This window comes from Hetaerina americana, unplaced genomic scaffold (assembly GCF_022747635.1).
Source record: "Hetaerina americana unplaced genomic scaffold, ioHetAmer1.1.p SCAF_8, whole genome shotgun sequence".
Classification (NCBI taxonomy): Eukaryota; Metazoa; Arthropoda; class Insecta; order Odonata; family Calopterygidae; genus Hetaerina; species Hetaerina americana.
In genome coordinates, this window is record NW_027287427.1 from 68,167,883 (window position 1) to 68,228,830 (window position 60,948).

The 60,948-nt window shown below is 36.0% G+C and overlaps 4 protein-coding genes across 7 annotated transcripts; 3 read left to right on the forward strand and 1 right to left on the reverse strand.

Moving 5' to 3' along the window:
- Positions 1-8,956: 8,956 nt before the first annotated feature.
- Kr-h2 (Krueppel homolog 2) lies at positions 8,957-19,820 on the forward strand. Of its 4 annotated transcripts, none has more exons than XM_071596358.1 (6): positions 8,957-9,006; positions 9,407-9,604; positions 11,322-11,503; positions 14,781-14,848; positions 15,409-15,542; positions 18,517-19,820. In XM_071596358.1, the coding sequence occupies exons 2-6, from the start codon at positions 9,432-9,434 to the stop codon at positions 18,740-18,742; spliced, it is 783 nt and encodes a 260-aa protein (XP_071452459.1). In that variant the 5' UTR covers positions 8,957-9,006; positions 9,407-9,431; the 3' UTR covers positions 18,743-19,820. The 4 variants fall into 4 exon arrangements, with proteins under 4 accessions (XP_071452459.1, XP_071452456.1, XP_071452457.1 ...); XM_071596355.1 differs by having other exon boundaries at positions 8,970-9,148; XM_071596356.1 differs by having other exon boundaries at positions 8,970-9,109.
- Positions 19,821-22,406: 2,586 nt separating this feature from the next.
- Positions 22,407-29,728, forward strand: LOC139698041 (uncharacterized). The gene is made up of 4 exons (XM_071596900.1): positions 22,407-22,502; positions 24,589-24,755; positions 24,893-25,233; positions 28,636-29,728. Exons 2-4 carry the CDS (start codon positions 24,637-24,639, stop codon positions 28,731-28,733), a joined length of 558 nt encoding a protein of 185 aa, XP_071453001.1. The 5' UTR covers positions 22,407-22,502; positions 24,589-24,636; the 3' UTR covers positions 28,734-29,728.
- Positions 29,729-35,908: 6,180 nt separating this feature from the next.
- Positions 35,909-39,124, reverse strand: RpS3 (ribosomal protein S3). The gene is made up of 4 exons (XM_071596757.1): positions 39,001-39,124; positions 38,369-38,688; positions 38,050-38,237; positions 35,909-36,176 (listed from the first exon to the last, which is right to left on the reverse strand). Exons 1-4 carry the CDS (start codon positions 39,028-39,030, stop codon positions 35,992-35,994), a joined length of 723 nt encoding a protein of 240 aa, XP_071452858.1. The 5' UTR covers positions 39,031-39,124; the 3' UTR covers positions 35,909-35,991.
- A 121-nt stretch (positions 39,125-39,245) lies between these two features.
- Positions 39,246-60,436, forward strand: LOC139697894 (cathepsin O-like). Its single transcript, XM_071596756.1, has 7 exons — positions 39,246-39,450; positions 39,533-39,765; positions 46,119-46,254; positions 47,263-47,411; positions 50,813-50,854; positions 54,976-55,244; positions 56,849-60,436. The coding sequence occupies exons 1-7, from the start codon at positions 39,265-39,267 to the stop codon at positions 56,884-56,886; spliced, it is 1,053 nt and encodes a 350-aa protein (XP_071452857.1). The 5' UTR covers positions 39,246-39,264; the 3' UTR covers positions 56,887-60,436.
- The last annotated feature ends 512 nt before the right edge of the window (positions 60,437-60,948 follow it).

Sequence of the window (60,948 nt, forward strand, 5' to 3'; positions counted from 1 at the left end):
AGGACTAATAAATATTATTCAGATACTTGAAGAAAGTACCTGGAAATGTCACATACGTGATGAAACTGGTCGCCCCGTAATCAATTTAGGTGAAATCAAAAAAGTGTTTCTAATTCCTCGAGATGCGATTTCAAAAGTTGAGCCTGATATTAAATTAAATCAGGAGAAATACTTGAAACAAGAGACTTTTTCGACTACGCTGAAAAAACCAATGCAAAACGCAAAGATGGGGGGGAGAGCGCTGTGTGTTTCATGTTCATGAGGTGGTGGAGTTTCGCCTTCTTGCTTGTTGTGTCCTGGCTTGCGTGTTGTTGGATGGCTTTTATGCTGCATCCTGGGGTGCAGTTTTTTGTTGGTTTATGGTATATGTGTTTGCATGAGTGTTGGATGAAGGGATTTTTGCATGAGTGTGTGCGCCGCTGTGGATTTAGTTTTCCATGTTGTTTTTTTTTGCATGTGGTATTGTTCTTTTTTACGGCTGGTGGCCTACCACACGCCCTTGCGGTGGCTCGCGGGGTATTATGTAGATGTAGATGAAGACCTTAAAATACGGGGATGCTCTGAGTGAATTCAAATACTTGTTGAATGGCATTAAATAATCAAATGCCAAAGTACTTGGCCTAATCATTTGCGAAGGGTAAAATGTTCTGCATGGTAAACTACTCATTGCAGAAATTCAACACATCTTCTGTCTTCTATTCAGAAGTTATACTGTTTTTCAATTTTATTGTTTCTTAGAATTAGTTTTTTAATATATTTTAACGCTACTAATCACCAATGGAATACATTTCACACGAATAAAAGATGCACTTGTGAAAGTTTTCGCCAACAAGTCACAGTTTTTAATGATGTGAAGGGAACTCATGAAAGTGAACTCTGTCATAAAATGACTTGCTGATGTGCCCCCTTACTTAACCGTCTAAGATCGAAGTTAAGGTGAAAGTAGTTGAAATGAAATTGATAATATTGGGTAGATGTGCACTTTCACTAAAGATTTTGAGAATCCAATATTTAAATTCTCCAGTCCCTCCGAGTAGTCACATCAAGACTTTTCCACGGTAATAAATAGAAAGTCGTCGCACACTATATGGAAATATATAGGTCTCCGTGGATGTTGTGACTTTTCTATGATTTTCCTGTAGGTATACGTAAAGGAATCAAGTTTCGAAATATTTAATTAAAGGGTTTCATACGAAAACAAAAGGAACCAATGTTAATCACCAAAAGTGTCACTTGAACCACTCCGAATTCATTAGATTTATTTTGTTGGCCAAGGGGTAAAATATGCGAACCCAAGAGTTATATTTTCATACCACGCTCAGGAACATATTCTATTTTCAAGGGTTATTTACGATCAATTTCCTGCTCTGATACAACTTGGCGGTTAAGCCGCTTTAACTTACCGTTATAGAAACATTTAACTACCGCGCACCATCGAACTGTTTTTGTAAACCAGTTACCAATTAACCACTGGATTAAATGTGGAAACAGTTGGGATTCCTTCAAACTGCCATTGAAACGAATAAAATACCCAAAATTTCCCGACTTAGCATTTAATGTGGATTTTACTTCTTTCGGTCTTCGTTGTAAAAAAAAATATTTTTCATCTTCCTCGCCTTTTAGAGAACGTTATGTTTGAATTTGATCGGCTCTCATTCATCAAAAATGATTTTATTCAAACCACTAGTTACTTTTAGGGTAATTATTATCTTTATGTATATGAACTCGATATAATGCGACGAATAACTACAAATTTGTTTTATTATAAACAAAAAATATTTCAGTTAAACTTAAAGTACAACTGATTGTTGGTTGTGTTAATCCAAGCCCGTTTTGTTCACCACATGCCATATCGAGGTTTTTTGATTGTTGACTTCCTGATTTAGGTTGTTCCAAGTATCGCAAGGCGAGGTAAAGGAAAAAACAGTACTTTCGATAATACTGTTCATTATTACATTGGGACCTGATTCGAAAATAATTGTGAATACTACTGTAAACCGTGAAATTTATTCTCAGCTTTTTTGCCTTGAAAATATTAGCATACATTGGAAAGATACAATTAATCCCCTAGCATACTCGCAGATAATCTTTTTCATTGTGATGGCAATAGAAAGGATGTAAAGGTTTTACAATTAAACGCTTATCGTTATTCTAGCAATTTGTTCTATGCTATGGAGATTATTTATTTGTTTGTAGGAATATCTAACTTTGTACTCCTCGCCTTCTCTTGAATATACTGAAAAGTTAATCTGAGAACAAAATTATACTATAAAGGAGTTGTAACTTTGATCCCACTGAACAGAAACATTTCATTAAGCGTTTGACTTCATGCCATAATTGTCCCTTTTAAAGCAGAGTACATTTTGCCGACCGCTATTCCGAAGCATTGGGGAGCGTGGCAAGAGGCAATCCTCCCAAGGATGGTCCTCTGGGGAGCAGGGCCGTTCATAGTTACCTGACCGTATTTTCCATGTAAATAGCGAAGAGTGCATAAGAATCGAACATCAACAATAATTAGCTTCAAATTGATGTGAGCCAGAAATTTTAACGAACCTTGGTGAATGGAAAGATGCCGATAAAAGGTCGCCCAGAAAAAACCCTTAGTGGTTAAACATTTTTGAATCGTATTCCCTCTTATGGCAAATTCTATCCATATTCTCAAGCGCTTTCGAGAATAGGCCAAAAAGTGTTTGACAAACCCATCTAAAGCACTTTTCCCTTTCGAGGTTCTAAAGCAAAAGCATTCAGGCTATGACCAGGAAATAGGCTCTTGTGACTCACCAGCTTTCTCCCACCCCGCTCTATATATTTTCTTCCACCTCGTCATACCCATGCAAAGACGACGTACCATCATTTGGCAATTGTCTATAACTACATTTTCAACCAATCCGTTCTCTTTCATTGGCCACCCCTTTCTAATCCTCTCACCGCAGAAACTCGTTGAATCCCTCAAACCCACCGAACCTAGTTTTCACGATTATTTTTATCTCAAGTTTTATCTCCATTAAATGCGGTGACAAGTACACTATCCCAAAAAGTAATCTGTAAAAATTATTAAAAACCATTCAGTGTTCCCTTTCTATTTCAGTAAAGTATCAACATTGGATGTTACAATTTTCCCGATCATTCTATTATTTGAACAGCCAGTGAGCAAACAAATTAAGTGCCGTTTGTGGATTTTTTACTGGTGTTCAAACTTGTTAATGCATTTATCTAAATGCCACAACAGGAGTAAAAAACTTTAAAATGAATTTCATCTCCCAAAAACGGACGTCTTAAAAGATATTCGAAGCAAGACAGAACAACATACGTTCCCAATTCATCGAGCTGCACATAGGAACGATACATACTGTGCCATCTAGCGGTGAAATTTTAAACTAAGTGTATTGGTCGAGAAAGTTAGAACAACTGATTTAGATATTTTTCATGGGTCGACCGAACGAATGCACCTTTCTTTTGCGAGAAACTGATTTTTTAGAAGACTTAAGTATCGCAAAGACTTTGTGATAATGAATTTCTAATTTAATAGTTGAGCGAGTTTGGATTCTATCTTTCCCATTCATCGGTATTTTTTGTAATCAAACAAAAAAGGATCTGAAAATATAACATATTAATGTATCACCAAATTATTTAAGTTAGCCTGAGTCAGGTCGTCTTTTTGCTCGTAGTAGGGAAATATTGCGATGATTTGTCTCTGTCCGTCCAAAACCTACCGTAAATGGTAGACTAGCAGCTGTAAATTCGCCTGGCAGAGTGTATTTAAACTTTCACAATCTTCTAAAATAAGTTGTTCAATCGGAATATTGCTGTGGATGTAACACATGGTGTTATAGTGCTCAGAACGCCATGTAACAGGGAAGAGACAGGTTGAAAATGGGAGAAATAGAAATATGTAGATAAGGGGTGAAAATGAAGACTGACAATTCAGAAAAATGAGAGGGGAAGCAATAATGCATACACACCCTGCTTACAAAAAGTGAGTTATATAGTAAGATGGGGAATTTTGAGATGCAAGCATATCTTGAAATAGGTACACGTACTAGGTACCTCTATGTTCATAGGCAGACCCATCAGACCTACCTAGGTAAAGGACCAGTACTTTTTATGAAGACATGTATCACATAATAAAAATAATCTCCATGTATATACAATCAATAATTAACAATTGACTTACATTATTTTTCATAGAACTGCTTCTTTATATTGTACTTGGACACAAATGAGCCTTGTTTAACTTTTGGGTGAAGGAAATAAGCGTAAAAGTCGATAATAAACAGAACATGCAGGACTACGAAACTTAATATACAAAAGGGACTTCAAGAAGAACATTCCATAGGAAATAAAAATTACTCTACTTAATAAAAAGGTAATTGTAATGTAGAGCCACTCTTTAGTGAATTATAGGGAAGAAGACATTGTGATTACAAAACAATGATAATATTTGATAATTTCCCTGGAAGTTGTAATAGTTTTTAGGGGAGGCAACCAACAGCTAAGGTCATTTGCACCATTAGGGGTGGATGGGAAAAGAAGGGTGGAGAGAAACCCAGCATCTGCATTAGCCTACTCTTATTGAAAGGAACTAAGTGGTTCATATTTTAACATCCCATCTGAAGGACATCATACTCACTCAAAGTGCTCTCCACAAAATACCTCAATTAGGGATTGGTTGTTTCCAGGATTTTAACCTGGGCCCTACTGGTGGGAGGCCTGTACATTGGCCACCACACCATTCCGAACCCCCTGGAAGTTGTGTAGCAACGTACCAGGGATAGAGAAATCCATCTATTCATTTATCAAATCCAGATGCAAATTAGTTAAATGTTATATTGCATTTATAATAATGCTCAAAACACCCAGATTTTATTGGATGTGCAATTTTAATTTTCATAGCTAGCTTATCAAGCTGACCTGAATAAATCTTTACTTGCCTTAACTAAAATGGGAATCACTAAGTATGGAAATTAGGGATATGTACTTATATATCACATTTAGTCTGCAGTAGAGGCTCTCAATATAAAACTCTTTAGCTCTATACTCTATCCAGAAAAAGTGACAAAAGCTGCTTAGCACATATCATAGTATTTTTTCAACGATATGAGTCAAGAGGAACATTTTCATGGGCAAGGAATTATCTAAACACTGTGGAAGCAATATTATTTCAAGTGATTGAACATGACTGATGACACTACTGACAGGCATCATAAAAATGTTAACCTATTTATCTGAAGCACTTGTCCATTTTATCCTCTTAGAGTGTAATTTTGGGAGATACATGCAAGAATTTTATTGAGGCAATAAAGATTTAGAATATTCTAAGTCATAGAGAAGAATTATGATGATTAAAATATAAAGTCCATGTGAGCCTATGGAAATGTCTTTTCTTACCTTGGCCCTACTTCTTAAAGGTACACTTCAACTTCATAGTTTTAGTTGTTTGCCCTTAGAGAGCAGTGGTATCTTATGCATTTCAAAATTTATCACATCAGTATCTCATAAGATATGTGACTGAGAATGTGTCATGCAATTGCTTAATCCTTAGTTTATATATCTAAGGGTAATCACTAACTAAATTAGGAGAGAATAGAATTATGTCTATTTTGCTCTAACAGAAGGGTTCTCAACTTATTGTGTTTGTAGGTCTGACTTGAGTAGGTTATCTGCATGGTGATGGGAGAGATGAAACTGCATTCTTCTGAATAATTCTGAGCCCTGGCCAAATCTTACCAAAAGGGAACCAAGCATTTCCCCATAAGGATCCATGCATGGCCCACAAGCAGGTTTGAGGTAACCAAAATGGGCTGAATCAAGGCCATGCACCATCAGTTGAGTACCTCAGCTCTTTAGCATATGCCATGAAGCAACATATGTAGCCAACTCAAGATCTAATGAAGTGCTCCTAGTGCTATGGGGCAATTTATGCGACACTTAAGTACAACTCTCAATCATTCAATTCTATTGATATTTTAAGAACTTTTCAGCAATGTTTCTACTGAATCTCTCGATGTGGCAAGAGAAAATTGAGTTATGATATTAAGCAGATCATCCCTCAGCAGTAATAAGACCCAGCATTTAGATGTCGGCTGCTATGTACCCTTCAAACCTAATTCTTAGGAGACTGTTTATGAGACTGTTTTGTATTAATAGAAAAAGCATCATCCTGGTAGCCTTGATTAAAAATTGAAGGTCTAGTAGCGTATATTGAATTTAAGTTATATTTTTGTTCATAACATTATAAATTCTGGCAAAATTACTACACAGAGAGTTTCAAGACAATATTTGATCAACTATCCTTGTTTATCTACAGTGCAAAAAAATCAATATTCCACTGAAGTTAAATTATATTACCTGATTAATTGGAAAGTCATCACCATACTATATTAAAATGACATCAAAGAAAATTGCTATGAATGAAAAGAATAATCATCCTATCTGACAGCCTTTTGGCACACCAAATAGGTCGGATTAGGTTGTGATTAGACTGATTGATTTTAAACAATTAAAATTCTGTCAAAGAAAATACCTTGGATTCATTGAAATAGATTTCTATGAATTCCAATAGCTAATACTTTCCATGCATAGATCTTTCATGCCATAGAGCAAAACTCTTACTTCCAGTGAAATTAGGTTACCTACCTAGTTTGCAATGGTGCAATTGGCTTCCACATTGAGAATTTAAGTTTGGGGAATTCAACATACAGTTGGTCAAATTCATCCATATCCCAATGAGAAGTTCAGAGAGGTCTTCAACCCAGTATTACTCAGGTTTTTGTTCTCAAATCCAATGAAAAGTCAGTTCACAGGATAAGTTGGCGTGTCCCTCTTGCATTAGCTCAAAAGAAGCATGCAAATGCAAATTTTTCTTGGTGTTTTCCAGTAGATACTGCTAGTAATGAATTGTCTTCAGTCCTTGAGCTAGCCAGTATACTGTTTGCATTTGGAGGAAGTACCTGAAAAATCACCACTCACAACTGATACAGTCACTGCAGTACCAACCTGGGACATGACGGGGGCTGAAATTTGAGGTGGACTTTTTACAGACTGGAATGCAACACAATATCTGTATTTGCCAGAGTATTTTTCAAGGACTCAACAGGTACATCCACAGTAATGAAATGGGCTATGTCACATGGAAGTACAATAGTGTTACCATAGACCTTGAGGGGTGAAGCACTAAGGTATTTGCAAATGCGCACCAAAGGATCCAAACCTATGAGTTGGCTAGGAGTTGACAAAGGTATTGAACAATGGTTTTATGTTACATGTTGCATAAACCAGTATATGTCTCCATTATTGGTAGTAATGCCATGGACTGTGCCTTGGAAATCATGATCAAGGATAAGAATGGAAGGTCAAGCAAATAAGGAGATAGGTGTAGATTGGGAATAATGGAGAAATGCAGAGGCTAGTAATGAGATAACTGAGAGCTGAAGAGAACCAATATTTAAATGGATAATGATTGTGAAGCTTTTTCTACTTTTACTAACTGTTTTTATTGTTTTCCTACACCATATTTTGAAGTAAATGCTACTTTACTCTCCATTCTAGTCATCAGATCTTAATACAATTTTCTAATTCATATAAATTTGAGTGCATTTCTATCATTTGCTCTCGTGAGTCCTGTCAATCTCTTAAAATTTGGTTAACTCTGGGTTATGTTTGATGGAGCGATAACCTTGTGGTCAGAGTGAGCAGCTGGTGACCAAAGGAACCTGAGTTCAAATTTGGATAATACCTCTTGACCCACTGGCCTTACCCACTCAGTGTTATTTCCTGGATGCTGGTTAAAGAACTAAGGAAGTAGGTTTCCTTGGTTCAAATGCTATGTGCAAGAGTGTAGTGCCAATATCTAACCTATCTAACCTTTCCTTCTTCAAAAGGTTAAATATTCTGACTGTTCCATGTATTTACATTTATGTCGTATGCATTTTCGCTAAAAGTAATATATCCAATTATATGACAAATGACAACGTTCATTGCCACCAAACCAGAGCCTGCAGAGACCTGCATCAAACTTATTGCAGGACTTTAAATACATCCCTGGGGCCTAAATCAATGGGCCTCCTTCCACTGAACAGGCTCCCTTACGATTTTAAGTACGTAAAGGATCCAGTCCTGTTCAAAAAGAAATTAATATCATTTTTAAGGAAAGAACAGTTTTATTCTGTAATGGAATTCATGGAGAAAAAATAACCATACTGAATATGGAATATATTTTATGCAAAAAATTATTATTGTGTCATGCTTTTCTGAATTTCATCATTGTTTAACATCTATATGTACATATGACGTGTCCTATACACTTATCTGATGTATCTATTACACTGTGTCAGTGTCTTCTGGGCAAATAAAGATTATTATTATTATTATCGCATCTTACAGGTCACAATATGGCTTTTTCTTTTCAAATCTACCACAAAGCCAACAGGATTTCTGGTAAAATACAAATTAAGAAAGGCTTTCCTCTGAACATTACAATATCTTAACAAGCATGTGGATTCTTACGAAAACTTTACTATGGAATAATTGAACTATGCAAAAATAAATACTCTCCTATAAGCATGGGAGACCTACCTTACAACCCACATTCATGTGAATCTAAAATTTGTAACACATAACGCCTGATTGTTAGCATTTAAAAAATTGGAATTTTCCGCATAGTTCATCATAAATCGTATGCGTGGCAGCAAAGAATAAATTCAAAAAAATTATTGAATTCTAATTAACTAACTTGAATTTTCTAACAGCTTAGTGCAAAAATCTACATATAGGGTGCCATGAATAAATTACATTTAGATTAAAATAAGTTTCTGAGGCTATTTTTCAACCAAAATACCTTGTACCAATTCGGATAACTATCTTCTCAATGTCCGCCGGAATGAACTACTATTCAAATCCCACCGAAGTAATAGATTCTCAACTGTCTGCGCGCCCGGTGCATCATCTCGCGGAAGATAAAGTAACTTGAATATTGTCTGGTAATTCTGGAGTGAAAGTCGTAAATCGGTTAGTGCAAAAAAGCGTAAAATTGTGTAGATGTGGTGTGAATGTATATCAACCATTTAGTGAAAAGTTATTGTGAATATATTCAGCAATATTTGCTTCGAGAGTGCGTAATCACACCGCATAGGTTAAAAATTCCTAGTGGGTAACTGTGAAACTGCTTTCGTGTAATAGATATTATTCTCGAAGTAGATATTGAATCGTTCAATTATACATATTACAATGAATGAAATTTTTTTTAGTCATAACTTTTTGAGCTAAGACCACTGAAGTGCTTTAGTCTGACTTCACTTTCATGTTATGGAATGATAAGGATATTGAATATCAAATGCTTGTACACCTGTAGTTTCAGTGTTGATAATTATTTCGCCTATAATTTTAATTGGACGCTGTTTTTTTTCAGGAAAAGCCGCATCTCTGTAATAAATATGAGCGAAGGAAATGCCACCGGAAACAATGACAATCCAAATGTATCTACCCCAGAGCGTGGGTGGGTCGCCCTAAAATCGCATTTAATTCTCCATAAAGTAGATGTTGCCCTATGGGCAACTCGGGTGCTTACGATCCTTTTTACATTGGGATATTTTATACCTATTTTTGGGTAAGTGTATTTCATTCGTTGTATGTCATGAGTGCTTACAATTTTGCCCAAATTTAAGTTTGTGATGACTCATTAGTCACCGGCATTCTAGTTTGGAGGTTTTATTGAAGGATATTAGAATTTCATGACTTGTGATTTAAACCGTCGAATTGCCATTCTAATCTTAAATTCCATGCAATGCGAAGAATTATGAATCCGCTACATCGTGCTTGTGCTCTGATCATAGTTTTAAAGTTTCCTTATATATTTCAACCCATCTCACTCCTATCTTGGTGATCTGTAATATTAATATAAAAGGAAACTTAAATAAACCTGTACGGGCCGAAAAAACTTGTAGGCGGCATTCTAAGACATCTTAGTACCATTAGATCATGTTTTTATTGTAAAATAGTTTTTCAATGTAAATGTTTGTGTGCATATTATTTACGGCCCACATCTCAAGTGTTCTAATATATATTTGTTCGTTAAGGGTCAGTTATTCAGCAATAGCATACATTGAAACTATTCAATTCGCAATAAAGTGCCCACCATTTCATTGCGTTCCTGCGTTTTATGTTCTTGGTGGCATGTTTCCTCTTTCTTTTTGGCATGTTTCCTCTTTCTTTTTGGCGAGTTTGGTGTCATGTAAATTCACTCATCTCCAAGCTGCCAATTTTTTTGACCCTGTAAAAGAAATTATATAGCCTTCATTTAAAATCTCTCGCTAGTAGGTGTGGAATTGAGTTGCGGCACTAACTCATGCATAACAATTGCCAGGCCCCAGTATTCTCAGTGTGATTTGGATGACATTGGTATTGATGTACCATTGAGCAATTTAATAAAGGGTAATTAGTATGATAAATTATTTCCATGCCGTGTCCTCATGCTCAAAATGTTTGCGAATCTGCGTTAAATATGAATCCTGTACTTAAATGGATTGAAGTGTAGTTTAGGGAATGTTTCAGCCTCATTTTTACTTTGTGTTTGCTACGTAATAAGGACTGATTTGATTTCATTGCATATGAGATGACAGTTGAACTTTCATGGTGTGGCTAGCAAATAAATCACACATCCATTCTGAATCTGCTTTCAAATAACAATGTGTCAAGAAAGTACTGCATGGCATATCTTTGCTTTTGCCTCAGTGGAATTTTGAAAGAAACCATAAGCCATTCTCACCTTTCCCCCCTGGTTATGCTTCACCACTGCGTATCTGTATCATTTTGGAAAGGATTTTTGTTTAGTTCCATCCAAGATACACAGTATTTCATTAAATCATAAACTGCCTTTATTGTAAATTTAGCACATTTCACATAATCACCTTAAAAACAATGTGTTTTATGTTTCCAAAAAAGTCTTGTCATAGAAAGTAATAATTGGTCCATTAAAGAGTAGCTTTGTTTGCTTTTATTAGATACAAGTTTCCTTGTATGATTTTGCTATCATGTAATTACTTAGGGTCCACAAGCAAAGAAATTGAATAACATTTTTGTGTAATAAAAAAGCCTTGGGGACTTATGCCACTGTAATGCAGTTTCTGTTGAATTGCATTTGCTTCTAAGTGCCACTTTTTTGGAAGGCATGGAATGTGGTAAACCTGTATCTAATTCAGTTAAGCTTTTGTAATAACTTTTGAGTTTATCCTTATCAAATGATTTTGTTAAGCATCAGATAAATTATTCATTCTGTAGTTTTTTAGTGCAAGCATTTAATGGTATTTTCTTTTGTTAAATTGCAGTAACCCATACAATGCATACTACAAAGCATTAGCATCTAATGCAGCTTCAAGTGCTCTCCGCCTCCATCAACGATCTCCAAGAGTTCAATTAACAAGAGAATTCCTGACTCACATAATGATGGAGGACAGCTGTCATTATCTATTTTATTCGTTGATTTTCTTATACGTTGCACCAGTGACCTGTATCCTTCACAATTTTGAAAAGTTTCATTTTAGCTCATCTGGTAGTAATTGTGCTCGCAAGCCTCCCGAAACGTTTTTGGTTTAAATCTTACCGTAGTTATGAGTTTTTTGTTCTGTGATAATTGTGTTAATCAGGATTTATATGATTCTGAAAGCTTGTAGTCAATCCCATGATCTTCTCTTTAATGTGTTGGATTCTTTACTTTTCAACTACGTCTCTGTATGAGCATTAGTCAGTAATTGAAAAATCATTGATTTGTTTAACATTATTGCAAGTTATCCAATGGCATTTCCAGTCTTCGTATTCAAGGTATTACAGGTTTTTCCAAAGAGGGAATGAAAATTTAGTACTGCTCAGTACATCGTGATATTGAATAAACGTCGGTCATAACAGCGGCTAATATGTATATACAAGATCTGATGCTGATATGGCCTTTCTTCTAGCCTCATTTTTTGTTCTCTATTGGTTCCTATGCCTTTTAATTATTAGCTTGGCAGCTAGAAAAACCATCCTGTTTTATTTTTTGTAGCATAATTGCCCGGAGGTTAGTGGTCACTTATCACACCATCTCAACACCAATCATTTATATCTTATACTTCTATTAATGATAATATTACAATTTGATAATTTTTGTAACTGTCCAAATAATGTCAGGATATGAGAGATTGGTTGGGTTTGCTTTGACTTATTAGCTGATAATGATTAGGTAGATTGGTTAGTTGCACAAGGCCAATGATATATTTTTTAATTATCTTAATCTTTGGTTATCAGGCAGTACACTTATCATAGCCAGAATGTTGTACTGTTTACTTTAGTTTTCTCATGTCTCTGACTAATTTAGTCCCACTGTCATCATTTCATAGTTTTGAATGGTGTCCATTTAACCTTCTAAGATTTTTGGGCATTGATTGAGTTGTCAGTTTATGAACAAGATTAAGTTTATTAGTGCCATCATAAGCATTTTTGAAGCAAAGTTTTTGTATGCGAATGATAGTATTTGCTTTCATAAATTTTATTACAATGAAAAACTTTCAATACCTTACTTACTCCTTGAGCATTTAAAATTCTTTTTCATTCTTCCTTGATTAAAAAAAATTCATGCTCTGATTATTTGGTATGGCATGTTTCCCTGAGTAGTTATCAGAGCGTATCTAATGTATGTGGAGTTCGAACTTCTGATCTCTTTAGCTTTGAGACTTTTATATCATTCATAATTCAGTCTGCTCTGTTGCTATCATGAAATACATGCATACATTAATTTTGAAGATCTTTTCATGGTCCTAATTGAGGGAAATAATTTTTTGGTTTCAGTGCACTTTAAATGCCAGTGAATCTACAAGTGGTGTATTGGTCCTATATATGTAATAGGCAATGTATTATCATTTGAATATGTATAGTGAAAGAAATTTTATGGTTTTAGTTCATAAAGGTAACATAAAAGTAAACGTTACAATAGGATTCTGAGCCATTATCTAGAATTGAATGTTCTTCATTCTCATGAGGTATCTGTCCTATAAGACTTTGGCATATTTTTCATTGATAGTGTTATCATCTGAAAGAAAACTGATTCACATGCTCAATTTTGACAGGAAAAAATGCAACTTAAGGGTTTTAGATTCGAACTTTGTTTCATATGTAACATTAATCAAGTTCATTCAACAGTTTAATATGGCAATGTATGATGATTACTTTGTGTATACTTCTGCCATATCTGATTCTTTAGCCCTGATGAGCAGTAGTATTTTGTGTAGGTGCACTGAAAACATGTGTGAGTTATATAGAGTGGTTTGCAATGGTATTTAGTGGGCAGGAATCGTATGGGAATTAAACATAAGATTGAGATTTTTTAAATTAAAATAAAATGCTCAATTTGTGGTGTTTTTGAAATGGGAATGCACCTTAGGTGGAAAAAAGACATGGCTAATGGCAAGACATCACCTGACCCAAGTGTGAACTCAGTCAGGATCTTAATAAGTAATCCTCACAGATGTGCTTAGATTTCATTTAGAAATATTTTATATAATAATCCTGGTCTCTATAGGTTGTTGATTTTTTTTTATTTTAGCTTTTCTATTTGTTACAAGTAGCAGTTAAAACACGGTACCTATTTTTACTAATTTGGTAGTTCCTTAAAAATAGTATGTACCTTATATTCAATGTTTTCAGACCTAACTTGTGGATATCCATGGTATTTTTTACTTCAGTTGTATGTACCTTGATAATTAAGGACTGTGATATTGGAGATAGCTTCTTAGCTAACATTTCATCCTAAAATATCCAATTAGCCCAACTTAGGGAATTGCAAAATGTCAAGTGATGAATGAAAAGTATGAGAAAATTTATGGATCAAAATTTTCAACATCATCTTCTGCCTCGCTTTTTTCCACTGGAGTGGAATTGTGATGGTACAAAACCTGACTCAACTTGATTACTGAAGTGGGATGCCAGAATCACACAACAAGTGCTCTCACTCTAATTATTTCCATAATTTGTTCCAAGGAAGTCAATAAGCAAGTTAATTTTAAGTGTCTTATATGTATAGTAACTGTAATGTTTCAGATGATGTAAAAGGTCTTCTGCTTTTACATCATCTGAAATGCTTGATTGATTTTCGCTGATGAAATAAGTATGCCTTATAACATAAGCTTTCATTACTCAAAAATAAAATTATAGCCGCATGCTAAACTGGTGCGCTAATTAAATGGCAATCTTGCAAAAGTTAATTTAAGGTTTGAATAGCAAATGTAGGAGGAAAAGTTTTCTTTTTTAAGGTTGACTTAAAATTCATGTTTCTCAAATATTATTTTATTTAATTCCATTGCTCAATCCCAGGCAATTATATTCCTTAAATATTTTTTCAAAACATGAAATATGAATATTAATCCTGATTAAAAACTATACGTTTTTGTAGTGCTCCCAACAAGGGCTACTATCTGCACTCTTGTTTTCCAAATTTGTTTCTATTAATACCATCGGAAGCATACTTGTTTTCATTTGTCATTGAATACCTATTAGTCAAAGATGGGGATGTTGAAATAAACCTGTATTCACATCTCACAGACACAAAGCATTATAATAATCATAATAGTATCTATTATCTGAAAGATGACAACATTTTATGGGATTTATTATTGTACAGATATTGCTGTTTGGGTCATGCTAAAGCATTTAACTCATGAGCCCTGAAGGCGAAACCTATAATTATTGCATAATTGGGAAAGTTTGAGATGAGGATTATTACTTACTTAACATTTTCCTTAATGTGTTGTTAACAGTGGTCCTACTGCCAATCTTCCTTTTTGCAATTCTACATTCTGCGAGTTATTCATTAACTTTGTTGGATGTGAGTATATCAAGCAGTTTTCTCCCAAGTATTTTAATGTCCAACTTTGTGTAATTCCATGTTAATTCTGCTAATGCCTTCAGTGAAGTCATCTAGGATCTTGAATTTTTTCCTCCATTTTAAATTGATGGATTGTCCAAAAATGAAAATTTAATTTATTATGTATGGAGATGAATAAATCATATTAATCTTGAGATGAATGAAAGTACTTTCACTCGAAATAGAAAATTTGATAAAGATAAGTAATTAAGATTTGCTTCAGTAATTTTCAGTCAATGAAGTAAAAATTGTCTTTCATTTAACTTCCTTTTTTCATACTATTTTACTACTCATTCCTGTTTCATTTAGTAAAGATATTCATAAGTTCGAAAAAGTATAATTCTACGTGTTCTTGATGTTTATTAAAATTTAAGCTTATATTGTGAATGCTCATACTCTAGAAAATATTGCTCTTTTAGTTGTTTAGTTGTCTCACAAATTATCTGAACCATTATTCTTTACAAAAATTTTGTGTATTTTTATGATCTTTATTAACTCATTTGAAATCTTTTAATTGACAGACACTGGGCCAGAACTCATGGTGGGGAGCCAGATTGATGATTTCTTTGGTCGAGTTCCAGTCAAGAAATATCTTGAGGCTCATTGCCTTCACTGAGATTTTCCTCATGCCTTTTGTCATAATCCTCATACTTCTGTAAGTGTCTAAGTTGATGTTTGCCCATACCTTAGACTTAGTTATACAAAACCCATATCTAATTTGAAATGCAAAAATTTTGGGAAAAAATGTATTCATATTTCAATATAATCTCCTTTTAGCTCTATACACTTTGCCCAGCGATGTTCAATAATTTTCATACCCTTTTTATAATAAGAACTGTCTTGCTCCTCAAAATAGCCATAAACTGCCGACATCAATTTTTGACCACTAAGCCATATTTTCAAGTTTGCTTTCACCATCCTGTACAGTACACCCATTTTACGAGGATGGTCCCAGAAGTACCCGGCCCAACAAAGAAAAGAATTTTGGAAAAAAATTATTTATTTTTCAGCATAATCTCCTTTCAGCTCTATACACTTTTCCCAGCGATGTTCAATAAGTTCGATACCCTCTTTATAATAAGAACTTTCTTGCACCTCAAAATAGCCATTAACTGCCGACATCACTTGTTCACCATTAGAAAATCTTTGACCACCGAGAATTTTTTCAAGTTTGCATACAGAATATAACCTGGGGGGGGCTAAATCAGGCAAACAGGGTGCATGAGGTAGCAATTCAAACTTAAATTCATGAATTTTGGCCATTGCAATAACGGATTTGTGAGCTGGTGCATTGTGTTGATGAAACAGCACTTTCTTCTTAGCCAAATGTGGCCGCTTTTGCTTGATTTCTTCACTGAAACGTTGCAATATGTTCACATAATACTTGCAGCTGATAGTTTTTCATTTTTCAAGATAGTCAATGAAAATTATCCCGCGGACATCTCGAAAAACTGACTCCATGACCTTGCCTGCAAATGAAATGGTCTTCGCCTTCTTTGGAAGCCCTTTTGAATCCATTGTTTTCATTTTTCTTTTGTCCTGGGTGGGAAGTAATGGACCCATGTTTCATGCGTGGTGAAATGCCATGAATGAAATGGCACAAAAATTCTGCTTTGTTGCTGTGAAACTTGGCTAAACACTCCATTGAAACATGTTCACAACACTGGTTTTGCGTGTGAACAAATGCGGCACCCAACTTGCCTACAGCTTTCTCATGTCCAAATTTTCAGTTATATTGCAGTGTACTGCACTTTTTGAAATGCCAACTATGTCTGCTAGCTCGTGCACTTTCAGTCGACGATTGTCCAGTATCACTTAGTAGATTTTCTTAATTTCTGTAGTCGTCACCTTATTTGATCGACCAATGCAATGCCTCTCTCGACAGCTGGTATGGCCTTGTTTAAACTCTGCTACCCAATATTTTACTGTTGTAAGCGAAGGGGCAGACTCACCGTGAGTAGAATCCAGTTCCGCTTTTATATTGGTTGGGCTAAGGCCTTTCAAATAAAAGTAATGCTTCACATAATGATAACCAATTTTCGCCATGTTCATTAATTCACTGGAAACATTCACTATTGATGGCTGTCAAACAAATACTATACAACGCAGTGTCTTCAAACTTGTAACATATGCTTTATACGTATATTGGGTACTTTCTAATACAGTGATATTTTCAAACAACTACCGCAATCTCTAAGTCAGGCTGGGTACTTCTGGGACCACCCTCTTAGATTCTGCCAAAGTTTGTCCATACTGATTTAGAATTGGAAAATATAGAAATAAGAATTATTTGGCATTAAATGAGCAAGGTTGATATAAAAAATAATTCTTAACTTTCTATTTGTTTTTAAATATTTATTGTCAGGAGTATAAATTGATGTATGTGCATGTTATGAGTTCGTAATAGCTCAAATCATGCCTCTGCTTTATTATAAATATTTCCTCCCAGTTTCTCCCTTTTGTCTCTTTGAAACAATAAAGAATTTCATTGTATCAGAATGAAAATTGAAAGCTTGTCTTAAATATGCCCTAAGATGAACAATTTTGGAAATTGTGATGCCCATGCCATTGTTCAATTTGTAATAAATTCTTATCAGAGAATATTATGGAATTTTAACCACCCTCATCTAAACAACAATGATGTGATGCATTTTCATGCCAATCAGATAAGAATAATGTTCATTCAATTGAATCATTATTTTTTCTATTTAAGTACTTTTTTCTTATTCCTTAAATGTGTTTGCAAAACTTTATCCACCTCTCCTGCCTATTACTCAGTTTTATGAATATCCTCCATTTTTGATTGAGCCATGTATCTCTAAAGCTTCATGAACCTTGCATTGGTCAGATGATTATTTTAATGCTCTGCCATTTTCGAAAGATAATTAAAAATAATTTCCAGAAAAATTGCAAATTGTATCTGTAATTGGCCTTATTATTTAACAAAGCAAATCAAACCAAGAGCTGATTGACTTAGGCTTCTGGCCCTTAGCCAACATTTCACCTTTCATTGAAAGTAACTTTTGTAAATCAAATGAATACATATGCTTCTACCACAGTAATAAGGAAAACCAACCAATTGCCCACCCTTACAACATAAATTATTAGCAAATGCTCACTAATGAATTAATGGGATTTCCGAGAATGTAATAGGTAAGGATGCCATTGAACCAGGTTGGCAAGGATGTTTTTGCATCCCCAAAGCATAAGTGTGCGAAAGTCCTCTTTTTCTTCCAATTGTAAACAGCCTCTTACTGAGTGTGGCAAGGATATTTCAGCACTAGGACAAAGCAGTTATCCTCGCACTGTGCTTCAAACACTCCAATAAACTTCTGAAAAAGAGGGAGAATTGTATCATTTTTGCATGTCCCATGATATCTTAAGTATGCTACATATGTCCATCCATGCCATTTAATGGTTTACTTCTGAAGTCTAATAATTTCAATTATCACTTCAAAATCTTATTTTGAAATGTGTGAAAATGAAATCGGGTATGTATCTTGGTGTTAGCTCAACTCTGCCTTGCTCAATCATCTATGCCCTTTGATGTAATAACTTTTCTTTATTTTAGTCATACTAGTGATACTGTAATGTTTTATAATCATATTATTTCTTTTTTATTGCTACAGGGGCAGGGCTGGATTGCTGACACCGTTCATTTACTATCATTTCCTGTCTATGCGTTATTCCTCACGACGCAACCCTTACACTCGGAACATGTTCAGAGACTTGCGCTTTGTGGCTGATAAATATGCAGCCAATCCAAACTTTCCCTCATTCACCCGTTCCATCCTCACAAACATTGTTGCGTTAGTGTGTCGTCTTGCCCCACCTGAGCAGCATGTTGAACAGTGACCAGATACATACAGTGTGTGATTCATGAAATCAGTTCGGCTTTTAATGAAGTGAAATTGTGTACATACAAAGACTGGAAGTTGTATCACATGGCTATGTTTTAGGGATTATCAATTTACTGGCAAATTGCCAAAAAAAATTTTATTCAGTATTACCCAAAAAATTGTTTTCTTATATAATTTTCTGAAATAGATGTAAGTCTTGTTGATAAATTTTCAATAATGGACTGCCATTGCTGAAATAGACATATAAGAGGCTGCTGCAAGGTCATGTATTTATCTTTTCTACTGTTAACAGTAGATTTAAAGAGTGCATATATTAAATACATAATTCAAAAGTCAATTATGACATTGGAATTTATATCAAGGAGGAAGACCTAGTTCCATTTACAGATTAACTTTCTCTAGTATTCCCTCAGAATAGATTTGTTAAGAAATTATTAATTAGGTACAGAATTGCATGATTTAAAGATCTTTATTAGTATCTTCTTTTTTTTGTACATTGAGATATTATTCAGAAATTTAGGTAATCTGATCTACCCGAAGAATTCTTGGTTCTAATGCAACACATTATATTGTGATGTAATACAGTGTGATTCCTCAGGTTTCATATACATTCCCATTAATCCTGCCATGATAATTGTTCTCCGTCATGTTTGAGTATCAATATATGCTTTAAATTTATAAAAGGGTTGACAAATTGAGTGAGTTGATAAATTTTTGTCCTGAAAACTTCTTGCAATTTTTAATGAATAATATAAATTATGCAAGTTCAATTTTATCTAATATATAGAGGGTGTACTAACAGTTTACTTTGGGTTTTGGATACTTTCAGTGAATATGTTGGGCATTATTCAATTTTCACATGAGGTCTTAAGGCACATCTATCTGAGCCACAAATTTATGTAATAAGTATCAAACAGACTGGGGCTTGGGAGAAGGCAATGGTTGTGTCTTTGTTATACATATATGCTAAACTTTCAGCATCCAATTTTCATTTTGTCTCATTTTTGTTGATAATTTGTACATGTTATCAATTTGATGTATTTTTTCCATCCTTATTATTAAAATTGAATTTGTGAAAATGTTTGGAAAACTATTGTTTCTTGTAAAGCAACTATGACATTTATGATAAGTCTTCATTATGTTTGACGTAAGCAAAAGAGATTTGTGTTGTTATTCATCAATCTTTCACAAAATAGGATTATTTTGTTCAATTGTAAGATATACAGGCATGTTTTATAAGCAGTGGCCAGTGTGCTGATGAGGTCAATTAATGGAATCTGAGGATATGTATAGTGGCACCGTAATATTTTTCCATTCAGTGTAAACTTGATTTCAGTTACAACTAAATTATACTAAAGTTACAGGCTATTGATGTGCTAGGTGAAATAGAATAATGATTTCATAGTTTTAATTTGCATCAGTACTAAAGAGCTCTGACACTTCAATGATGTAGCAGTAGAATAAATTCCTACTACTACATCTTTGAAGCATCAAAATTGTATTTAACGTAAACTAAGGGGTGAATAACTGATCGTGGTACTTTTCCACTTGATGTCAAGTGAAAAAAATGGCTATTAACCCCTTGAGTGCAATGCAAAATTCCCTAATTTTGTGTGAGAGTTGCTAGCCTATTTCAATGAGAAATGCAGAAGTTAAAAAAAATATCTGTAAAAACAATATTATCTATATTAATTTGCTGAAATTTTTACATGTTATATTAAACATTCTATCCTTTTGTAAGCATTGTGCTTCAAAGCAATTTATCGAAAACCTTACTGTTACATTATTACAATGCTCCAATGTAATGGGAGATGAACTTTTGTTGTGTTTACAGCCTGCAAGGGGCTATTTAGTTATTCTACGGAGACCCCATGCAGCACTCTGCATTTCCGCAGTCAGCAACCTTCTCTTTATTTGAAAGGTCTGGCTCATTGTCAGAGGATCTCAGGCCCGTTTCGGTACAGATGAGGGAGTAAAATTTTTAATGACACTCGGTGATTCTGTTTTGTGGAACATGGAACCTAGGGTGAAACGTTTAGAATTTCAGCAGTAAACAACATCCTTTCTTGATGGACTTATTGTATGGTCTTACAAGGTCCCCCACAATATACCATGTAATGTCAAGGAGCATCATTAAGTTTTAATCATTACTAAGAAATCTAGACAAAATTTATTCTGCATAGTAATTCACCCTTATTTGCATAATTTTGTAAATTGCAGTCATTAATCTTGATTTATTTCAGGAAGCCATAGATTAAAGTGACAGGTAGTATGGCAAAGAGAAACTTGCATTGTGATCCAAGGACATTCATTTGAAGGGTTAGTGTCCGCCAAATCCAAGATGAAATTATGGTAGTTTTTGGAATTGAAAGCCCATCATGTGATACAGTTGTGAGCTGGAAAAGTATTTTTCAAATCGGCCTTATGTCCCTCACAGATGAGAGTTCCTCATGGAAGACCATCACTCATGGGAAATTCCGCCATAATCAAGAAAGTAGAGGACTTAATCCTATTAGACTGGAGAACCAACCATCCAAATGATCATGAATGAGGTAGTGTGTGGAAAATAGTTCTCAATGAACTGCACACGTTAAAGGATTCAGCATGCTTGGTTTTACAACTACTGACTCCTTTTCGAGAGAGTTGAATCTTCTGCAGCCAGACAATGATGATTTTTTTGGTTGTCTGGTTACAATGCTGAATATTGGATCGATTAATATGATCCAGAGACAAAAGATATAAGCTAAGTGTGGAGAGACAGCACCTCCAGGAAGGCTAAGGTGCAGAAGACTGCAGGAAAGATAATGTTGCCTATTTGTTGCGACTTTTGGGGGATCATGTTGACAGACTTCCTGGAGAAGAGTCAGACCTTCGCTGGTGACTGTTACTGCGCACTGTTGAATCAAGTGCATGATGCTCTAAAATTAACGGCGTGGTATGATCACCAAAGGCATCCATCCGTCTTGCCGACAATGCACCAGTTCACTCGTATTGAGGTGCGATTGAGGAATCAAAGTGATATGGCTTTGAAATTTTGTCACGCCTGCTATATTACCCCGATCTCGCTCCGAGCGACTTTTTCTTATTCCTTTAACTCAAAAAACCAAGAGACCTCATTCAAGAGGTGGAACAATGCTCTTCGACGCAATCTGGTGAGATCTAAAATTACGGCCTTCGGAAGGCGAAGAAATGTATAACTATGGAGAGGAGTTTTAAAAATAACAAAAGTTGATACGTCTAGAACGACGACGGGCTTTTGGGGGAACTTCGTCGGCGTCGCTCACAGCGACTTTGGCGCTGATACTGATAAAAATGTCTCGCTAAGTGACGAAGTATCTAAAATATAAAATGAATTAAATAAGAATCACATGATGAATCAAAATATTTTGAATTTCAAAATAAGCGGGTATTAAGAATATTTGCTATCAGGGGAGCCACATTTGAAAATTTAATGGAAAGTTGACAATAAATGACTTGTTGTCCTTCCCAATTTGAGATGAAAATTCCTGTTAAGGAATTGCCATACCATATACCATGGAAATAGTCATTATGTGCAACTAGGCTGAAAATTTTATATAGCGCACATTTTAGTTCGAAAATATTATTGATGCACTCTATCGACCACGGTCTTGGTGAGACGATATATCGATGAAAAATCCTCGCTGCCTTGAGAAGGAAAACGAAAGATAATACTTCGCAAGGGGAGAACCCAAAGCCCGCAACAATTTAGCGCCTTATAATTGGAGCCAATTCAGGTACGCGATCTTTGATAGTCAGAGAATGAAATATTTTTGTAGTCAAAGATTACTTGTTTAGGGTTTTTCCGTAAACGATCTCTATTTACCCTTTAGAGAGTCTTACCAAGTAAGTATTTTGGTGACTTTGTTTCGTTTGTTTGGCGACTTCATGTCGTATGTTCGCTCTTCTCGTGTTTTTTCACGTATTAAGAAAATATTTCGTGCCCTAAAGGATAGATATTCTTTTATTGTAAGCAGCTTTATGGTGCTTACCCTCACTTTGGGTGATGTTGTTAATTTGAGGAGTGATTCTCGGATAGCACATCACCTCAGATACTCAAGGTTTATTTGACATTCTTGAGGGTAACTGTGGAACATAATACAAATATCTTCTATGTGTTATGAACGCGAAAACTTAATTATGAAGTTTTCCAGGACGTATTTGATTTTCTTAAGCGCTAATTTATCACATCATCTTAGGATGCTACTCAGTAATAAGGAAAATAGAATCAGAAAAGTACAGAGCCAGAATGATGCGCCTGATTGTAGTGCCTGTTTGTTTTCCTTGGTCACTAATCGACCAGTCTCTTATTTTACATTGATTATTTGTAAATATGGAGTTTTTCCCATCAAAAGAAACTATTAACTAATGGCAAAGATTCTTCTATCACGGTAATTTTTGGAATAATGTAGCTAAATACACTGGTGAGCCGAAATTTATTTTTATTGCTAGAATTAAAATGAATTATTGCGGGTTCGAGAACTTCATCCAAATGAATATTTTTGATTGAACCTGATTGTTTCACTGGGATTAGTCATGGGGCACTCCAATTCCAGCTAAATTTAATTCTGCCTATCCACATGACATCTCAATTTGATTTTCACTCAATATCCAAACGAAATGAGCACAGCTTCATCAAATCTCTGAATTGGAGTCTTCATCGGCAGTGGCTTCATTTCCCAGTAATATTTTATAACAAGTACATTTTCGTCTTCCTTAAAATCCAATTTTCTAATCATCAGTCGTAATATTTGTATGAAGTTTGACAGGTAGTTAAAGCAATTCTAACCTAGTATGAATCTGCCTGCAAAATATAAAACTGATGGAAGCTGTATGAGTGACACTAGGTGGATTGGTACGACAATGAATTAAGTCATTATTTATGAGCGTCGACACAGACCCGAATATTTTTTGACAAGGCCCCTGGTGTACTCATGATGTTAATAACTAAAAATGGAAGCAATCCAATGGTGACATGTTAGGGCACTTAAAATATGCGTAATGAGATCATGTAATGGTGTAGATATAAATATTTTATGGATGAATGAGCTTAGCCATCCGAAATTTCATAATTTTCCTTGTGCTCATCATTTTTTAATACAAAGTGGTTTTCATGTATTGTCAACAAACTCGGGTTAAACTTTTGTGACGAATTAACTTTAGTTGCAAAGAAGGTGAAGGGGTCTTTGAAGGAGTTAGAAACACTTTATATTGAGTACACATTTTTTAGTTCTGGATTGAACTGAATTAATTTAGATTGATCAATTTTTAACTTTTGATTTATAATATTTTGACTTGCATGTTGAGAAAGTAAGTTGAACGTGCGAAATGTATTTTATTTATATATACCCTGCAAGCCACCCTCAGGGTGTGTGGCAGGGGAATACACACAAGAATAATTGAATAATTTTACCCGATCATGACCCTACCGCAGTCAAACAATGTTATTATGATCCCTAATTGTTTGTGGAAGAAATGACATTTTAAATCTATCTGTTCTACTCTTAGTCTCTCTAATTTTGCCAACACGATATCTCCTACCATAGTGCAATGGGGGTAATAATACATTTTCAACATCACTGCTAAAGAGATGCCCTTCCAATTTATGCAAGAGCTTCAATCTGTAATTTAACCTTCGCTCCATGAGCGATTCCCAGAATACCACTTTATGTTTTGTTATTTACTTGAACTATCCAAAATATGACAAGCAGACTGATGAAATTTGGTGAAAATGATAGCACGTCATTAAATATCCAAATCTCTATCATGGCAGAGCACTTGAACTTGACATTTTTTTCCATGTTCTGTTTTCCTTATTTTTAGGTTTTGTCGTATCCCCTGCACTTCCTGTTAACAGGCTAATTTTTTAAAATGGCGCCAGGACTGTGGACAAAGTTATTAATAACACCTAATATTTCAGACCGTAAGGTCTCTGCAGCAATTGATATAATTGGAAGGCTACCTGAAGAAATATCAGTCAACATACTTAGGTAAGTATGTGCACGTATGTGGCAAATACAATAATGATAACTTGTATAAGAATCAAGGCATTCCCTTGCGACCAGAAAGATATAGTATTTAGCATTGAATATGATCTATTTTCTAATAAATGATACATTTTTTATAGGATGCTCGACAATGCCTCGCTTGTGTCATGTACATTGGTGAGCAAAAGGTGGTTGCATGTTATTCATTCTGATCAGAGCCTAAGATTTAGAGTTTTCAACCGGCTGCGCAGGTTGCGCTGGCTGAAGCAAAAATTAGGAGAACAAAAGGCACCCAAAGGACCAAATCGAATTGTGACATTTGGGGTGGAAAGAGTTAATCATGTCATTGAAAAATACCATAAATACAAAGATAGAAAAGAGGAAAAGAGAAGAGCTAAGTGGGGTCTAGCCAATCCAGAAAGAGGCAGAGTTTTCTCAGAATATGTAAGGAGAAAAATTTTGAGAGGGCCAAAAGAATTAGGTAAGTTGAAGGGTGCTGAAAGTAGGATGGAATGAACACATGAATAGATTCCTCGCCTGTTTCTTCTATTGTTTTCTCATTTGTGAAACTTTTAACAATTTTTTACATCTCCATTTTCAAAAGCAACTCATTGATCAATCACATCCATATTAATTTCCTTTTCTTCTATGGTATATCTGCCTGCCTGTACATCACAGTGTATTGCATGGAAGATAGAAAATTTTCAGCTTTTTGTAAAGCAACTTTCCATCTTCGTCTTGTAATTTCTCTTGTTAATCAGTTAAATGGTTTCCCTCGTGATCCAGAGCTTCCTTTTAATGGTTTAGCTTGTACCAACGGCATGCTTTGTTGTTTGTATTAATCGAGTTGTAATATTTTGCTATCTTTCCACCTCTTGCCTTGCATGTCTACATGCTTTCCAAAATTCTCTTCCAAAGCTCTTTGGAAGACTAACCTTGAACTGCTTTTAATTTCATATGGCATTAAAAATAATTAAGTTATGATAAATGAATGCGGTGCAGAATGTATACAATCTTGACGAATTTGACAGCAGTGCTTGATAAATTTGAACCCATTTTGTTATGTAGATTATAATTTTATTGATTTCGCTGTGTGATTTTTCTTTGCTTTGGGCATAAGAAATGATTGTCTCTACCCTTGAAATGGTTACAATTCACTGAAGACATACATTTCAATGACTTTGCCCTAAACTTTCCATTTCTTGGGCGAGTTCACAGCAGTATAGGCCTGTATACATCCATTAACTCTAGCTAGTTTGAGTTCACTCAAAAGATCTTCTATCACTGCTAGCATGAGAACCACTATTCTCTCAACTTTGACTTGCTGGGTGGCATTGCTAATGCTCTGAAGCAACAACTTTCCATCACAATGGATAAATGGTCAACTCTTTGTCTCAGGACTGAAATCCTCATTAATCTTTGGGGCCATTTCAATGTGCATGTAGTAGCATAATGTGCAACTCTTTCTTAACCCCTGCCCAATGAGCAACCACTGTGGTGACAAAATATACTTTGGGTTGCATTTATTGACATCACCAGTCGTGAATTCTATGTTACTTTGCTTGATCTTTACTGTATCATTGCGAGGCAATGCAACTCAATTGTTCCTGTATTAGAAAGCAGTTGTGCCTTCCATATTTGCAGAACCTCTCCTATAATCTTTTCATTTTTTTGCCTTGGCCTTATTCAAGCTTAAAAGATTCTTTCCTGCCATGTAACCGTCCAACCTTTTCCTTTTGAACTAATAGATGTAATCTTCTTCTTTATTAATCATTTTTAGGGTGTACTTTGCTGAAGTTTTAAACAGGGTGTCATGATTTTTGCATAAAACTTGGCTTCTCTTTCTTAAGGTGTAGTTGTCATTAATTTTGCCTTGATTGGCATTCTCTTTCAGTTTTAAACATTCTGCATGAACTTTCTAAAAATTTTGTCAATTGATTTTTTCATTACATTGAATGAATATTTATTTTTTCCTTGCAAAAATGCAAGTTTCTTTCATGGCTTCTGCCATGCATTTATTTTGAGCGTAAGGTGTTCATGGAGAGAAAAAACAGCATTTGTGTGTTAGCTGTCAGTGTGCTTCCCATTAGATTTTCAATCTAAGCACCAACCAAATAGATACTATAACAAATTGAGTAACTTCAGGCGGGATGTGGTGGAAGTCGAACATAATGAGTAACTGATCGTAGCACTTTTCCACTTAATAAAATTTATTTTACAACCGGGTTTCGATGTATTACATCATCATCAATTGAGACCTGATGATGATGTAATGCATCAAAACCCGGTCGTAAAATAAATTTTATCAAGTGGAAAAGTGATACGATCAGTTATTCATTATGTTTGACTTCCACCACATCCCACCTAAAGCTACTCAATTTGTTATAGTATCTATTTGGTTGGTGCTTAGATTGAAAATCTAATGGGAAGCACACTGACAGCTAACACACAAATGCTGTTTTTTTTCTCCATGAACACCTTTCGCTCAAAATGAATGCATGGCAGCATAATACACCTTTCCGATGCTTTACAGCACTATAAAGGGACAACTCAAATTTGGTGAAAAGCAACTCGAGTCAAAAATGAAAATATGCTCTTCTTTACCACAATTTTGTTCTCTTTGAATGGCCACACATTAAAATTTAGTTGCAAATAGAGATCAGCTAAGCATTAAGAAATATGAGGGCTATCCAGAAAGTAACTTCTGTGTGCGTATAGCGAGCAAAGTAGTGTGGGGAGCCGAATGTTTGATGAATTGACATACATACACTCTAGGGCAGTATGCCTCGGGCTGCAGTGTTTGGAAGCTTGTCATTTGATTACAGTAGTGAGGCAAAATGAACAATACAATTGGAAATCCTGCCCAATGTAAAATCCACTTAGTGATGACTTTTCACTGGCAATAAACTTCAAAGCTGCTGACATTCATTGGAAAATTTCTTCTGTGCACCTACTAGGTGATGAGTGACAGTGTTGTGCATCAGTGGTGTTGTTAGTTCAAGAGGGAACGGACAAATGTCCATGATGTTCAAGAACTGGCCATCTGTCACTAGGCTAGGTCGACGACTGCAGTCCTTGTTGTGAACATTGATGCGACGATTTGTAAACTTATTGCACCACTGTCTCATTCCCCCAGTCATTATTCTATCTCCGTACACTTCACAAAGTTGCCTTTGACTTTCAATTGGCTTTCGGTATTTTGCCAGTAAAACCTAATCACAGGTCGCACTTCACAACTCGCGGGATTTTCTATTGCAGTGCACATTTTAACAGTTCGCAGTGAGCAAAGTAGATGAACCACAGTCTGCATACTACCCCTGCAGGATGCATACTGAGTGTAGGGATGTTTAAACACCAAGATGGTGGCTCTAGCCCTAACCACCACCATGTTAGGCTGAAACGTAAGTTACTTTCTTGACAGCCCTCGTATATTGAAACTGAAACATGCATGAGCCACCTCAAATTGTTTTCTAATCAAACTGAAATTTTGTATTAGTTGTTAATTCATGGAATGGCTTTTTTAACGCCCGGTGTAAAAAGAATCCATATTTTTTGTTTCCAGTAACACTCAAGTGAATGTAGCCACTAGGGAAATTTATCTTCTGAATTATGGAATCTGGTCGAGTCGGCAAGATTTGCCTTATTTCTCATATAGTGGCTAAAATATTTGGTATTTACCCAGTATTGGGAATAATTTGTGAAGTTGGCACCTAATTATCCAGCCTTAGATTCAATGCTTGTGGCGTAGTGACATTTTAATTTGTGCATCTGAGCGGACTGTAATATGCCCAATTTGTCAAGTGGAAAATTTGAACTGGTTCCATAGTTAATCCCTCGAGTGTGATCACGTTTATATTTATCATGTTTCCTTCTCTGTACACAGTTCCAGGTCTGGATATCTTTGGGGCACCACCACTTTCAGCTCAAACAGCAGTGTACCGGCAACAGTCTGTCTATGGAGAAGGAGACTCATTCCGATGACCCTGTTGACAATATCTCCTTAGTACTAACCCAGATAAGTGCCTAAATTCTGGAAGTATGTATTGAATATAGGCAACTGTCCTCAAGCCACAAAGCCTAACCGTGGCTCTTGAAATAAGGCCCCAGAAATAGCCTTGCCATAAGGTTTTCAGCCTGAAATTCCCATTTATTTTAGCTTAGGAAGGCCCTTATTTTACATCAATCATTTTATATTATTTTGTCAGTTTATGATAAATCTCCAGCAACTTCCCACCCCAAAACTTTTGGTCTAGTCATTTACATTTGTGCAGGATATTTGTGTTTGATGATACACACTATATGGGCAAGATATCACTAATATTTTTTTTTAATATGGTGAATTTACTATAGTGTGAGTGTGGCCAAAAAGTTAACATTTCGTAGATTGGAAAGTCTGTTTACAACTTTCCAGTATATATCTTTGAACAAAATGTCTTTTGTTATGGCTGTATGTAAAACTGGTCTGATCTGACTGGAGAAGTACTTTGTTGTTGAAATTTTGTCAACAAATGCAAAATATTTTATCAAGTAATACCACCACTGCACACCAAAAACATTTGTATGCTAGATCTGCCATGAACTGCCTTTAGTGATTTTGGAAAGTAGCAGTGGAATTCATTAAAACTGCCATGTGTGATGCTGAGGCTTGAAACAATAGATCCATCCATGTAGTTTTGAACACCTTGAAGTCCAACTCTTTGATAGCAACTGGATTGCATAAAAAGTCATCTTGATGCTGGTGCACTCACTGATTGAGCTCTTTCATTTGATTTTTTTATCATGTTCCTATAGTATACATAATTATTAATATGTATGTACCGTTATGTTTATTTTTGAAGGCAAGATTTTCAAGATTCTTTATATTGGTATGTTCTTAATGAATTTATTTACATAGCTTTTATAGTAACCTTTATACATGTGCATATGTGAATGTTATTTAATTTTTTACTCTTTTGTTAATAAACCTTATACTCATTATCATACCTCATGTATTTTATTGCACATGGTTACATCATCCAGCTCCAATTATCGAGTATATTTGCTTCAATTTTTTAGGAGACTAATTACAACTAGTCATATTTCACAATGTCATTCATAGTGTTTAGGATATTTAGATATTCTTAAAGATAAATGTTAAAAAGAAAATATAAAATAAAATAGCCATTTCAATACATTAATAATGATTGACTTCAATAATAGATTTTAAACTGTCCTTTTTGGTAGAACCTTGAATAATGAGCAAAAAGTATTCTTTTAAATGTCTCGCTTGAAGAGCGACAAGGAGATGGGAAGTCCCAGATTGTTTGCACACCTGCAGCTTTCAGTCTCTGTCTAGTACTCTTTCCGCTAGCATCTTAGTGATGACATATCTTTCCAAACCTGTGTTTAGACATATTATTTATGACAGAAAAGATGAAAATTTTGATGTTAACACTAAATGCGAAGAAAATTGAATTGTTAGATTAAAAAATTAGTAGCTACACATACAAGAGTAGGCTAAAAACTGATGCACACATGCTAATAGACCACAAACAAAATGACCTTCAGAAGCACTCCTGGTGGCATGTGGAAGTAACATTCCTCCTCAACATGCATGCGTAGGTTTGAGGTTGTTTCATTCATCCAGTGTATTTTGAGAAGCGAAAGTATGGAGACATGAAATAGTGCTTTGTCAACGCAAGTTAAAAGCGTACTGTTATCGAATTTTTAACCACTGAAAAAGTGACGTCGACGGAGATTCATTGTTGTTGGCTGTTCATGGTGATGATGCTGTTGATAGGTCTACTGTAAATTGATGGGTAGTAAAATTTGTGGTTGTGAGCCTGGAAAAGCCATAATTATTCATGAAATACGCATCAGACATCCAATCACTCTCACAGATGATAAACATAGCAAACTCATTGAAGTTTGATTCAAAATGACCGGCAAATCACTTAGAAGCGTATCGCAAAACATAAAGGAATATCCAAGGAAGAAGTTTGTCGTGTTAAAGGCAGCCTGGCACCAATACTCTTGCAACATGACAACGCTCGTCCACACACCTTGCGCGCAACTGGAGAGGCTCTGCGAAACCTGAAATTTTAACAGATTCCAAACCTTCCTTATTCCCCCAATTTTTTCTCAACTCAAGAAACACCTCAAGGGTAATCATTACACCTCAGGCGATGAGGCTAAGGCAGCTGTCAAGTCCTGGATTTGAGAAAAGTCAGATGGGTTTTTCAGTAATGGAATGAAAAAATTTGTTATATGTTAGGAGAAATGTGTTAGCCTCAGCGGTGACTATTTTGAAAAATAAATGTATGATTTTGAAACTTAAAGAGTTGTCCATTAATGAACGTTTTCCCAATCTTGCTATTTGTTTTTGTTCGCACTCGACAAGCATGTGTGCATTACTTTTCAGCCTACCCTAGTAAATTGTTTACTCAATCCATATTTAATCAGAAATTTGTCAATACCGGGTCAAAATGTCTTTTAGTTGCCTTGTTTTCACATTCCGAAGCATTATTCATGTTTGAATCCAATACATACTGTGTTACAGTCTTCTCTTAAGATTCAATGAGGTTATTATCCCTGACTTTTTATGTTATGATAATTTTACTATGATTGACTTGGTATTAAAAACAACAATTTTCTCTTCCTTTATGACACCTTCAAACTACTTAAGGTTGAATACTTTAATAGTTTATAAGAAAGATGCAATGTATGCTAGCCCAGCAAGTATTGAGTTTCATAGTAGTAACCCATGTGAGATGAAACTACACGCACCATGTTGTATACCATGATAATTTATTTTGGCATTTTTAAGGAAGTACTTCCAGCAAAATATTAAAATTCCTTGCCTTTGCCTACTACTGACTAAAAACAGTGATATTATCAACATTTGTAATAAACGCAACCATTTTTTAAGTCTGATGCAGTAAAAAATATGCGTAACAACAGTATTCTTCTAGCGAATTGGCTTGTGCTAATAGGTCAAAGTTATACTCATGTTGCCCCCAACCCATATAATGAAGGCTGACTTATAGGCACATTTTGGAGCAAAAAAAGTGTCATGGGTCTAGAAAAATGGTTATTTTTATACTGTATTGTTTGGAAAACATCATACATTACTGTAATTGATATAGGAAAAATTTCTTCACATCATGAGTAAGATTCTGGAATAAATGATGCTTGTTAAGCAAGGTTCCACTGTATTATTGTAGAATTGCACTTGGGTGGGATTAAGGAGTTATTTTGATGAATATAGCGACTATTGAAATGACTGGTTGAGTAAATTATTATGAAAGTTGGGAAATTGGATATCCTATTCTAGTAGCCTAGATCCTGTGAAGAATAAATAATTTTATATTGATTTTCCGTTACCCAATTATTCGTCACCAACTTTTGTGGCAAGGGCTCTTGGGATACAAGAACACAGCAGCAATCAACCTGAAGGTTTTGTACATCTTGAGATGCCATGATAACTTAATTTTGGCAAATGAACTCAAAAAAACTGTAATTCCAAATAGAAAATAAACTTCAATGCAACCTAGGATTAACTGTAGTAGAGCATCATCAGGTCGTTTATTATATATGTGGAATTAGTTTTATGTTGACATTATTCATCATGGAACAATTCCGCAAAGTTATGCCTGGAATGATAAATTAAGTTCGGCTTACTCTACATAGCTGGTGGGACAATTCTTGCCAGTTGTGATACCAAAGTGTATGTTCTTGTACCCTCCCCATGGATCACAACCTTAACATAGTCAAAGATATTGTGCATCCTGATGACCCCTAGAGCATTTCTAGTGGGAGAAATAATAATTGCTCATAGTAGGGTCATGTATATCAGATAGGTTGAATGCTGTTCCCGAGTAAAAATGGCTGCAAAGATCTTTGAATTCTGTGGGACAGCCATTTCAATGATGGCGTCCTAATGGAAACATTCAGGAAGCAATTGGAAACCGCTCAATCATTTTTCCCAGGATTTATGATGGACACAAGTAAAGAAATGTGCCCACAACCACCAGACTTGACTCACTAGGTCATGAATTGCAGCAGGAGATGGAAGGCTTGCTCATCACATCATGAAACCCTGTGAAACGAGTTGACAGTGGCAGCAAAGAGCAAGCCAGTTATAGTACGGACTTGGAATGTTGGGATGATGATGAGGACAGGGAAATTAGAAAATATTAAGCAGGCGATGGAAAGATAGCGGGAATTTCTGAAGCAACGATTATATATGCAGTAACATACACGAAAAGGGTGGCAGCAGTTTTGAAGAAAAAAGCAGTTTACATAAGAGCAGGCGATCGATAGAATATTATTAGCAGAGGTAAAAGCAGAACCAAAAAACTAGGGCATTATTCAGTTCTACAGGCTAAACAGTGCTCTTAGGGAAGCTATTGAGAAAATATAGTAAAATCAGTTAAAGGAAATAATTGATTGCAATACAGAAAGAGAATCAAAATCAAGGTCTACAGTTCCAACATTCTCCCAAGACTACTTATTTTGGGTACGAAAAAATGAGTGTTTATATTGAGTACCATTTTCTCCCATCGATAACGCACACCTTATGTGTAATGCGCACCCAGAACTTAGTCACTATCATGAATTTGTATTGATACCCCACACCCAGAGATTCATAGTTATCTTGAACGTGTATAGCTGAATATACATATATATGCCCGTAAATATTATATATACGCGTACATTTTATATATATTGCATGTAAAAATAAGTCTATATCCATACACTAATAGATGGTAACAACCAATGAATAAATGAAATCATAATTTCCTGTGGCTATATCTACATTAAGTATACAGAAGATTAGAGCCAGGTGATCGAAATCAATTCCAAACAACCGAAGGATAAAAAAGTAAACAATATTTACAAGCCAACACAATATTCCGCCTTATCGCTTTTTGGTTGATTCAAAAGTCAAAACGACATAGGTTTTTGAGCCCTTTTATTTGCTATATAAAGTAACCCGATCAAAACAAACCTAAAAAATAAGAGAATGAATGAAATAGTATTTTCTTGTTTTGTTTGTGCTGGCGCTCACCTGTTCTAGACACCCTTCAAGTTCTAAGTAAGTGCCTACATGGGGATTGTTTCAAACCTGAAGTAAGCTTTTAAAATTTAGAATTTTCTCAAAAAAATTGTCGCTGGAGAATGAAATTGTGTACAGCGACGTTTAAGGTAGACGTCATCAGTTTTGCGAAAGATAAAGGAAATGATGAGGCTGCCAGGATTAATATATTAATTAAATTAAAGTTACGCTCTAGTTGGGAAAGTGGATGCCATCTGCTATAAAAGACTACACAGAATCAGGAAGGATTTTAAGTCTTATGAAGAAATAAGCCAGTGGATCCAGGAAAGTTGGCAGGGTATCAGAGTGACTTGCGTAAAAAATGGATTTGAAAAAGTTTTAGGCAATATTTCAATACCAGTGCTAGAAGATGAGGAAGAGTTAACTTCTGTGATGGGCCTGAAGAGATAATAAATGCACTAATTCATTTACTTGTGATTCAGGTGATGTCTTGGATACTACTGATCTACCTATCCTATATTTATACATACATGTATATAATACAACGTATACCTGAAGTACCATGTATTACAATAAAGAAGTACTACATATTAGAATAAACAAAGTGTAGAAATTATATGTTTCTTCTTTTTCACGTGGATTTATGAGATGAAATAAATGTGACAGTAGCAGATGTATAAAATGGAAAACAATTAGAAAGGCATGTTTCCCGACTTAATTTATTCTTACGAGACTTCTTTAAATTATTGTGTAAATAGGTATGTAAATGTTTGAATTTTTTCAATTTTCATTACATAACACATCATTTTTTCCAATCATCTGAACATTTTTGTATAGATTACGCGTGCATAATCGATGAGAAATACAGTAATTCATAGCATATGTAAGGGAAGAATTTGGCCAGAAAATTTCTTTTAAGCTATGTTAGTTAACATCCCTAAAAAGGGATTGACATCTTGTGTCAACTACAGAACCACAAGTTTGATTTTACTTGCAGCTATGATGATAGAGAGGACAAATGATTACTTAGGGCTAATGAATGGGAAAGGTACTGTGATGGCATAGCAGTCATGAGATCACTAGAACGAAGGCACAAAGAGTAACACCAACATGTATTAGTATGGAGATTTCAAGGTGTTTAGAGTAACTTGGGTAGAACTTAAAGGGAGTTGGTAGTCTAGGAGGATGAAAAAGGTAAACCAAAATGCACTAGGGCATAGTGAGGGATTGTTGGGAGAAATACAATGAAGGCAGGAAATGTTGATGCAGATACTTCCTTCGGGAATGGAATAATGAAGACTTTAGGAGAGATTGTTAGGCAGGTGAGATGAGAGCAAAAGCATTACAAAGGGAGACAAAAAGTACGCAGAATTGAAGAAGAGTAAATGTAGTTAGGAGAGCCAGGCAGGTTCCTGATACTTGTGAAATGCGCTGATGTCCAGCCAACTTCATCGAAAACCCAACTTGAACAGTAGAAAAGTAACTATGATCATCAATCACCACTTAACCCTTTAAGTGCCATAGTAAATATGGGAGAATGAAATATTTTCTCAAGAATGCCAGCATCACTCCAAGTAACTATTCTCAATGGCTAAAAGGTAAATAACAATTGAATAATTCTTATTTGTATGCTTTTCTTTTTTGTATGTTGTTTACCAAACCGAAAATTAAAAGGTTTTAACAAAAACATCTCCTAATTCAGCATTTCTCCTTTAAGTAACCAGGTAATTTTCACACAAAATTAAGCTGTTATGATTGGCATTCAAAGGGTGAAGTACCATTATTGATTGCAAATTGAATTTGGACCATGAACCTCCATCAGTCCCCAGAGTTTAGATGAGTTGGGAAAGCTGGCATTCTAATGCATTTACGTATAAGTCAACTAATCTTAAACTTATAAAACTCACATTTCTTGAATATGGTTCACTTTCAGTTAATGAGACAATATGTCGTCATAGGATGAAAAAAATCAATGAACGAACTTCTGCTAGGATGTAGTAAACTAAAAATGTATCACATAATTTGCATCCACAACCATTAAAAGTAAGTTTTAGCTATCATGACCATGTGCCTGTGAGGTAGACACTGAAACCAAGTAATGATAAGTAAAATTAAGACATGAAAGCATATTCACAGTTTATTTCAGAATATTAAGATTCTTAACAGAGGTATCCTGTGAACAGCCTTATTATTTGTAGAAAATCATGGTACAGGAGCAGGTGTAAATGCTTCAAGTTTGGCAGCCTTAGGCTCGCTGGAGGGTGCCACAGGAGGTTCATCCTCTTTTGGTTCTACAACTGACACATGATCAGGGAGGGGCTTCTTTGGTCCAATCTTTCCATTTGGATCCCAGGGTAACATAATCTTGACCTTAATTCCAAGGACTCCTATTTGAGGAAGAGCAATGAATGTAATTACATAGGCATAATAATCATATCACAAACTTTAATATATTCACTAAATAAACTTTGAAATCATTTCAGCCACCTTCATTCATTTATAATTTGCACAAAATTGCTTCAGTTCAACCAACTAGATAAATGGTGCCAACAAGTGAATGTTTATGAAGCAATCATGTTAAGTTGAAATATATCACATTTGGTATTTGCGCACAGGATCCATTTAATGCTATGTCAATCTCATGTTGGAAAGGGGTTTAATTGATCATGTCACACATTCCACCTGCTAAAGGATTACGACCAATTAATTAGGTAATGCCTCAACAAAATTTTCTGCAAAGATGCCTTTGTTTTTACTTGTATTTTTAAATAACTTGCAAAGAATGAAGATCATTCATTATGTTGCCTCCCTACACAAAATATAAAGTCAATATCATACAATACTTCCGGTGCCTCTTACAACTTGAGCCAAAAAATCCAAATAAATATTTAATCAAGTTATTATGTGAAATTCGATAAATGGAAAATAGGGCCGAATTCCCCATCCATACAGTGGTTCAAGTCCCACAATTCTTTCATGTTGGAATGGGCAAAAATAAAAGGGCTTTAAGGGAACTTGTATCTGGTGTAATTTATGAGTAAAGATCTCCCACTCTTGAATCATTTTTTGCAGTAGTGCCATCTGCACTGGTTGGGAAAAGTTCCAAACAATTATTCCTTGCTATATTTGTTTCATGCTAAATGAAATGGACATTGATTTACAACTCAGGGTTAACAAGTGAATCCTTTTAAGGCTCTTGGGAAGCAATTATTGGAATCTAATATTTTTAGCCTAACTTGAGAACTAAGAAACACCTTAGGAGCTTACAAATTAAGAAGCAACTAATGAATATTGATCACTCAAATCTAAGAGTTGCCATTTAGAAAACTGGAAACCCCCATACAACTCCAAGAGAAACTTAAGGGCCACAAAGGAAGCATTGGAACTGAACAAAGCACAATGCCAACATTATCCATAAGGTAAGAAATATCCGGTAAGAATGGCTGAATTAAACATGGCATAAAAACTGCCAAATTAGCTTCTAAGACCCATCAGTAAATCCTAATTGCAAAACATAGAAATGAATAACACATGGGAGTTTATACTGGTTAATCGCCTTAATACAAAAATAGTTTTAGAGAATAACCCATCAACAATGACAATACGAGAGACTTATGAAGGTAGGGTTAATCCAGGGCTTTTGTATCACCTTCGCGCAAGGAATTAAAATTTCATTTATTAAAAATGAGGAAAATACTTCTCAATCCCTTCTAAATAAGCATAACACACGCAATGGGTAAAATGGAATACCAAATGGACTGCCACAACATAAAAGAGATAATTCCAAAAGAAAGGAGCAAGTATTTTCAGGAGATAAACCGGCAAACACAAGCACTCATGATTTTGGCAACAATTAATGAACCAAGAGGAGCGTTACTAATTAGTGGGTTTAACTGCTACTAAACATCATCCAAGTCACAGTAACTCAATGGAAGTTGTGATACCTTGTATTTCCCCACATTATACTAATTTCTGGTGGCCACGCAGTAATTAACCTCGAAGGCACGCACAATAACTACGAACAGGCATCGGGGTAAATTCTACGTCAAATGCACACATAAAGGGTAGGGATTATGGGCAACTGCTTATTCTGCTAAAGAATATTAATAGTAGCCTAGGAAGGGCACAGTGATACTTGTGGTAGGGCTTCCGAAAGTTTGCTGTTTTATCCATTAGCTACCCTTAGAGCAAATTAACTTCCGAATAACTCCATATTTAAAAAGTACACTTAATTGAACACAAAACAATCAACACAATTACCTTGTCTGAGAAGAACGTGTCTCGTTGCTGTATCTACATATTCATTTGTAGGTTCGCCACTGTGGATCATCAACCCATCAACGAACTTCATAGATTTGGCTCGCTGACCTCGAAGTTTGCCGGACACTACCACCTCACAACCCTTGGCACCACTTTCCATGATATACCTAAGTACACCATAGCATGCTCTGAAACAAAATAAATACTATGTAAGTTTGAGTTAATTCAGAGGTTATACCAGTATATGGCCAGATGGAAGAAGGCTACATAATAAAAACCTTACAAAAAGTGGAGAGAATTCAGTCGTCCTCGCATTTACCTTCTCACAGCTAATCCTCCGATGAGTTTGTACCGAAGAGACTCGGCCTGTGCGATTGCACAAAGACCGCGGGTGGCCACCTTTTCGGCATATAGTTCCAAAGAGTCCTCTGGGAAGTTGAACCTTTTCCTGACCACAGAAGTCAATTCTCTGATGCGCCGGCCTTTTTCGCCGAGCACATTTTGGGTTCGCGTTGCCATAATTATAATTTCCGTCCTGGACGGTGTAACCCTAACTTCTACTCCTGAATATCCATCCTCCGCCAGCTCTCGCGTAAGAAATTCATTTAGCTCAGCCTTGAATACGCCGTCTCCTACAAACTAAAACATAACAATACAGTTAACTCACGAAACCATAAATTTGCCATAGCTGAAGATTTAAGTATTCTATAAAAGCAAAAAAATTTGAGAGACAATAAATAACTTTAAATTTTTATATGCAATAAACATGTCTTGTCAACAGCCAGGTTAGAGGGAACACGTTGATAGCGTAGAAAAATCCAACGCATCCTATTATCCATTTACACATATAACATTAGAAAAAATGAAGATATACAGATAAGCCTAGGACAAAAAGAGCCGAAGTCATAAAAATTAATAATATTTGACTATATTCTAAAATACATTACTTACTTTCCTTTTCTTAGACACCGTAGTAGCCATGATGACGTTCAACTGAAGAAGACGGAAACGGAAGTATCTCAGGGCAATATGGGATTTGGTGCTTCGAGACTTTTATGAATTGTATGAGAAAAAATTTCTAAACGGAATTTTTCCCTGAAAAATAGATTTAATTAATCGATAAATGCATTAAAAATCCAAATTTAATGAAAATATTGGGCGTATCAAAAAATATCATTCATACAGCTAATATGACTTTTATTTTATATAACAACAATGGAGTGGAAGAATGCATTGGCGACGGTAGGTCTTGTTCTACTGTGTTTTTTTGGTATTCCGTTGCATTTAGATACCACTAATGAAAAGGAGTCGAAACATTTATTCAACGACTACATCAAGACGTTTAACAAAAGCTATGGAAATAATTCGGAAGAATACAAACTTCGTCTGTCCCTGTTTCAGGTGGGAAACAAATGAAGAATTCATTTCGTGATATTTTGAACTGAATGTCCGGGGTACTATTTAAAAGTTTTCTTCTTTTTAGGCAAGCCTCAAAAGAATTGAAGAAATGAACAACCTGAAAACTCATAATAATAGCGCCACTTACGGCTTGACTAAGTTTTCTGACATGTCACCTGATGAGTTTTTACGTAATCACTTGCAACCAGAACTTCATAAACATGTTTTAAAGCGAACCCTTAAGTCTTCTCCAAACCTGGTGATTCGTCAGCATAAGAAAGTTAAAAAAAGAGCAATATTGCCGGATAAAATTGATTGGTAAGTAATAACAAGGTAAACAGTATGTGCGAAATATAATGACAGGTTATGTAACTGGATCACATGCTCGTAATTGGATCACATGCTCTCACCTGTACCATACTCTCACTCATGCCAAGCTTGTCCCAAACGATTAAGAATAATCACAAGAAACCCAGTTATCATACAAAATTTGGCTAACTAATATTATATTAGTACTTGGTAACACATAACTTGATTTTTCCCCAAAACCATTTTTTTATTATTAGGTAATCTACCGGTTAAGATAGGTTTTTGGATGGATACAGCTACTAAATAAAATTTTTGTGACTCCTAACAAAACAAAAAATCCAGCATCCTACTCTATATCAGGTCCTTCTTCATCTCTCAGTACTTTCTTCCTCCCATCATCCCGTCCAACATCCCTATCCTGCCCCTTCCCTTTCCTCGTTTCCCCTAAAATTCTACCCTCAATTACAGTCTTCAACATCCCGCTGCCGGTCAATACCCCCTTCATCCACTTTTCCTGCCTCCATAGGATCTCTCCCAACAAACCCCTGTCCTCGCCCACCATACAATGTACTTCATTTGCTTTCTTCTCTGCCCATTTCACCTTCTCCATTTTTCTCCCCACCCACGTTTCAAAAGCCTCCAATCTACTTCAATTATCTTGCTTCAGTGTCCACGTTTCCGCACCGCACAGATCATTTTTTTAATGAGTATTTTCTCAATATCCTTACTCAACTCTCATCAACTCCCTCCTCCTTGTGAAAGCCTCTTTGCCTGGCGCAATTCTTCTCCTTACTACTACTTTGACCGTGTTGGTCCAAAACACTTCCGAGAATCGTAAACTGTTCTACCTGCTCTAGCTTTTGCCCTCCTATTTTAATGTTAAGCTTAGCCTTTTTCTTTCTAGAAAATCGCATAACCTTTGTTTTATTAATATTGATTCTCATCCCATACCTGTCGCATTGAATTCAAATTCACTAAGCAATGCTTGCAGCCCCTTGGCTGACTGACAAACTAAAGCTTGGTCATCAGCAAACCTAACTGATTTTACGAATTCCCCGCTGACTTTCATTCCTACCTCAAGTTCTTCCCATGCCTCTTTAATCATTTCCTCTGCATACAGGTTGAACAGCAATGGTGATAATGGGCAAACCTGCCTTACACCTCTTCCTAACACTGCCCAACCGGACTCCCCGTTCCACACTCGCACCTGAGCAGTCTGAGACATGTACAGGTTGCGGATTAGCCTCCTTTCCCTCCAATCTATTCCTATTTTCTGCAGAATACTCATTAGTTTTTCCCAATTCACTCTATCAAATTCTTTTTCGAAATCTACGAAACAGGCAATACATCCTGGTTGTGGTCTATATTCCTCTCGATTAATGATCTCATTACTGCAATGGCATCATGCGTACCTCTCCCCTTCCTAAACCCAAACTGATCATCCCCTAAGTAATCATTTGCCCTACTCTCTATCCTTTTGTTTATGATTCTGAGAACAACTTTAACTGCGTGGGATATCAAACTTATTGTCCTGTAGTCCTCACAAGATGTAGCCTTTACCTTTTTCGGAATAGGAACTAAAAATGATCTCACAAAGTCTTCCAGCCAGATTCCTTCCTCATAAATACTACGAATCAGCCCATATAGCATCTTCCTCCCACAATTTCCTAAACATTTCAATAGTTCCACGGGAATGTTATCCACCCCCACGGCCTTATTTAGTGTCATCTCCCTTAATGCCCTTCCTATCTCATCGTCGAGTAAGACTCAAAATCTCTGTATTGTCCATCATTTAAATCTTGGGAATGATAATTGAGGTGGCTTCCCATTGCCTTCCTCAATAGTGTTTTTAACGTGACACCATCACATACTGGCCACCCCACTGGGGTTAGACGCCATTGCAGCTGCCTCACTGAGGAACAGACGCTGCGTGGACTACCTTTTGTCTGGCTCCTAACTTTAGACCTATCTGGCATGGGTGACCCTACCAGGAGCAATTATTATTACTCCCGCCAGCACAGCTCTAGGGGTCATCGGAATGCACCAGCCCTTCCACCACATCAAGGTTGTAGTCCGGGGAGGGCAAAACCATTTATATGAATATTTTAAAGAGCCATTTATTGTCGGTTAAAGTATTGCTCAAATAAAAATTGAAATGCCCATTTGAAGAAATGGTTTAATAAACTCTAAGCATCAATTATTATTCCTCTAACAAAGCAGAAATACTGTAAATATCATGAATGCAGAGGTATTCATGCATTGCCAATGCTCAAAAACCTCTTGTGATGTGTGGCTAGTGAATACTGCCCTCTCTTAGGTTTCGCCATATTAATTTCGACTTCATTCCACCTGGCGTCATTAGGTTGGGTCAATTGTCAATGGGTACATATTTGATCCTTAAGTAGGCAGCTTCATGGTGATGCTGTGCTCTGATTGGGCATTTGATAGTATTCATTTCCTTTTTCATGTCCTCCGTGTTGAAATTAGCAAAAATAAGTTTTTTTGCAAATTCAACAGTGTCATGAATAAGAATGGGGAATTGATGTAAATCCTTACTAATCATGTTAGGGTTATCCAAGTTTATTTCCTTCCCAAGCTCTGACCAGGCATGTTCCACAATGGCTTAAAGTTGGAATAGGTCATTTTTCGGAGCGTCCTTGTGTTCCCTCCTATTGATAATATATAGAATAATCCCTCTGCGGTAAAGTGATTTTCCACATTAAAATCATTGTTTCTAGTGAATTAACCCTATTGAACACCTTCTCAAAATCTGCGAAACTAACAAATACATACTGATTTCTTTGAATGTTCTGCTCCATTACTAACCTCATTAATGATATGGCATCACACATATCTCTCCCTTATCTAAATGCAAACTGCTGATCCCCTAAGTAATAATTTTCCCTGTTCTCTATCCTCCTCTTGACAATCCTAAACCACTTTAAATGCATGTGAATTCAAACTTATTGGTCTGCAACCCTGATGTATCCACCTTTCCCTATTTTGGGTTAGGAGGTAACACTCATCTGATGAAATCTTGCAGTCAAATTCCTCACACATTAATTCTACATATTAGTCTATAAAAATTCTTCCCCCATATTCTTTTAAACCTTCAGGTAGTTCCATATGAATGTTGTCTACCCCCATGGCCTTATTGGATTTCAGTTCCCTTAATATCCATTCTGTCTCACCATCGAGTAAGCCTGGACCTCAGCTATTCTCTTCTACATCTTATACTCTTTCTATGTTAAAACTTGCTGCCCTAATGTCTTCGCCTTACAGTACTTTTATTTATTCCTTCCATCTCTCTGGAATCTTCCCTGGTTCAATGAATAACTTTGCGGACTTACCTTTGATTATTTGTATGGACTTTTCCGTCTTACCTCCTGACAGTACTTTTACCTCCCTGTATAACACACCAATTTAACCCTTCCTGGTAAACTTTCAATATCCTTTAACTGTGGCTTCTGCCATGCTTCTTACATTCTGTACGTTTCCCTCCTCAGTTTATTATAATTTTGTCTAAAACCTGTTGATACTACTTTTGTGTTGTTCCTGTTAATGCTACCAAATTCCATTTCCTAAACTGTCTTCCCTGTTTAATCTTTTTGAATCAGATGCTACACTTCATTATTGCTAAGTTATGATCCGAATTCACATCTGCCCATCAGGGAACTGTGGGAATTGAGCATGTTGTCCTTAAAACTGTGCCTAACAATAATTTAGCCGGACTGATTTCTTTGTTTAAATTAAAAACATGCCTTTATGTTTGTCTCCTCTATTATTAAATGTTACATTTTGTCAAGTAATCCAGACCCTAGAGCTCACCAAGAATGTATAAAATTTAAATTATGAGTGGGACCACGTGTTCACATAGACCTATTTACAAAGGGGATGTATACAAAGGGTACAATTAACATCATTGTCAAATTTAGATGCTGGCACTAGTATAAACCAGCTCAGGAAATTGCCTTTTATTGTGCTGCTGTTTGCAGTTTGGCTTTTTTTTTCTTCTGCAACTTTAATTCTAAATATTTATGTATTATATGTATTCATCGTTTGTTCTGATGAGCTCTGCAGAGTTAGCATTGATTCTTTCAAGAGAAGGAAGATTACAAATGAAGCATAAAGAACAGCATGATCATCTGTTTTCTCCACTTTTGTCATTTAGCGCCCTCTCGAAATTCATTCAATGAAGTAAGGCAAGCAATGATGGTGTTGTGGATGTGAAAAGTATGCATTTGTGGGTGCAAAATCAAAAAAAGGCTGAATGTCATGTGTGACAACAAACCCAAGAAGCCTTGGCCACAGTTGAGTGGATTTTTCTGGAAGGGAAAACTCCTGCAGAAGACTCTACGATAAGAATAATTCATACCAGTGCTGAAAAATATTGTAAAATGGCACAAAGATCGTCTGATATCAGCGCAAAAATAATTACAAAAGCTCATTTGCAGGTATTAAATGAAATCGAAAGGTTATAGGCCATGTAAATGGAATACCAAAATCAGCAGAATTGCCCTTAACCATTGGTCATTATTCAAAGTAAGCCAAGAAGTTAATGGAATGATTGAAACACACTTAGTTTATTTCATGGCTAGCTATGAATGGTTTGATCATTTTTAGAAATGTTATTTGTTTCATAATCTGAAATTCATCAGAGAAGCTGTTAAGGCTGATCTTTTATTGCTGCAGGTGAATTTCAATCAGCTGTAATTGAATTGATTGAATAAGTTGACAACACAGCACCTGATGCTTTTAAATTTGATGAAACAGAGGTATTTTGGAAGCCAAGCTAAGGCTATTATTATGTATATAATTAAATACTATATACGAGGCATGCTCATAAAGTAAGGGCCGTTTGGTCAGAGGAAAGAATATACTCTAATAAAACACATTTTATTGGCACTTTTAGTTGGCTACAAACCTACCTCACTACTCTACATAATCGCCGTTCACTTTTAAGCATTTTTCGTACCGCTGCACCAGCTTCTTTAACCCCTCTGCATAGGAGCTTGCCTCCTGAGAGTTGATCCAATTGACAACATCGTTCTTGAGTTCCTCTTCAGTTTTGAAACGTTGTCCACCAAGCAACTATTTCAAGTGCAAGAAGATTAAGTAGTCGCTAGGTGCAAGGTCAGGACTGTACGGTGGGTGGTCAAAGAGTTCCCAGCGAAAATCTTGAATTTTCTTATTGGTTTTGGCAGCAGTGGTACCCACCTTGTACACAATTTGTGGTATCCGAGGTTTCCCATGACAAAATTGTAGACAGTAGTGCATCCAAGTTGAGGCAATTGTTCAGCCAGGCCATTAATCATCAATCGACGACCACATTGCAGTTATTGTTCCACTTTTCGCTCAAACAATTTCATTGGTCAGAATACTGTGCCTGCCACTTCGCTCTTCATCATGGACATTTGTTTGTCCATTTTTAAAATCACGGCACCATTGCCTTTTTTATGAAATTTTAAAATGCTCATTTGTTTCTTCATCTTCTCACTTTATCAAAAATCCTCCCTTCTATTATAGAGTGCAACATCTCTATATCAATGTCTCTATCCAGATAATTTTCTACCAAGATAAGTGTCAAAGGATTCCAACTCGTGTGAATCTTATTTTTTAGGAACTAGTTTCCAAACCCAATACAATGCTAAATCACTTTTTCTCATCTAAAAATATGTGCAATCCCATAAATTTAGGTAAATACTTTTCACTTAAGCTCTTATTAAAAGAATCCACTCTCACCTATACCCTGTACAAACTTACCATATTTCTATTCACTATCTCACCCTAGGAAGGCATACCTGCTATTTAATTGTATTAAGTTGCCCTTTATAATTCGATTACATATTGTTAAACTGCCAGGGATGAATTAATGGTTTCCAGAGTGTAATACTGTAATGTATGTTCTGGATAGTGCTCATGCCAAACACATGAAGAATTATAGCTCATAAATTCATATTGGTATATGGTTGATGCCTTGATGTATATTTTTTTCAAATGTATAATTATTGGTTTCAATCCCAGCTCATTATGTAATTACAGAGACAAAAACTCCCACAATTTGCCATTTAATAAAGATTTATTTTCCACTAGTTTTGATGTATTACATCATTTTCAAGACTTAAAAATTATTTGATATGTCAAAACTATTATTATGGAATATCTCTGTTACTATGGAGCATCATCACCTGAATCAATTATTTATCTCATTTTGTACCTTGCTGTCCTCCACCCATAAAAAAATTGTCAGACCAAAAAATATTTTTACTTTTTTTTCTTTGGGTGTGCTTCAACCTTTGCTAAATCTGGATGGCATTTTGCATTGAAGCATTAATTAACCAGATTTTGTAACTTTATTTCAGGAGGGATAAGAAAATTATTACACCTGTTAAAAATCAAAAGGACTGTGGAGCTTGTTGGGCATTTAGTACTGTGGAGACAGTAGAAAGCATGCATGCAGTGAAAACAGGAATATTGAAACCATTAAGTATGCAGCAGGTCTGTTGATGCATAATTGTACTCTCAATTATATTCTCTTAAATATATTCAGGGTGACCCATGTTCTTGAAAACTGAGAAACAATATGGGGAAATCTGTAATTAGACAGAATAACTGTTTTGAAATGGCCAGGAGGTCTGCATAAAAGGGAAAATGATCTTCAAAGTTCATCTTTACTCTGGAAATGTCATCTAATATCACACATTATTATGGCTGATAACCATGGCAGTAAAAAATAATAAATACACATCGCATTTAAGCTTATCTAGAAAAGTAATTTTTTGTCCTCAACAAAATCCCTTTTTTCTTTTTAAAAACAAATTTTTCAAAAAAACATTTTGAATGATTTTTGGCAACTGATCTTTCTGCATACCTAGAACTTGTTCACAACCAGCACCAGTCAAAGTCAAGGCATTTAAATCATAGTGTTCATAGTAAAGTCTCACATTATAGAACTTCCACTGTGTTATGGAATGAATTGCCAGTGAACTCGAGCACTATTAATGGATCACATTTTGACGTTGTTGATCTTTAAGAAATTATACTTTGTGCAAACAAGTTCTGTTTGAAATTAAGTGTGTCATAAAATTCAGTTAGTTTTGAATATAGCTTTTTAATGTCTATGATGGCATTGTGGCAATATTGATGTAGAGTTGATGGTGATGGTTCCACCCTCCAAAAACAATTATCTTATTGTGTTACTGGTTTGTGATGTCTAACTTCGGTGGAGACCATTATAATTACCTGCAGATCAATTATATAGCTGTTTCAAGCCATTTCTGTCTTCCTATTACAGAATGTAGGCTGTTAATAGCAATAGCCAATTTCCTCAAACTTACAACCTATGCAAATGAAGCATATTGCCACATTCAGCTGATCATTAGGATGTAAAACTAAAAGAAGTGATTTTTAGTATTACTCGTTATTTTAGTACGTACATCATACTAATTTATTTATATAATGTTATCAGATTATCACCATTCACCAGTGATTAATGCTATTCTTCAGGTTATAGATTGTGCTGGAAAGGGAAACAAGGGTTGTGAAGGTGGTGATACATGCAGTGCTTTGGACTGGATGATGACCAATAACATCCCCCTTGTGACAGAGAAAGAATATCCTCTTACCTGGGTCACTGGTATCTGTCCTACAAAAATGTAACTACTACTATATGTCTGATATTCATGGTCCCTATTTTCTTCATAAGTAATTGGAAAATATTTTGAATAATTATATTTCTATAGCTCATAGTTTTGATATTTCCTGATTTTTTTATACAATAAATAACCATACAGGTATTATCAGAATTGGCATAATTTATTACTGCAATTCATTTGTTGCCATAGCTTTAAGGTCTTCTAGTTTATATTGCTTTAATATTGTTTAATCTATGAAGGGGTATGAAAGCCCTTCATTACACATGTATGCATGAAAATAGAATCTTCTTATTATAATTAAGTTGCATAGTTTAATTGCATTTAATAATATAATTTCCAAAATTTCAATTAAATGCATAATTTCTCTTGAAAATAAATGTAAGAGGTCTGTTCAAAAAGTATCATAACTTTTGTGTTTTTCCAAAAATTATTTATTTATTCATGAATATCTATTTTGTCCCCTTCAAAGTAATCCCCATTAAATATTATACACTGGTGCCAATGTTTTTTCTAATCCTCGAAGCACTTCCCAAAAGTATTTTTTTGTGATCTTGTTCAGCTCCTCCTTCGATGCAGTCTTTGTCTCGTCAATCGTGGCGTAGCGTCGTCCTTTCATGGGCCTCTTCAGTTTCGGGAATACGGTGGCTGCAGCATCATTAGTGTGTTGTTTTTGGCCAAAATTTCGAAAGCACTAGTAACGATGTGTGAGCAGGGGCGTTGTCATGGCGCAAAAGCCAATTTTTGTTCTTCCACAAATCTGGGTGTTGGTGGCGGATTGCTTTGCACAAATTGTGTATAAATTGCAGGTAATATTTTTTATATGCCATTCTACCCTGTGGTAAGAACTCATGATGCACCACGCCCCTGCAATCGAAGAAAACTGGAAGCAAAACTTTCACATTAGACCGAACTTGGCATGCTATTTTCGGTCTTGCCTCGTGCTGCAGCTTCCATTGGGCTGATTAGGATTTTGGGAGTTTCCACGTCATAACCATAAACCCATAATTTGTCACCAGTTATGACCCTCTGGAGCAAGTTTGGGTCGTAGTGGTCAACACCTCATTAAAAATGTGAACGCGTTGCTGTTTTTGGTCGGCATTGAGCCATTTTGGTACGAATTTCACAGCGACCCGTGTCATGCCCAAATCATTGGTAAAAATCGAATGGCACGAGCCAATCCATATGTTTAGGTCCTCAGCCACTTCTCTAATGATGATTCGCCGATTGGCCAACACTATTTTCTTCCCTTCATCAATGTTTTTATCTGTTGTTGACGTGCTCGGGCATCCGGTATGCTCTTTGTCGTGGTTCGCATCTTCTCGGCTGTCTGAGAACTTTTTTTTACCACCAATAAAGGTTGCTTCAGTCCAAGATAGATTCTCCATATGCCAGAGTTAACATTCGGAATGCATCTGTGCACTTAATTTCATTTTTCACCCAAAATTTGATACAGATTCTTTGATCCATTTTTTGGAACAGGCAAAAATCAAAGGCAAGCCAAAACACATCCAAGCAAAACAGCTGTCAACAATTAACGGAACGTTCAAAATGGTCGAACTTTTCGGCATAAGTGAGAGACATAAATACCAACATATGCCACAAAAAAATCAAAAATCAAATATACATAACCTGCAAAAGTTCAAAATTCGCGATACTTTTTGAACATACATTGTATACATCAGTCAGGCAGCAATGAAATGATATTCCCATGTCCCAAATGTTTAAAGAAAAGAAAAAAGAAAAATAAAATTTATTATTTTATTTTTCATGTGGATTTTCAAAGTTTTATTTTGACATTAATCATCATGGAATGATTCCACAAAGTTACAGCTGAAATGATTAATTATAATTGTGCAAGGATTGGTTTATGTATACCTGCTGTTCAAAAGGTTCCGGAACTCTATTTATTACAAAAATACTTCATTAAAAAATTATTGGTCAGGGTCCCTTTCAAAGGAGCCTCCTCCCCAAAGGTGTTTTCACTTTTTGAAACAACTCTGGAATGCTTCTTCGGGAATGATTACTAGCACCTCTGTTGAATATTTCTCCTTCTCTGCAATGGTGGCCAATCTTTTTCCTTTGCATGGGGTGCTAGGTTTAGGGAACAGTGAACTATCACATGGGGACATGCCTGGTGAGTATGGTGGGTGGGGAAGTACAGCGGCCTTGTTGTTGACTAAAAACTTATGTACTCTGAGAGATGAATGAGCTGGAGCATTGTCATTGTGAGAAAACCACTCGCCACTCCTTCAAAGTGTTGGTCATTTTTGCTTGATTCTCTCTCTTAGTCATTTCGAAACCCCCAGGTCCGCATTGACTGTCTGGCCCTTAGGTAGGTATTTGTTATGCACAACCCAATTTGCATCGAAGAAAACAGTCAACACCACCTTGACATTGGAACAAACTTGTTGAGCTTTTTTTGGGTGGGGTATGATTCACCAACCCATGGTGAAGATTCCCCTTTTATTCCAATGTCATATCCGTAAACTAAAGACTCATCACCTTTAATGATCCTGTTCAAGAAGGTTTCATCCTTTTTAGCTTGATCAAATAGTTCCTGACAGACTTGAACTCGATGTTGTCGTCAGACAAAGCACAAATTTGGCAGCGACTCAATGCATCCTCAATTTTTCAGCCAGGATTCATAGCACGACCAAGCGAGATGCCACACTCTTCTGCGAATTCCCCGACAGTTAAATAATGGATTTGCATGAATGCGATCGTTCAATTTCTCGATGTGGGGGTCATCAGTCGACGTTGATGGTCTTCCAGGACGCTTGTCATCTTCCACTGATTGCTGCCCCTTTTTGAACTGGGTAAACTACTCATCACTCAGTGCGTTTCATAACATCCTCATCAAAAGCCTTGGTAATCAACTCAAAATTTTCCGTGAAGGATTACCAGAATTTCACAGAACAACACTGCTCCTTTGATGAGCTCATTTCCACTAATCTGATTTTTCACCGCACTCCATGAACATCCCTTCACATAAACGGCCATAAATAATCAACAAAGTGGTTGAAAGTGGTTATTTGGGAAGTTTCCACAGACACAACACCTCCAAGCAGATTAAAAAATAACCAACTGGAGGCGCATCGTAAAACGTTGAGGAACGTTTTGAACAGACCTCATATGTACATAATATGAGGTACATCAATGGTTAATGGACAAGTGCCTATTCTTTGGAAAAAGGTTGCTGAATCAAAAAACTTGTATAGTGAATTTTCTCTTAACATTTCATTTCCAAATTTCATTATAATTTCCTTTCATTTTAATTTAGCATGATGAATGTTATTCAAGTATTAGTGTGCTAAGTGGGATTGGCTTAGCATCCAATATCATATTTACTATTACGTACTTCTGTGAGGACAGTAAGGTAATATTATGAATTTCCATTTCAGGGCCGCAGTTGGTGTGCATGTAGCTGACTATTCCTGTAACACGTGAGGAAATTTATTTATTTGAATCTAAGAGTTATCAATTAGACTATTCCATGAAGTCCATTTTAAAGTAATGGTTTATGCATTTGTTTATTTTTATTTTAATATGTGATACTCGGAAATACATTGACATCTATACGAATACCCTTGAATACCCTTGGTCTACCTAAAAGGTATGTGGTAGGTGGTGCAAGCATCAGGGGGAAAGCAATAGAAAGCTAATGCAATTATTCTTCTTATAGCGCATCTACTTTGACCATTTTGTTCCAAAACACTTCTAAGATATAAACTGTTCCACCTGCTCTAGTTTTTGCCCTCCTATTTTAATTTTTAATGTAGCCTTTCTCTTTCTGGAAAACCGCATAACCTTGGTTTTATTTTCATCCCATATCTATCACACTGCATTTCCTATTTACTCTGCAATGCTTGCAGCCCCTTGGCTGATCATCAACAGATCAAAGGAGTAGGGTAAATGATTACTTAGGGGATGATCAGTTTGGGTTTAGGAAGGGAGAGGTACGTGTGATGCCATTGCACGGAGTTCACTCTCCGAAGTTAACTCTTCCTCATCTTCTAGCACTGGTGTTGAAATATTGCCTAAAGCTTTTTCAAATCCATTTTTTCTACCAGTCACTCTGACACCCTGCCAATTTTCCAGCATCCTCCGTCCTCTGTCTTCATAAGACATTCTTTTAATCCTTCCAGATTCTGTGTAGTACATCATCCACTTTTCCCAACAAGAACATAACTTTGATTTAAAAGATTAATAATGGATGAATCCAGGTAGCCTCGGATTTCCTTATTCTTTGGTGAAATTGATGGCTTATAGCTTAAATATCGCTGTATACATCTCTGGACGAATTTCAATTTGAATTTCCATATTGTAGTTCCACTAGAGGTTGCGATTGGCATTCTTGAAAGCTATAGGCATCTAGTAAACGGTCATAACCTTAAATTGGCTGAGATGTTATGTACAGTACAAGTGTGGAGTACAATCAAAGAGCTGCTAATATGGAAAGTGTTCGTGCTAGGCGTTTGCCCTGTGAAATGGTTTGATTCTTTGGGTACCCCAGATCAACTGTTTACGATATTTTGGCGAAGTGTAATGCTTCGGAGAAGTCTGGGGAAGGTTTCGCTAGCCTGGTGAGGAAACCTCATTTGAGGAAACGCGTGTCACGAACTGCGGCAGCCATCGAGAAGGCTCAGGCATTGATTTCAGATGACCTGGGGTGATTACTGAAGAAATTGGCATCAGAACTGAATGTTAGCGAACAAACAATGCATTGGATGGCAGAGGAGGACCTAGGATACAAGTCGTACACAATAAAGGTGCGATAGATGCTGTCTGAGGCTGCCAGAACAAAGCGGATTGCTCTCTTCAACCTGCTATTGTGTTCTCTGAAAAATGAAGCTGCGGGACGAATCAGATTCTTTTTTGATGGAAAAATTTTCACTGTTGACGCGGAAATCAATCGGAGAAATGATCGCTGGCTTGCCCACAACCCAGAGGACATCCCAATTGTTGCTCGAACAAAATTTCCTGCTAGTGTTCGCGTCCTTGGTGTTGTGTCCAGTGATGGTGATATCATGCCACCACATTTCTTTGAAAATGGAAAAACTATCACAAAAGAAGTCTATCTGCAAATTTTGAAGAATGTCGTGAAACCATGGATGGTGACTGTGGGTTCGAGAGACAATAAGTCTTTCAGCAGGACAGTGCACCAGCTCATACGAGTCATTTAGTCCAAAACTGGGTCTCGGATAACATTGACATGTTCTGGTCAAAGGAATTCTGGTCCCCGAATAGCCCGGATTTGAACCCCCTCGACTGGTATGTTTGCAGCGTAGTTGAAAGAGTTACCAATAAGAGGAGGCACCCTAATGTTGCATCTACCCATCGCTATCGTAGCAGTATTCAACAATATGGACAGTGCTGTTTTGAAGAGTGCGTGCAGTCGATTCAGGATTAGATTAGAGGCAGTCATTGCAGCTGAAGGGGGATAAACTGAGTAATGTTACTATTGACAGATACCACTACTTTTATTTTAAAGGATTTTTATTTTCATTTGTATTTTTTTAAATAAATTTGCTTGTAAAAAAAGTTTCATTTGTCCGGATTTAAGCACTGTACCCTGTATATACATGGAAGAAGCAAAATGTGAAGCATTATAAAGAGGGGACGATAGGGTGCATTAAAAGACACGTAGTACATTATTCAAACAGCCCTTTTTTATATAATAAATATGTACTGGCTCTTGGTGAGAAACCCCAAAAAATGACACAACATAACATGTGCATAGAAATAACCATAATACACAGCTGATAGGACGTCATTAAAAATGTTTGCCTGATCACTCTGATGAGAAAACAAATGAAATGGAGTTTAATATATAATGTAAATTTTTAATATGATCATCCCATGATAATTTACCATCTATTTCAATGCCCAAGAAGCGAGAACTGGTATTTTGTGGTATCAATTTCCTATCAATATTGATGGTGATGTTAGCTGTTGGCTTATTTTTGTTAGTAAAGTACACTAAGCTTGATTTATCCACATTGAGGGAGAGGGAGTTTTGCTTGCACCACTCATCTGGCAGAAGTGTAGCATGGATTGGCATAGACAGCAGATCAATGATAGAAGAGGCTGACACTGAAACATTGGTGTCAATAGCATAGAGCACTGAGAGTAAGCCAGGCAAGGGATTTAGTCTACCTGGGAGGTTATTAATGTACAAAAGACAAAGAACTTATCCCAGGACAGAGCCCTGGGGTCTACAATGAACGAGATTGAATTACTTGTTTTCGATGTCAGGAATGCTCTCATCTGTATTTTCCCTAATTTCAACATCGAAAGTCTCGAGAATATTTTGGGTATCAGGAATAGGGTAGATATTATCCAAGGTATCAGGTGCTTGATGAACAGAAGCCTCACCTGGGTACTTTGAGTTCCGAGTAATTGGTCGTTGGTAATCTGTTGCAGTAGGTGAAGATTTCTTAGCTGTTAGGGGATTGGGTAATAGTACACCTTTACAGGGTTTTGTGGCTAGTATCACTTGGTCGGTAAAAGAAACAACTTTTTGGGATTCACTGGCGTAGAAAAGTGGGTTGATAGTAGAAAACCCTCCCCACGCTTGAGAAATTCAATGTCGTTCACCATGTTTGATTTTTTAAAGTTGAGCACTAGCAAGAAAACACTTCCAAAATAAGTCTCGGCATTCAAGTAGCACTTTTTGCAAGAGATCATGAAGGCCTGAATATTTAGAATGGAAGTTAAGTGAGCAAAGATCAGAGGAGATGAATTTACCCTTCAGCTCTGTAACAGTTGTACAGAAGCCACACGGAGGCATCTTATCATTAGATGCCATCTTGTATCCTCCCATCTTGTGGTGGAGGGGAGGGGAAATTGTTGGGAGATAAGTTGGGATATGTCCTAAGGAGGCAGCAAAGATAGATGTAAAGCTTTTTGGTAGGTGATGGGATGTTGAAAACTGTAATAGATGGGATAATAATTAGAATAAATGAAGGGAAGAAGTATGCAAAATTGAAGAGGGGCTTATTTTTGTGTCGGATATCAGAGTGTTGTTAGGAGAGGGAAGTAAATGTATTGTTGTATAGGATGTGTCCATCCAAAACATACCTTAAATGGTAGAAGAACAATAATATTAATTAAATTTTATTACATTAAATCTAATATGGATGGAGGAAAGGTAGTTCCATCTTCATGATTCATGACATTTTTCAGAGTTTCTTTTACATAACATTGTGTCAGTTGCACATTTTTTGTGTTTTGATTAATAGTTTCTGGCTAGAACTGGTCTCTACCGTTATTTTATCTTTTTAGTTTGTTTTATTACCTTTAATTTGTTGACCTGAAAGAACCCTGTCTTGATGACATTTTTTTCTGCATGGTGCAGTGAAATATTTCTTGCATTTGATATTTTTTTTCAAAAAAAAGAGAAATTTAGACTTGGAACTGACTGGCTGTGTAGTATAGTATTGGTGTGTGTGGTATTACTTGAATATATGTATTGAGTGACTCATTAAGGTGTCCATATAAATGTCTGAAGAGCTTCTTCATGTATTGTATTATTGTTGATCATATTCTAATTCATTCTTCATAGGTTCATAGGCAATGAAGAGTTAATGCTAACTCTAATGGCAGAACATGGACCTCTGGTAGCAGCAGTAAATGCAATCAATTGGCAGAACTATGTTAGTGGTGTAATCCAATTCCATTGCCCTGGTGGGCCAACGTCAGTTAACCATGCAGTGCAAATTGTAGGTTATGACAAAACTGCCGAAGTTCCACATTATATTGTGAGGAATTCATGGGGGCCAGATTATGGAGATAAAGGCTACCTTTACATAGCCATTGGTGGTGATATTTGTGGTGAGTAAAATGAACCTTCATCTAAATTGATGGTATAAATATGTTAAGTATTATTGAAATGGAATGGAGTGGCAGTGTGGGTAATACTGAACAATCATTACTAAATTTACTGGGTAAGTTGCATTGGTAAGGGGGTGAAGAGTCAGTGTAGAGTAGCTCTATCACTGGATTGGGACAGTGGTAGGCCAATGGAGAGATATGAGGGAGGTGGAGAATATGGTTTGGGAATAAGAGTGACTTGAGAGAAGGCAATTAAGTTTTACTTAAGAGAGTTAAATAATAACCGACACCAGAACCTAAGACCGTCACATCAACTCACAGCATCCCAAATGTGGATTCTGACCACAATTTAGTTCTTATGAAATTCCAATTTTCGTTCAAAAGGATTAGAAGAGGTTGGAGAGGACAGAGGTGGAATATTAAGGTTTAACAGAAATGAAAAAAAAGCTTAAAGCCGTAAAAAACAAAACTGACAATAAGTAAGGATACAGAAATGGGCAGTGTATAGGAAAAATGTAAACAGCCACTATGAATAGAATTAAGAAGCCCTGGTTCAGAAATTTCTACATAGAATGATTGAAGAGAGAAGTCAAGAAAAATGTTAACATGAATTTTGAGAAAAGGATATACCAAGGACAAAATAATATTACTGAATATGAGTAGAAGCTGACGGTTCAAGGAAACATAATGATAGAGCAGTGTAAGTTTATGGAGAAATTTCAGAGCCATAGAAAAGTAGAAACACCTTGTAAGAGGTCAATTCCTGTACAAGATAAGGTGAGAAACTGTGTAACCAAAAGAAATACAGGTGATGTGGAAAGAGTACATCCTTTTTGCTGGAGAGATGAAGTCAGATAGCTTATTCTAGGTGTAGATAGGGATTGGAGTATCGGGTTGATGAGGTGGCTAACGTAGTGGCTTCTCACTGAGAGGGTCTGGGTTTGATTCCTGGAGAGAACAGATATTTTTCAGTGGTATTCCAATCCCTACTTGAGATGCTTTGTGAAGAGCACTTCGAGTGAATGCATCATCTGTCGGATTGGAGGTTGAACTGTGGACCTCTTGGCACCTTTTGTAGACTAATACCGATGCCAGATTTCTCTCTACCCTTCCTCCTTTCCCATCCATCCCTATTGGTGCAAATGACCTTAGCTGTCAGTCACCTCCCCTAAAACTACTACTAGAAAGGGATTGCAATGTGGATAGGGATAGATTGCAGTCCAGGAATAATAAATAGATAATATTTCCACGGAATCACTAAATACTCAAGGTAAAAGTGGAAAGAAGACAGTTTTTGTGCTTGGAGGTTGAATTCATGAGAAAGGTATCTGGACTGAGGACTGATCGTATCAATTTTGATCTCCTTCCTAAAATAAAGATTAAAGTGGCAATATGTAGGAATTGTAGGCCTATCAGTTTAATTTAATATGTGGCAAAGAAGGTACTCGGAATTATTCGTGTAAGGTTATGTGATACTGAAAAAACTTCATAGATGCAAACATGGCCATTGGTTAATATGCCATTAATCTATTTGGTATTATACACCATTCATGTATTAGAGGAATAAGGAAATTAATAATGGTTATCTTTCTCTATCATTTCAGGAATATCAACGGAAGTGTCTGCTGTAGATGTCATTTGATAGTGCACCATGATGGAATAGATTGCTCTCTGTTGTGTATATTTCTTGTTAATTATGCTAATGCAATTCCAGAGATAACACATTCTTGGCATAAGCTGTTTATGTATGTATTATTCTTTTATAGAGCTAATTGTTTCCTCCCAGGTATTTTAATGAGGGTTTACTTTACTTTACTTTATAGTTTGATTGCTATTTCTGTTTAGAGTATTTTACTGGATGGCATTTACTATTATGATGATTTTTATTTGTTCCTTATATCATAAGGGCTCCTGGATCATTTTGGTTGCTTAAGGTTGAAAATGAAACTTAGGATTAAAGAACCATAGGTGAATTTGAAGAGTGCCGCTATTCTTGCGACACTAGTTTTTGTGTCTGCATTTATTTGTATTATTCTTCAAAGCCAAATGGAATACTTTGTGGTTTGTAAATTTATTGTCAAAAGTGTGTATAGTTTGAATAAGCACATGGGGCAAATTCCAAGAAACTTTGGGAGATGCCACAACAGTGACTTCTTAATAGAGACATCTAATTGTGCATTACCATGCAACAATTTCAGAGTGTAAGAGGATGCCTCGGGAGGATCGGGATGGTGCAGTGGCTAACATATTAGCTTCCCACCCAGAGGGCCCGGGTTAGAATCCTGGAGGTGGCAGATATTTTTCAGTGGGACTCCATTCCCTACTTGAGATGCTTTGTCGAGAGCACTTGGCATGAGTACCCTTGTCTGTCGGATGGGACGTTAAACTGCAGACCCCGAGGTGCCTTTTGTTAAGAGTAGGCTAATACTGACACCAGGTTTCTCTCCACCCTTCCTCCTTTCCCATTCATTCCTAATGGCGCAAATGACCTCGGCTGTCGGTCACCTCTAAAACCACTACTACTAGGATATCTTGGTAGCTTAACTGGCTGAAGCACTTGACCAGACATTGAGGGATGGGGGCTCGAATCCTGGTCAAGGCAAATGGTTTTTACTCTCTGAAATTGTTGCATTGTTAGCACCTTGTGCAACCAATTGATGAACTAGGTTTAGGATATTTCATTGAATGCCTTAAACAAACTTTGAAAAAACTGAAAAACCAAAATATCAATGATTTTTAGGATTTGTTATGATATATGTCCAATGCCTTTCAAAATATCTATAGAATATTTCAGTCTGTAATAGAAAAAAATAATATTGTAGGTTATCATTTTAAAATGTCGGAAAATGATGATTAGTAATAGGAAAGGAAGAAACGTGTATTTAAATATTCTGATACTTACCATATTAGCCTGAAGATAGTGTGACCCTGAATATATTGTGCCCCAAGTATTTTGAAGGGAAACTTAGAAAGAGGAAAAGACCATTTAATTTTCTCTTTTTGAATTATAATTCTCTCAAAACTCAGGAATAATGCAGGTACTAATCATTCTTTTGTTTTCTCATGGTGTTGAAAGCAAATTTTAATGGCAACCGTTTGATTAAGTATGCATAGCTTTTATCGGGACTCATGATTACTTGCATTCCATTATTTAATCATATTCTCCTGTCTCTTATATTTCCTCATCTGTAGCTGAAGGAGGATTTGAGTCATCACTGGAACCATCTTCATCCCACAAAACACAGTCTTAACTAAAATTAATACTTTTTTATGTACAGCATTTCTTAAATCTATGCACAATAGACCTGGTGATGATTTTGTCCCAAGGTCTTTTGATCCTTTTCCCAAATGGATCTTTCTTTTTCCCTACTATTTCATCATTCTTCTCAATGAAGTAAATTCATGGTTTCTGGCCAGTAGCCACTCTTAATATTCCTTTCTTATGAAATCTGCAAAAGGTTTATTAATCATAACATAGAATATATGCAGTAGTGGCATCATTTCTCTAGGAATAATAATTAGGCCAGTACACATTTCAGCCATTCTATTCTTCTCATTTGCTGTCGGTTGATCCTTGAACGTGTCAAGGACATGCATTTCCCTCGGACTTCATGTGGGGCCTAGCCCTAATTACATTTAAGAAATCCAACTCAAGTTTCCATCCCTTTTCTTGCACACGAAAGATCATTTCTGGTGTCAGATTTTCCTTTGATAATGTTTTATGTGTTAAAATTATGTGGGTTATCAGTTTTCATCCATCAGTGATGGCTACAAGCATTATGATGATGCCAGTTTTTTTGTTTCCCATGATTTTAATGAACACTGATTAGGGGGTTTGGTTGGCATTTCACATCTGTCCAAGTGGATAGCCATGCTCTTAGGTAAGTTTGTTGCATACTTCTGTTACGTCACTTCTTAGCATAATCACTGGGAAGGCAATGACCTAGGGAAGTATGGTGCCCAATAGAAAGACCTTTCTTTGCTTCATCCTTCTGCACCATCTGATGCTTCCATTGAAATCACTTCTCAAATTTCCTTGACACATCCAAAGAGTTCATCATAATATCTTCTTGACTTAATGGGTCAGCCTTCACATTATATTTCCTTCACAAAAACATGGACACAATTTTTGAGGTCCTCAAATCTTCCTTTTCAAGCTAGAACATTGTATTTTCTGCCTACTGAGCCATGGGTATTTTAAGGCACATTTCATAGCTTTATCAGATATCTTTATTAACTTGGGATTAGTAAGAAGTCTTTTTCTCAACATGATTAATAGTCTTTTCTCTGTTCTACATCAAATTTATAAAAGGTAAATTTTCCAAAATTATAAATACAAAAATTCTTGCTTTAAGAGATCCCAAGACAAAAATCCACAGGTGTCTGAGCTATTGAAACTGGAAGATGATACCTATATAAAACACAATCCTGGTAAGACGTGTAGTTGCTATAATTTAGCCCATATCTATTTTAAAATTTCTCATCAAGATGTTTCTCCTGTATATTTGTACAATATGACATGTTAACATGAATTCCCAATTCATTTCTGGTGTAGTAATTATAAATAGATTCACTAACATTCATGGGGAGACATGAAATACATACTTATGATTTTAAAGCTATGAGTATTTGATATAGCGTGATTGTGATTTTCAAATGTACATATTGCAGATAAAAACATCACATTATATTCAGGTTAATATGGTATTTAAAAAGGATGCCAGTTTTTCAGGGCATGTGTGTAAATCTCATGATCAGGCAGTAATAGAGATGATTAGGAATGCAGTAAATAGATTTTATATGTTGGGAAGTACTTGCACAACCTAATTATTCTTCATGTACTCATACAAAGTGCATCTCTCAATATCACCATCCATTTAATCACAAAACAGTCATTCCTTTTATAAAATTTAGGGCCACTTCAAGATTAATTTCTTTTATAATTATTTTACAGTATCATGTTTGATGGCACATAAGACCTATGCATCTTACATTCCGTCAAATATGGTTGTTAGGGCATATAATAAACATATTTAAACCGTACAATAGTCCTTAAAGGTTCACATATAATTTGTTTCATGCATCACAACTATATACTTCTACATATAATTGCAGCAATTCAATACATTCCTTCTCCATTACTTCTGAATGCATATTATAAACAATGCAGGCATTGTTTACTTATTTACATTATTTTTTAAATGCAAAGGTGTTACTGTCTGATCCAGTCTAGAGCAATGATAAATATTCGGAATTGAAAGAATATAACCACAATAGATTATGAAAATATTATGTTAAATGGCCTCCATTAAATTTACTGCTAATGTTAAAAGGACCTCTAATTTTGGTCAGATTATGTCTTGGAAGATTTTCAATGGCCAATGATATTGAAGTGGGGAGAGAAGAGAAGTGGGATGGGGGAAGATTAAATAGGGAAATGGCTAAGAGCCCTCCCCTCTAAAATCCTTTAACTAGTCTCCCCCTACCATCTCCCTAACCCATATGAATGCATTTTCATCCACAAATCTGACAATTTAAATTCAGACCTGGGCTCCCTTGTCTCATCCCTCCTCCAATAATCCTTAGGTATAAACCCTTTCTCCTACCCCTTTCACAACCCATAAGTCCTCTTCTTTTACCATTCCACCTCTCTTCCGTGCAATCTGTTGTGCAGTTATCCAGTAATCATTCTTTGCCAGATCAA

Bases quoted from the DNA above. Each gene is read 5' to 3' on its own strand.
- Kr-h2 (XM_071596355.1), top strand. From the start codon at position 9,048: ATGTATATCAACCATTTAGTGAAAAGTTATTGTGAATATATTCAGCAA. The intron at 9,605-11,321 runs GTAAGTGTATTT...GTTAAATTGCAG, and splicing joins TATTTTATACCTATTTTTGG to TAACCCATACAATGCATACT. The intron at 11,504-14,780 runs GTATCCTTCACA...TGTTGTTAACAG, and splicing joins ATACGTTGCACCAGTGACCT to TGGTCCTACTGCCAATCTTC.
- LOC139698041 (XM_071596900.1), top strand. From the start codon at position 24,637: ATGGCGCCAGGACTGTGGACAAAGTTATTAATAACACCTAATATTTCA. The intron at 24,756-24,892 runs GTAAGTATGTGC...CATTTTTTATAG, and splicing joins ATATCAGTCAACATACTTAG to GATGCTCGACAATGCCTCGC. The intron at 25,234-28,635 runs GTAAGTTGAAGG...CTCTGTACACAG, and splicing joins GAGAGGGCCAAAAGAATTAG to TTCCAGGTCTGGATATCTTT.
- RpS3 (XM_071596757.1), bottom strand. From the start codon at position 39,030: ATGGCTACTACGGTGTCTAAGAAAAGGAAA. The intron at 38,689-39,000 runs GTAAGTAATGTA...GTTATGTTTTAG, and splicing joins CGGTGTCTAAGAAAAGGAAA to TTTGTAGGAGACGGCGTATT. The intron at 36,177-38,049 runs GTAATTGTGTTG...TTCCTCAAATAG, and splicing joins ACACGTTCTTCTCAGACAAG to GAGTCCTTGGAATTAAGGTC.
- LOC139697894 (XM_071596756.1), top strand. From the start codon at position 39,265: ATGGAGTGGAAGAATGCATTGGCGACGGTAGGTCTTGTTCTACTGTGT. The intron at 39,766-46,118 runs GTAAGTAATAAC...ACTTTATTTCAG, and splicing joins TTGCCGGATAAAATTGATTG to GAGGGATAAGAAAATTATTA. The intron at 55,245-56,848 runs GTGAGTAAAATG...CTATCATTTCAG, and splicing joins CATTGGTGGTGATATTTGTG to GAATATCAACGGAAGTGTCT.